Source organism: Sturnira hondurensis, unplaced genomic scaffold, assembly GCF_014824575.4.
Source record: "Sturnira hondurensis isolate 20B ecotype Veracruz unplaced genomic scaffold, ASM1482457v3 Scaffold0001872, whole genome shotgun sequence".
Lineage (NCBI taxonomy): Eukaryota > Metazoa > Chordata > Mammalia > Chiroptera > Phyllostomidae > Sturnira > Sturnira hondurensis.
The window spans coordinates 33541974-33612515 of NW_028074503.1; the positions used below are offsets into that span (position 1 = coordinate 33541974).

The 70542-nt window shown below is 44.1% G+C and overlaps 3 protein-coding genes across 5 annotated transcripts; all 3 read left to right on the top strand.

Moving 5' to 3' along the window:
* Window positions 1-18261: 18261 nt before the first annotated feature.
* Window positions 18262-30077, top strand: SERPINB2 (serpin family B member 2). Of its 2 annotated transcripts, none has more exons than XM_037035527.1 (8): window positions 18262-18296; window positions 22776-22952; window positions 25051-25170; window positions 26450-26578; window positions 27104-27221; window positions 27908-28050; window positions 28642-28806; window positions 29131-30077. In XM_037035527.1, the coding sequence occupies exons 2-8, from the start codon at window positions 22782-22784 to the stop codon at window positions 29527-29529; spliced, it is 1245 nt and encodes a 414-aa protein (XP_036891422.1). In that variant the 5' UTR covers window positions 18262-18296; window positions 22776-22781; the 3' UTR covers window positions 29530-30077. The 2 variants fall into 2 exon arrangements, with proteins under 2 accessions (XP_036891422.1, XP_036891431.1); XM_037035536.1 differs by lacking the exon at window positions 18262-18296 and adding an exon at window positions 18340-18422.
* Window positions 30078-36839: 6762 nt separating this feature from the next.
* SERPINB10 (serpin family B member 10) lies at window positions 36840-51824 on the top strand. 2 transcript variants are annotated; one of them, XM_037035547.1, is made up of 9 exons: window positions 36840-36937; window positions 37107-37199; window positions 40005-40181; window positions 41668-41733; window positions 42923-43060; window positions 44064-44181; window positions 47727-47869; window positions 49514-49669; window positions 51282-51824. In XM_037035547.1, exons 1-9 carry the CDS (start codon window positions 36917-36919, stop codon window positions 51684-51686), a joined length of 1317 nt encoding a protein of 438 aa, XP_036891442.1. In that variant the 5' UTR covers window positions 36840-36916; the 3' UTR covers window positions 51687-51824. The 2 variants fall into 2 exon arrangements, with proteins under 2 accessions (XP_036891442.1, XP_036891451.1); XM_037035556.1 differs by having other exon boundaries at window positions 36929-37194.
* Window positions 51825-54428: 2604 nt separating this feature from the next.
* Window positions 54429-66941, top strand: SERPINB8 (serpin family B member 8). Its single transcript, XM_037035568.1, has 7 exons — window positions 54429-54598; window positions 57559-57736; window positions 59211-59348; window positions 60843-60960; window positions 62742-62884; window positions 64719-64871; window positions 66421-66941. Exons 2-7 carry the CDS (start codon window positions 57569-57571, stop codon window positions 66823-66825), a joined length of 1125 nt encoding a protein of 374 aa, XP_036891463.1. The 5' UTR covers window positions 54429-54598; window positions 57559-57568; the 3' UTR covers window positions 66826-66941.
* Window positions 66942-70542: the final 3601 nt, after the last annotated feature.

Consider the following 70542-nt stretch of genomic DNA (forward strand, 5'->3'; position numbering starts at 1 on the left):
ATTGCTTATAGTAATGAACTGTGTTTCTGGGTTAAAGCCCGAGAAGTCTTGTTAAAATGAAAATGTAACATCTTACAGGGGTAATCACTTAAGTTTTGAGGGCAACAAGACCAGGACTTGAAGCCAGGGGAATTTGGAGACTTAATTTGCCTTCTAATTCTCTGCCTTTCTCCCACTGAAAACAGAGAAACTAGCACCAGCTTCTGAGACTTGTTGTAACGATTAATTCGGTGGCTTATACAATGCACTTAGTGGTCCCAGGCATGTGGTAGACCCTCAGTAAATAATTGCCTTTGATTACATGTTTACAGCATTGACTTCAGGGAAAAAAAGAACCCAAATAGCTAAGTGTGTTTGGTTTTTCCAAAGTGCTTCAACTTACGAAACCAGGGGTCTCTAATTTAAGGGCTTTTTTAGATTTCACTAGAGTGTTCTCCTATAAAATGTTATCTGTCACCATCCTCACTCAGAGGAATATGTCTGGGGAAGAGGTGGCTCTCATACTACACCATACCGGTTTTTATTTGATGCAAATTAAATACACACACAGATTTTCCCCAATAAATATTAAAGGTTCTTCACAACATGAGGATGAGCCAGTGTATCGACCAGCTTCCTAAATTGTTTTTCTGGAATAAGTCTGACACGAGAGGACTGCCACTGCACACCAGTCACCCAGAGCCGATGCCTGAGCTGGTGCCACCTGCAGAGTATCAAGGTGGCCGGACAAATGTGGGGGTTGGCGTGGTGTGAGTGTGGGGTCTTAATTTTGAACCTACTGGCTTGAGCACAACTTCGTATCTTCTTCATCTCAAATGTATACATTTTAAAAAGCTTTATTGACATGTTACGTGTAATAAATTACACATATTTAAAATAAACCATTTGGGCCCTGGCTGGTGTGGCTCAGTGGATTGAGTGTTGGCCTGTGAACCAAAGGGTTGCCGGTTTGATTCCCAGTAAGGGTACATACCTGGGTTGCAGGCCAGGTCCCCAGTAGGGGGTACATGAGAGGCAACCACACATTGATACTTCCCTCCCTCTCTCATTTCCTTCCTCTCTGTCTAAAAATAAATAAATAAAACCTTTAAAAGAAAATAATCCATTTGGTCAATTTGACAGTTGAATACACACTAGCACAATCAAAACCCCACATTTCCATCACCCGTTAAAGCTCCCTCACCCTCTTTTGCAATCCACTCTGCCTTCAGCCCCATCCTAAAACAACCACTGACTGCCATCTGTCACTGCACATGAGTGTGCATTTTCTAGAATTTTTATAAATGGGATGATATAGCATCTACTCTTTTTTGCGCCTGGCTTCTTTTACTCAGCCTAATGGCTTTGAGAGCCTGTAGGAATCGTGACGGGCCCCCTCCTACTGCTAAGGGGGTTATTTTCGTGCAGGCCCGCCCCATCTTGGTTGGAGTTGAATGTCAGAGTTGAAACTTCGAGAAGAAAATGCAGGAGAACATTTTTGCGTCCTGATTGTAGGCAATGCTTTCTTAAAATGCCAAGTAAATAGATGACAAATGAAAAAAAGATAATTGGATTTCATCAACGTTAAAACATTTGCTCTTTGAAAGGAGCTGCTAAGAAAACAAAGTGGCAAGTTACAGATTGGGGGCAAATACCTGTACACGTCTATCAGACGGAGGACTGGCACTAGAAATAATAATGAACTCAAAGACAAAAGTTTAATTTTTGAAAAATAAGCAAAACATTCGAGCAGGCACTTCACAGAAGGACACATAGGCGTGGCCAATAAACACATGAAAAGATGCTGAGGATTTTCTTTTCAATCAACAAAATGATAAGTGTATATTTTAACGCCTCTAAAATGAGGTCACATCTTACAATTGGTGAACTTACAGTCAGTGGGCTTCTTTTTATGGGAAGTTAATATTTTTATTTTCAGAAGCTAACATTTATCGAGGATGAACATTCCGCAGTGTTCTCAGAACCTTGTCTGCATTTCATCTTGGCAAAACCCCATGAAGGAGGTGCTGTATTTAAACCTATCTTCACGATGTTGCTGTTATTAGCATGATTAATCAAGTCAAAACCTGTGCTATTTTCATTCAAGAAAATACTGTGTATGTAAGTACAAAACAGGTGAGGACAAATGAGGTGGTAATTGAACTTAACCTTGATGGACGAAGGCTGTGGGATGGGGGAAGAGGGAGGAAGAGATGAGTTGGTGCCAGAAGATGAGTTGGTCTCAGAGAAGGTGGCAGAGTGGACATGCTGAGGATGAGGAGTTTGGCATTGGGTAGCTGGGGAGCTGGTTAGTGACCGAGAAAAACAATTCATTTGACTCGAATTCACCCAGCATTCACTAAAGGCCTGCTTTACTCAAAGCAAAGAGAAATATGACTTCATGTAAAACCGTAGCCTAGGGGGGAAGACAGATCTGTCCCGCACCACCTTCTTGTGTTTGGAATGAAGGAATCCCGTGTGCGTGGTGAGGGGTTTCCTCCCAGGAAAAAGTCTCAGCAAGAACATGGAGCAAGAACTCAAAGTTAGATGGGAATGTGTTTATCAGAAAAAAAAAGAGACAGAAAAATTAAAAAATTTTCAAAGCCAAAGGAGGCCAAAGGCAATGATGAAGACTGGAATCTGGAAGCAGAAACTGCCAGCCAGGAAGGCACAGACGTGTCTGAACAGCTTGGAGGAGCTGGGGGCGGTGGAGCAGGGAGCAGAGCCAGCTGGATATTTGGCACAGCGATTTCATGACAGTAACGTAACACTTTTTAGTTGATGCAATGTAAATCCTCATTTAAAACTGAATTTAAACGAATGACTTTTTGAATTAAATGCATAGTTAAATTAATGAATTACTAATAAACGATGTAGACAATCTCCCCACCCCTGCTTCCCTCAATTCTCATTGCTTCCGTTCAGTAGGGAGGTTCCTTGTGGCCTGGCCGAGCTTCCAGGCAGAAGAGGCTGAGTAAGGCGCAGATCAAAGAGGAAACGGAAAGAAGCCAGAGGGCAAATTAACCAAGGCAAGGAGAGAAGGAATGAGGCGGGATGAGTTGTTGCAAAGTGAGGGGTCCTGGATGAAAGAGAGAGTGTGAGAGTGGAGAGCAAGAGAGAGCAGGCAGCAGAGAGAGAGGCAAGCATGAGCGCCAGATGGGGGTGGGCAGTACTGGTGCCCAGAGATTTGGAAACGCGTGCAGAGATGCAGTTCTGTTATTCTGTATTGTGTCTGCAGGGGCCACAGCACGTGCCCCCTTCTCTTCCACTTCCTGTTGTGCTATGCAATAACCTGGAGGAACCACAAAAATATTTCGTGAAGATTTTCTTCAAAACCTCTTGTGTGAATTCATCATCCTTCGAAGGTCGGTGCTTCCTCTCCCGTGCGTGTGTGTGGGGGCCCTGCCTTCCACAAGTGTTGCGAGAATCCATGGCCTGCTGTGTTGCTACACGACACAGCTGTGCGAGGTGCTGCTGTTACAAAGAGGCAGGAAGTGGGTTTTGGGTGTGGGGTGACCTTCCTGTCTCTGCTCATGATTGGGAAGATGTATTATTGGGCATGAGTGTTGGGTCAGCCGCTCAGTGTGGGTGTGGCAATGACCGGATGCTCTGGTGTCTCTCCTGGGGCTAGGTGAAGGCAAGGGCTGGCGTGCCAACAGCTAAGAACTCGAGCTCAGATCTGTGCTTTAAAAAGTGAGATTTGGTGACATTTGTTGCTGAGACTTCCATACCTCCTAGAGATCCCCAAATATTATCGCGGAGGGCAGGGGAGGGTGTGCATGGGCCAGCCCTGCCCAGGCAGATACAGGGGAAAATGGCGGCTCAGGGTCTGCCATGCCCACAGGATCAGAGAGCAGCAGGTGAGGTGTCGAATCCACGTGCAACTTGATTCAGTCACCCAATAAGTCGTCCAGCTTGTCCTATGTCAAAACCATGCAGTGTCCAGTTTCCATGTCCTTTACTAAAGGGGAAACAGTCCATGGATCCAGGAGGGCGGTGCCTCATGAGCAGTGGAGCGCTGTGCCTGAGGATCTGGGGCAAGAACGAGGTATATGGAGCATTAGAAGGGGCAACGTGGATACAAAGCAGTTGGGGTCGGAGGTGGGGCACTTCCTTGGAGGGCCAGCAGGTCCTGTTTTCAAGGGGGAGGTGAGCTCACTGAAGCTTTGGTGGAGGAATGTGGTGGGTGTAGGTTCCGTGTCCTGGACCCCTGTTTCCTGTAAGCGCAAGCTCATTAAGGTTTAGCTTTGTGATGTGGGCCAGGTTACTGGGGCACCTCCATCTTGTGGGTCCTGATGTATGCAAATTAACTTTATCAAACTAAAATTGACGAAGTGCTTACTGTAGGTCCAAACCTGTGTTGGGTGCTGAGAAATGGCAGCGCACACTCTCTCACTGAGGAATCCTGCTCTGTGTAGATGGCTAGAATGTAAAACCACTTTGGAGGGAGCCACCTATTTTAGGTTGAGTTCTCTCAACAGCAGACCTTAAGCTCAAGATTCATGGAGAAGTGATTAATTTAATGAAGCATCCCAGGGGAATCAGGTGGGGCATAGGGGAGGCAAGGGGAGAAAAGAGAAGCCACACGAGGGTGGAGTTTCAGGTGAAGTCCCAGACTCAGCCTGACCTCGTGGGAAGCTTTGAGGGCAGCATTTCTCAGTCTACACTATCCCAGAACATAGGAGGTAGGCTCGTATATTCCCACCTGAGCCAGCCATTGGCTACGGCCTCCTGTGAGATGTGGAGAACTTCCAGCTCTCATCACTGGAGACACGGTCCGAGCATCCACAGGCAATTCTCTGAGTGGTACCAGTGCACACTATTAACAGCAAAGCAGACAGAAGCTGGGGGAGGGGCATGTGGGTGAGACACCGACAGTGGCCACGGCACCTAGCAGTATGGGAGGCTGTAGATGGGACGTGAAGAAGGAAGGGCACTGAGAGCCCTGCTACAGGAAGTGGGGTGGTAATAAGGATCCATCGCCAGGAAGCGTGTTATAAATGTGGAATCTCAGGTTTCTCTGAAGACCTAAGTCATCAGAATCTAAATGTTAAGAAGATCTTCAGCCTTGGCCAATGCTCTTTGGTTGTTGGAGCATTGTCCCATACTCCCAAAGGTTGTGGGTTTGATTCCTGGTCGGGACAGGCATGGGAGGCAGTCAATCACTGGGATTCTCTCTGTCTCTCTCTTCCTTTCTCTCTCAAATCAATAGAAAAATATCTTTGGATGAGGATTAAAAAATTATAGAAGATCTCTAGATTTGTAGGCACATTAATTTCTAAGAAACCTGGCTCCAGAGTGTTAGAAAAAATGCTTTACTGACCTCTGAAAAGGGTAGAGATAACTGTGAAGATCTGAGTTGCCACTTGGTGGACTGGGAGAGTGCTCAGTCTGAAGGTCCCTTGGCCCAGCAGCCGAAACCAGGGGAAGAGAATCATTGCCCGATAAAAGCAGGGCAGTGGTGGCTTCCCCACTTGGGGCTCTGTCTTGTCAGGCTTGTGGGTCCCAAATTCCTGGGCTCTGCAGTGTAATGACTCCATCTGGAACCGACTTCATCGTAGGTGTCAAAGGGTGGGGAAGGGTGGGGAGAGAGTCTGAGGAGGAAAGGGTGGGTGTGGACATGGGAAAGATCGGAATACAAAATAAGACCAGTTGTAGAGCTGACTCTGCAACTGAAGCTTCAAAGGCGTTTGGAAAATCCCAGGTACACCAGGTGACTCAGATACATATCAGTAAGGAGTCGTGCCTCACCTCATACATGAGGAGACACATCTGAGCTCATACATGTCAGACATTTTTGACCCTAACAGTCTGCAACATTGACAACTCCTGCCATCAGGGTCAGAATTTGGTCAGTCAGTTAACATGAGGACACAGGGACAACTAACACAGGAGGCTGTGGGGAGAAATCTGGGGAGACACCTGGTTGACAGATTCCACACCTCAGGTCCTTCTTAAGATCACACAAGAAAACAATAACATTCTCTTACTGTTACTGCTGTTGTTTTACATAAAAGGGATCAAAGAAAGTGTAATAGCAATGACTTTTTGGAGGCTAAATAGTGGGTTGGTTATTATGAGTGGTAACTGAGTTAGCAGAGCCAAGGAAGTTGAATCCTAGAAGGTGAACGGTGAGGAAGGCTGACAATCAATTTAGCGAGCCTACAGAATGTGAGGCTGAAGGCTCAGCAGCACCAGGGACCTCAGGAATGGAGCGTGGAACCCAAAATACACCAGTGGAGGGCAGATCGACCTTCAGACCCTCGCCCACATTGCACGCATTCAGCACGCTGCCCCCTCCCACAACCTGGAAGGAGGTCAAGTGACTACAGGTTGGTTTTTCTAGAGAGAGTAAAACAGAGGGTCACCTTCAGATTGAATCACTCCAGACATGGATTAAGACCAAGGTTGCCACAGTGAAAAAGGATGAATAAGTGAAACTTTAAATTCTGAACCGCACATGCCTTCCAGGGCCTTGGAAATCTGGTGGCCATTTTCTTCTGGGCAGGAGGTAGGAACTGTCTTCGCTGGGCATCCAAAGATAGAAATACGAGGATATGGCAGAGAAATGCCTGACCTAGGACATCCTCCAGTAGCATTCTTCTCCCTGCCTCCCAGATTCTCTTCTAAGCAGAGAGCTTATTGGTGCCCCCTTCTAAAACAGGAAGAATAGATGGACAAGTAGCTGTGACCATTTAAGGAAAACATCTAAGTGAAAGGATAACACCAAAGCATTTTTCGTGTTAGATGCTTCTTGCAGCAGCTGCAGAGAGGGGCTGGGAGATACAACCCAGCAGCTGAGAGTTAATGTTCCACAGAACAAGCCTGCATCAGAGAGGGACAGGACCTAGAATAAGCCAATAGAAAAATCCCCTCATTTTTGTTTTGAAGAACTCTTCTAAGCCGTGCTATTTCCACAGAGCTTCTCCGAGGTGCCCTGTGTGATGAGCATCTGGCTGGGTTTTCCAGCTGTGGCCAAGTAGGGAATGGAGGGTTTCCCTTCTTCCTCTGAGTCACTTCCCATCTCTCTCCCCTCTTGATGCCCTGGAATTGCACCCCGTAATAACCCTGAGCTGGAAGCCTTGAACAAGGCTCTTTTGCTAATGTAAGAACATCTGGGTCTGGGAACGACTGCACAGAGTGGACCATTGATCCACTGGAACCATGGGGTAATTGACAAGAGTCTTTTATTGTATTCGAGGATTGATTTGTATTTGATTTTTATTATGGAAATTTTTTAATATAGGACTATATAAAGATAGATAAGCTGAATGAATCTCAACACATTCGTCAACTAGCTTCCATTACTATCTCCCCATGTCCTCTCTTGTTCCACCCCCACCTCCACCATTTTTCCTCCTCGACTTTGATTACTTCGAAGCAAATTCTAGGCATCGTTTCATTTTAGCCACAAATATTTCAGTACATCTCAAGTAAGGACTCTTCACAAATTTTAACACAGTATCCTCTCTCAAACATTGTCTCTGGCCTTGGGGCCCTAACAGCTCCTGGTGCGATCACAGCAACCCAGAGCGCCAACATTTCACAACTGGGAAGGGTATGAGAAGTAGTGTCAGTGGAAAGAGCATTAACCTAAAACACTTGGGTTTAATTTAATCCTTCCCATTCATTAACACTGAGGCTACTGTTAGTGAGGATTCTGTGTCCTCGGCTGTAAAACAAACATCCTACTCAAACAGTCATTGGAATGTTAAATAAGATAACGTGCATTGACATTTTTTATAAATTGCACGGGACTATCACAGTGTAAAGAAAGGGAAACCCAAAGCCGTTAAGTGATCTACCTGTGATCACACAGCTGCCGACAGATGTCGGTGTAACACTCAGGTGGAGATAATTACCCAGGAGTTCAACAGTAATAATAATAATGAGCGCTTATTACCATCAGACATTTTACATAAGGTTTCACCTAAACTATTTCCTTTATAACAATAGTTTTGTATAGAGAACACATGAGTCTTTTCAAATCCCTTTATAATTATAAAAAAAGTTATAATTCCTTTCAATTCTGTTGAAAATGAGTTTAGAATTTCATCCAGAGCTGATGGACCTCAGGAGCATTATTATATTTTAAATGAGTAAATGAGAAATTTTGGAAATGTAGGCTATCAGCCTAACTTTCCACATTAATGCAACAAGAAAAAAGAGGATCTTATTTCAAGATTATAAGAATCACACAACATTATTTCATATAAGTGGCAAATTCAGGCTACGGGGCTCATGACTTCTAATTAGGAAAGTGAGGCGGCAAAAGATTCTTCCTTGATGAAGTTTTCCAAAACATTTTTTGAAATGGGCTTCATGTACTCATGTCCAAACAGGAGTAAGAGTAGTTAAATGTTTGTGACCCCAAAACATGATCACAACGGTATACGCACCCACTTGCCGTGGGGAAGCTGAAACTCTCCTGCAGCAAATGGTACGACTTATTCCTGTCCCTTTAGGTATCTGGGTTTCTCAGCACCACCTGATGAGATGTGAGTCTAACATAATATGTAGCCGATTGGGAGAGCCGTTGGACATCGAGAAGTTGCGTCTATAGAAAGCTTAAATTATTGTACTTAATACCATGCTCTGCCAGCGTGGGGGAAAAAAAGGGAGCTATGCTCTCATATAAAGGCAACAAACATACAGGTGCAAATATTGAAATCCCCAAGAAATGTGATTTAAAAAGTGTTGAAAGGGTGATAAGAGCAGAGACCACTGAGAAATAACATATTGTGGGGGAAGATTCTTTCCTTTGACTCACGTCTCAGGTAAGCAAGAGTTTCAAGGGGGTGGATTCAGTATCTAGAATGAAAAAAGAAGCCATTGCAAGTCCAGGCCTGATGGAAGTCTGAGGTGTTCTGGTCTGAGTGTGATCTCAGTAGCCTGTCCATTTCATTCTTTTTTTTTTTTAAGATTTTATTTATTTATCTTTAGAGGGGAAGGGAAGGAGAGAGGGACAGAAATATCAATGTATGGTTCCCTCTCGTGTGTCCCCTGCTGGGAACTGGCCTGCAACCCAGGCATGTGCCTCGACTGGGAATCGAACCGCAATCGTATGGTTCGCAGGCCCGCACTCAATCCACTGAGCTACATCAGCCAGGGCTCTCCATTTCAACATCTAATTCATAAATCATTTAAATTATTACTTTCCCTGAAGCCAATATTCTTGCCAATTCTGTTTAGCAGGATCTTCAAAGGTTTCCCCTCCCCCCAGTTTAAAGTTTTATTTGTTTTTGTTTGTAGTCAAGTATCCAAAACAAAACTTGGAAAATTGAGGAGAATAAAGCAGCTTTCTTCCATTGTGAGTCCACCTCCTGCGGCTTTGACCCTTGCCATCTTCACTTGGCTCTTTGCCTCCTTCCTCAGTGCTGGGTACTTGCCCACTTCTTAGAAATCCTGGTAGTTCAGATCCTATGACGCCTTCACCAAAACCCTGGGAGAGAGGAGATATCCCCCTTCCATAGGTCTGTTCCCCTCTCTGCCTATTGCAGTTAGCCAAGATCAATGTCTCCTTTGCCTATGGAGTCCTCTCCCAGTACCTGCCCCTGAACTTCCCCGAGCTCCTAGACCCAGAATCCCAACATTCGTTTCAGATCCAGTTCATGGGACTCAACCTTCTCTCCTCCCTGTCCTGAAAGACAGTTTTCTATCCTTACAGAGAAGGGGGAAGAGAAGGAAAACCTGGCTTTGGGCTTGGGGTTCTCTCAGTAGTGCTAGGGAGCATCAGAATTGGAATACAATAGTTCCTGTTCAGTTTAGTTAAAAAAACATTAAGTTTTTTTAAATGAGATGTAAAAAAGTAAAATGAATTTTAATAAAATTTTCTAAGTACAGTAATGGAGATAAAGGTTATAGTAATCATTAATGCTTATACTTTTGAGTACCTACTATGCGCCAGATATTAAGATAAAGGCTTATCTAGAGTCTCGAATTTAATTCGAGTCAGGGGAGAGGAAGGCAGGGGCCAGATCACAGACAGTCCTGGGCTCGTGTGAACCAGTTAGCCATTCATCCTCTGTTTCATGGGACGTGTTGAAGAATTGAAAGAAGAGTCAGGCCATGCCTGGGGCAGATTCACATTGGAACTAGATTGACTTACGGCTTGAGGGACAAGACACTAGAGACAGTGAGATCAGACCAGAGATGATAGTTTTAGAGACGAAGACCAGAGCCAGAGTGATAGTTTTAGAGACGAATAATTTAAAACTAACATTAGTGGGATTTGTTAAGTGATAGATGTGAAAATGGTTCAAAAGAAGAATCCACAATGTTGCTCCAATTTTGCCTTGGATTGCTAGTAGACAGATGGGAAGTAGATAAGGAGAAACAGGGCTGGGGGAGGGATGGGGTGTAACGTGTAATGTCCAGTATGGGGCATTTGGAGACTGGAGTGGCCACGGGCAGTCAGGTGGGATTCCTCTGGGGGGCTAGATCTGGCAGTCTCGAGGTTGGGGAAGGGGTTGAGGCTGGAGATACTATGGTGGGTGCCTTCTTGTCTCCTTCCCTTTCCTCCTCCCCGGTCACCCACCCATCACATTTACATTCCCATATTCCTGTCTCTGCCTTCCATGGATTCTGACTAATGGAGGAAAGAGCTGAGCAACCATTTCCCGTCCTTCCTCTTCACGGTCACACGGCTCTAAATAAAGCAGTCATGGTTTGAAGACAGTGTAAATTCTCTGGTTCAATCCTGTGATCGCCGGCTTGCCATTCCTCTAATTTGTCTTTGGTATTTCCTTCCTAGAAGTCAGCGGGTGCCCGCGTCATTTTATATGGGACCAGTTCTGTGATTCACAGGTGTGAATCACATGTATATTCTAATGACAACTGTCGATTGGTCTCTGGTCTTTTATCTACTCCTGACAGAAAACAAATACAGACAACCTGAAAAGGGTAAAAAGAAGTCATTGACATCTGGATTTGGAATGTATCATAAGATCGTGTGGTTTTATGTTCACCTTCTAAATATGTCTTATCAAAGTTAACATGGAAACGTGTTACATTTGTTAGGCGTTATCCAGCATTGGCTGAGACGCGCTAGAGGAGAATGGCCGAACTAAGACTCGGTGACCCTACAATAACCCATCGACCCACATGTAATCCAAAGTGAATCCAAAATTGAGTAATGGGTCCCTTGTCGTTATGAGTCTAATATCGTATCATTAGACCCCGGATGGAAGCATAATATTGTAAGGCCTGAGTTTCGCCTGGTGCGTATGATGAGTGAATTCCTGATTCACAGTGCCTTCTGGAGCCATTCGGAAAAGGTAAGCTCTCTTTGGGCATGCTTTTGGCGTGATGCGTTTGACTTTTTCAAGTGCTGACTCACAGAATACCAAATATTTGTTACCACAGATCCCAACTGTGGTTATCACTTGGCAACAAGATAAATACTCTGACTGAGGTATTACACTTCCCAACAAAGCTGGATTCATGTGCAAACTTTCTCACACTCATGCTGGCTCAGGGCACTATCTTAAAATAGGCGAGGTTCACTTTCTGTTGCCCTGGGTTCTGGGAATGTCTCTCTCTCCCATGTCAAGTGTTCTCATTCTTTCCCTCACTCTCTTCACACACCCTGAAACTGCTTCCCTCCACCCCATTAACACCCTCTCTGAAGGAACTTATACACATTCATTACTTCTCCCAGAGCCATTAACATACTAAGTTGTATCGCTAATTACAAAAGGGGATGTTTATACTCTGATAAAGATATTTTGAGAAGTCTATGTTGGAGGCTGCTTTAGTCAAGGGGATCCTAAATTCACACCATTGAGGTGCCCACCTTCACATACATTTATCTGGTCCTGCTCACAGCCACAGATCCTTAAGTTTCTAGAGCAAGTCATGCTACCTAAATACTAAGGCTAATTAGTATTAGAGACCTTTGTCATAAAAAGTGTTTTAATAACTTTAACTGAAAGTCATTAATAAAATAAGATTATTACATGGAATTTCATGCCAAACCAAGATTCCTTTTTGACCTACAATTATGTCAAGACTTGGATAATTTCACTGTGGACATTACTATTGATGTGGAGATGACATATTTTTCTAATTTGAATATTTCCTATCTACCAGTAAATCATATGTAAAGGGTAATTATGGAAGTAACCATGATTGCTCATGCAAAGTGGAGAGGAGAAGAGAAATAGGTCACCATGTGCTACACATGCGTTAAGTCATTTAGCAAACACTCAGAGAGCATACAGGATGAGCCGAGCGCCTGTCCCAGTCATGGGGACACCTGCTGTGAAACTGGTGCTTACGTCTAGCAGTGACATCCGTGCTGAGTAGTCGTCACCTGGGTGGGTGATTTCATCCCAGCTGGCAGGCTCTCCAGAGAAAGTGCCATGCATGCCACCTCCAGTTAGAATATTAGAACTTTATCCATAAAGTTCTTTCTTTATTATTTGGGATATTATTTCTCCTTTACGCATAATTCCTTTTAGTGCTACTAGGAAGAAAATAAACACCTCAATATAGATACTTTGCTAACCTAGTTCTGAGGTTAAAACTAATGCATGTCTATGATGAAAAATGTGGGCAATTTTTGAACTATAAATAAAAAATGCTAAATATCTATAAAGTTACTGCCCAGAGATAACCACTTTATATTTGATGTATTTTCTTAAGGTCATATTTCCACTTATATTTTATTTACATTGTTGAGTAATACTGCAAATATAATTTTCTGTCCTTTTTTTCCTCCTATGATTATCTTATACACATTTTCCTAGAAGGTTGGGAAATGGGAAGGGGAAAGACATCCTGTTTCGCTGTTCTCAGTTTCCGTGGACGTGGCCTGCACGGCCCTGTGGCGTGTACTGTTTTGGGTCCTCAGAGAGGCCTAGTCTTGTTTTGTCAGGGTTGGGGACCCTTTGCGGTAGCTGGACTCTCCTCTAGTTGCCCACGGACTGTGATAGGCAGTGATCTCCTAAGACATGTTTTACCCTTTGGTCCCTCCTCTTCCAGACTTTCCAGAGTTTTCTTCTTAACACACCACTTTTGTTTCTATTGTTGTTCAATTACAGTTGTCTCTCCTTTTCCCCTATTCTCTCTCTCTTGCCATCCCACTGCGCCGCTCCCAGAGCCAGTCCCCACCCTGTTGTCCATTATTACCATGGGTCCTTTATCATGCTCCTTGACTTGACCCTTCTCCTCCTTTGCCCCATTATCCCCCCACCTCTGGTCACTGTCTGTTCTTTATTTCCATGTCTTTGTTCTATTTTGCTCATTTTGTTGATTAGTTCCACTTATAGGTAAGAAAATATGGTATTTGTCTTTCAATGCCTGGCTTATTTCACTTAGCATAAGAGTCTCTAGTTCCATCCATGCTGTTGTGAAAAGTAGAACTTCTTTTTTCTGCTGTGTAGTATTCCATCGTGTAAATGTACCAGTTTTTTGATCCACTCATTTACTGATGGGCACTTAGGCTGTCTCCAGCACTTGGCTATTGTAAATAGTGCTGCTGTGGGCACTGGGGTGCATAGGTTCTTTTGAACTGGTGTTTCTGGATTCTTAGGGTGAAATCCCAGCAGTAGAATCACTGGATCAAAAGGCAGATCCATTTTTAGTTTTCTGAGGAAATTCCATACTATTTTCCACAGTAGCTGCACCAGTCTGCATTCCCACCAATCGTGTACTAAGTCTCTCTTTTCTCCACAACTTTTCCAACACTAGCCTCTCTAATGGCTAGTGATGTTGAGCATTCTTTTATATGTCTCTGGGCCTTTCGTATGTCCTCCTTGGAGAAGTGTATGTTCAGGTCCTTTGCCCCATTTTTAAATTGAATTGTTGGTCTTCCTGGTGTTCAGTCATATGGGTTCTTTATACACAGGGTCTGGCAGAAGTAAGGCCTGCTTGAGTGTGGTTGGTAGGGCACTAATATGAATGTAATAATTTGTAGTTTTAATTTGAACATTTACCTAAAATGTCATAGGGTGTGCTTGAGTGTGATATTGTTATGTTACAGAATTACACGCTTATGATTTTGTAAGAAAAAGGAGCATGATTCATGCCAGACCCCGTATTTTGGAGATCCAATCCTTGTCAGAGGTATCATTAGCAAACATGTTCTCCCATCCAGTGCGTCCCTTTTCATTTTGCTGATGTTTCTTTAGCCGTGCAGAAGCTTTTTAGTTTGATGGAGCCCCATTTGTTCATTCTTCCCTTTAGATCCCTTGCCCTCAGAGATATTGCTGCGTGGGACATCTGACATTTTACTGCCTGCCTTTCCCTCCGGGACTTTTGTGGTGTCATGACTTACATTGAAGTCATTTATCCATCTTGAGTTTATTTTGGTGTATGGTTAAAACACCACTTTTTACAAGTCACTTCCCTTCTCCTGAGTTTGCCGCAGGCAGACTTTAGATTAGATCTTAGCTCAGGCTGGAGTCAGAGGCCCCTCCGTAGGACGTCATCTGTCCCCTTTCCTCCCACTCCCTCGTCACCCTGCTTCTGCCCCAGGCGGACCTCAGCCAGCCACTTGGTGGTCTCTCCTGCCACCTCTGTAATTTTAGTGCCTTCCCCTTTCAATATTCAATTTTTTCACTTGTCCTGACCCTTTTTTGGAAGTCCTATCACACATTTCTTAGTTTTTCTCCCTCCTTCCTAGGGCATACTGTACACCATTGGCACCACTCAATTTAGCTCTTAATCATATATTGCCTTTTACGATTTCATCTAATTGATTAGTGTGCAAACACCTCATACTGAGCTCATACAACTTCTCCAATCTAGGCAGGAAGGCAACTCCTACATCTGGCCACCAACCGTCATTCTGCTATATGGAATGTTGCCTAACACTATGGAACTTTCAGTAAATCAATGATAATATGCCTACTACTTAACAGACATTATCTCATCTATTCTTCACACAAGTTTGTGTCATTTGGGAGTGCTTTTGGCTGCAAATGACAGAGGACCCAAGGTGTCTAACAATGCCTAAACAATGCACACTTATTATTTCTTATCTCCTGTAATGAGAACAAAAGCTGGAGGTGGGTGGTTTCCACTTTGGCTTAGAAGTTCTCTCATGTCAGGGCTCTGGTCTGGCTTCTCTTCAAACATCTTTGCCTTCTTTTATTGTTGCCATGGGGCTGCAGCATCTCCTGGCATCACATCCTCAGACAACCATGCTCAAAGTCAGGTAGGAAGCTATGGTGTAGGCCAGGGAGTTTTTGTTTGCACGTCTCTTATTAGGGAAGGGAAACTCTCCCTAAACATTTCCCAGAAGACATCTCCCACGTCTCATTTACCAGACTACAGCCACATCCTCAGACCAGCAACTAGGCCCTCCTTTCCTAAGGTCAAGAAATCTCTGACTAATACCTAAACAAAATCATAGAAAAAAATAGATGGCTTTTGTGTAGGCAATGAGCAGTACCAGCCATATAGCATTATTAGAAAATTAAAGCTCAGAGGGGTTGAGAAATTTGTGCGTGATTGTACAACTAAAAAGTGGTGAGAGAGAGAAGGGGGGTGGGTGGAGAGAGAGAGAGAGAGGGAGAGAATTTCAGCCCTTGCTGTGGCTCAGTTGGAGCATCATCCCACAACCTAAAGGTCTCAGGTTCAAGTCCCAGTCAGGGCACATATAGAAAGGCAATCGATTGATGTTTCCCTTTCTCTCTTTTTCTCTCCCCCGCCCCTTTCTCTAAAAGTAGTAAAAGAATGTCCTCAGGTGAGGATAAAGAAAAAAGAGAGGGAAGTTTCAAATAAAACTTTTCTGAGTCTTTCAAAATCCAGCTCACCACACTCTGGAGCCCTTCTAAAGGGCTCTAGGTGTTTTAACATCTTACTCAATTCACCAAAAAATCTCTAGTAAGTGCCCATTGACACTCAGCATTGTTCTTGCTGCTGAGGGGGAAACAATTGTAGACTAGTTAGAAATAGAATCCCGGCTCAGATAAAAACAACTGGAATTAACACTACTGTGTTAATTATACTGTGAGCTCAGCTCTCAGGGGGCAGTTCTATGTTGCAGAAGTTCACCAAGGACTGCAGAAGTCAGGCTGGGTTCACAAAAGCTGTGAGGTAGGAGGTTTCAATCAGGAGGGAGGAGAAAGGATGGCATTCCCTTTGAGAAGAAGAGCTTGAGTAAAAGTAAGGGACAGAAAAAGCAGGGCCTGAAAAGTGGGCAGAGCAAAGCTCTAGGCACGTTCGCTATTGGCTCAGCAGACTGTGTCGCTGAGAAAGTGTGGTGAAGGAACAGTTGAACAGACTGGTCACATAGACATTGTCAGCAGGGGTCCTCTGGGGAACTGAGGTAGACAAGGGACAGAGACCTAGACCCCCAAGGAATAGCGCCTACTCAACGCTCACCGATGCAGAGGACCAGCTGAGGTCCAAGGGATATGAAAACTTGTAAAAATGGTCAATGAGTGCCTACACATTTCCTTTGGTCTAATGAAGGAACTTAATTGTTGAAAGATCATTGTTGAGGGTGGACTTCCCAGTTCTTTTTCTTTGTGTGACCCGAGATCTTCCAGCAATTAAACACTCAAATACAGCCGTGCACTGCACACTGTTTTGGTCAATGATGGACTGCATACTCGGCAGTGGTCCTATAGGATTATAAATGGAGCTGAAAAATCCCTATCACTTAGTTTCTCACATATTCTTGTCGATGACGGGCTGAGCAAACATGCTTTGCTGCCAGTCATATGAAAGTGCAGCACACAATTATGTACCTATGTACATACATACAACTTGATAATGACAATAAACAACTATGTTATTGGCTTATGTGCTTATACTATACTTTTATTGTTCTTTGAAATGTACTCTTTATACTTAAAAGGATAAGGCAGCCATAAAACTGTAGCTGTGTTACATCACAGCGACCTCACACACCCCATGTTTCCTGATGGCATCATTTTCTCTTCTGCTCGATTTGATCCCGGGCTTCTTTGCACAGGTGTGTAGTAGAGACGCAGTAGGCTATACCACCCCAGCGAGGTGTGTGGCAGGCTCTACCCTCTAGGTTTGTGTAGTGTGCTCTGTGGTGTTTGCTCAATGATGAAATCGCCCAGTGATGCGTTTCTTAGATCTTACCCTCATCATTAAAGAGACACATGACTGTAATTTGGCTTTTGACAGTTAGACAAAGTTCTGAAGAACACCTCTTTGCCATTGTCCCTCCAGTAATAATGAGAGGTTTGGGTTAAGTAACCCCACATATTTTTGACCAGAAACTCATGGAAGCAAGAGAAGATTAGGACAAAGCTGGCTCCGTGGATCACAGCCAAGCTGAGACAATCGCCCAGTACTCAATTCCACAGTCCTGGCTTCACTGACACCTCTGATTGTCAAGCGAGCCCGCCACACGCAGGCGTGGAGCTTCCCACACTGGTTGAGAAGAAGCCTGGTGCACTTACTTCTCTTCATCCTGTCCTTGGGGGTTGGCTGAACAGAAAAGCAAAGGGAAGAGAAGTGAAGCCATATTTATGATGTGTTGCGAACACTTTTCCGTAAGCTCTAATGACACGAATATTTTCAGACTCAGATTACATTTCCATTCATATTATTTATTTACTTTTATTCCTCAAATTTCTTTGATTGTGTCTACAAAAAATCTAGCAATTTTCTTATGGAAGTTTTCAACATCACAATTTTCAATCAACACACCTATGATTTACCTAGAGTTAAATATCCACTTAAAGTACACTTTGGATTTTCACTGTTCAGTAAGATAAGATCCATGTTCTAAAAAAGGTCAAAAGCAAAGAACTTTGGGTGTGGCTGGTGACAGGAGATTAGGGTGGGACCCGGAATTATTCAGGAAATTATAGCTTGAGAAAAATGGAAGATTTTAAAGTAGAGAATTTCAAAGAAAAATGTTTTCTTTCTCTTTCCATGACCAAAGGGTCCCTTGGGGGTTGCTAGAATCAAAAGAGAAAAAGGAATCCAATACTTTTGTGTATTGAAAAAGGCCCACGGGCAACCCTGTCTAAAAGACACTAGAGATGTTGTAGAATTCAGTAATATCTTTGAGTGCAGGTGGGGTGGACAGCCTTCAGCCCATTTCAACAGGCATATGTAGAAATTACTAAATTCATAAGTTTCTGAGTGACATCACTATCCCCAAAATTTCTCAAATGGTTCCCTAGCAAACAGGCATTTCTATTCTAGTGATGCCTTTCTGACTAAAATGTTGAATCACTCAAAGCTTTCAGATTAGAAAGAGAGAGAAAAAAAATGCCCCGTGGGAGGGGCCAAGCTTTATAAAACCAGTCATCACTGTGTGTGAACTCTGACAACACTCCACGGGCGTGTTTCCAGTCAGAGAGCAACTCGGCGACAACCAGGTATTTCAGAGATTTCTGTGGCTGTCCCTAGGCCTCATTGCTTTTCCTCCTTCTTCACTGCTCTTACCAATACAGTGTGGTTCTTTTCTTACTAATGAAATGTCAAGTGCATGATATTTTTAGAGGGTAAGTAAACATTTAGTGGTGTTTTCTTCTTTAGTTGTTTGACTGGATATATTTTAGCTCAAGATTTGAATTAAATGAATATAGCAAGACTTAATTTTGAATCTCAGAAGCCAGCAAGTGCCTGAATACTTAACCAAATCTTTAACAACAATAACCAAAACAAAATGTACATTAGAGTCTTGATATTAGTTTTATTGAAGAGGTTAGAATGTGTATATTCTTTACTAGCTAGTGTTTTGACACTGAATTTAATGGGAACAGCTAGGATATTTGAAATATATTATTTTAAGCAATGAAAAATAATTTATCCACTGAATACAAATATTAAAACAAGTTGGCTGAGTTTTTTTCTAAAATAATCAGAAATTAAGCAGTTTTCTGGTTTAGGTCAGTTCAATACCAGAATATGCGTGTTGAATTTAGTTAACTGGTGAATTTAGTGAAAGGGAAAAATCAGCCAAACTTCTTGTTGCATTGAGTGAAATGATAGTTCAATAAATAATTTAGTGCTCCATAATAGACAATTATTCACTATGAAAGTCATCAAATACCAGAAATTGCTTTTCATTGTGTGTGTGTGTGTGTGTGTGTGTGCGCGCGCGTGCATGTGTGTGTGTGTGTGTGGTGGGGGTAGGGATTGGAAAATTGGTCATTTTGGACAGAAAGTTTCCTTGGACTTACTGTTTTCTCTTCTTTCTCATTGATTTCTGTGGTCAATATCAAATTATTTGCATTGTGTAGTTACAAACAATTTGGTTTAAACGGCACAGCAAATTCAAATCTAACATGGAGTGCCAGGGAGGTGAGGACCCTGGGGGCCCCTCCCGAGTCCTTTGCTGCCTGAGCCAAGTTTCAGTGGCACAGCTGTCAACTTGTGCAGCAGGAACTGCCACACACACCAAGGAGCCCAGCCCTGAGTGTGCTTCCCACCCATTCTTCTAGCAAACAGTATCGTAGCAAACAGTAATTACGAGTATAACATTTGGGTTAGTGAAGGTGTGTAACTGACTCTCATTAGACTCATGACAGGTGCTACCTGTTCTGGGCGATCATGCTATTCAATGTCTACTCTGTGACTTCAACTTCACATTATGTTGGGCAGATTCCAACTCAAATGTAAGCCACGGATGTGTCTGCAGGTTAGGGGACACTGTATACAGATGCCTTTAGAGATTTCTTGTTTTTTAAAAAATGTTTATTAAGTGTATCGGGATGACATTGGTTAACAGAATCATATAGGTTTCCAGTGCACATTTCGATGTTACAAGATCTGCGTATGGTACTGTGTGACCACCACCCAAATCCAAACCACCTTCTGTCACCATATATTAGATTCCTAAAGCTATAAACTTCTTAAACCTCATCTGGAAGGTGGGTAGGAAAAGCCCTAGACTTTCAATCAAAGGCTGAGGTTCAGTAGAGCTTTGAAAATAATTAAGGGTGCAATGTCCACCTCCACCATTTCATCTGTATGACAGGGGCCACTAGGCTTTACTGGGTGAGTGATTGCGAAAATTAAATAAAACAACTAGTTGAAGAAATTTGGTAACTGCAATATAGACATCAAGTATTTTTCATGTTAAATGCAGTTACCGTATGTTTTGGACTGGAAGACGCACTTTCTTCCCCCCAAATTTGGGAGGAATGATGGTTGCTAATGCTGCTGTTGAGTTCTGTTTACATTTACATTGGTGAAATATTAGGTTATTGATGTTATTATATATTTTACCATGTTTTTTTGCTTCAAAATTCTTTTCCCTATTTTCCTCCTCTAAAACCTAGGTGCACCTTATGGTCTGAAAAATATGGTAATTGTATCTTATTGGTTTAAAAAGGAAATTTAGATTATTTTTAAAAGACGTAAATGCATGTGGGACAATTTAATTTTGTCCCTATCTTCTTTTTTTTCCTGTGTAAAGTCACCTGAAACCCTCACTTGGCACTAGAAGTCCCATCTGCTGGTTGGTCCTGACCTTCCATTCTGTTGGTGTCCAGCTGGCTGACGATGCAGGTTATTGTGAAGAGTAAGCTGTGAAAGAAGCCTGCATTTACTGTTCTGATTCCGATTTTTTTTTCAAGTGGGAATACAGAAATATTTTATTTATTAATTCTCAGTTTGTTTCCAAAACATTGAGATGTTTTACAAAAAATATTTTCTGAATAAGACTAATTAATTAAAAAGACCACTTAAACCCTGGCTGGTGTAGCTCAGTGGATTGAGCGTGGGCCTGCGAACCACACGATCGCGGTTCAGTTCCCATTCAGGGCGCATGCCTGGGTTGCAGGCTAGTTCCCAGCAGGGGACTCACGAGAGGCAACCATACATTGATGTTTCTCTCCTTCCCTTCCCCTCTAAAGATAAATAAAGGAAATCTTTAAAGAAATAAAAAGACCATTTAAAATCAGTAGAAGTGAGAGGGAACAACTTTCTGAGCCACTCAAGTTAACCTAATCTCAGTGATGAAGCAAGAGGAAAAAAATGTAGTATTTTTTTTAAAACTTAAAAAGCCTTCTAGGAGCATTAAAAACTTGCAATCTTCCTCTTTTTATTTTATTTTTCTAGCATTTCTCAAACTAGTAACATGCGTACCTCTTACACATCAGAGTCAAGTTCAACACCAGCAGGTGGGGCAGTGTGGGGCATTGGGTAGAGTGGCTTTCCAAAGCAGACCTGGGCTTGAGCCCGGAACCATTACATCCACACTGACCTTATACAAGTTAGTTAACCTCTCTGAGTGTCGGAGTAGAACCTACACTTTTGATGAAGATAACAGTATCTATCTCGTAGAGATCTTGTGAAGATCAAATGAGAAGCTGTGAGAAAGTTTCAAGAGAAGTTTTACTTAAGTTACTATTTTGTCTTGATAAAATACAATAGGGTGGTTTTTCATAGGAGAAAGCTTGATGCAAATTGCAATCACTTTCTTAAAAAGAAATGCTCATGACCCACGTGTTCACCTAAGACACCCACAAATGAGGCGGAGAGGTACTGGTCGGCCCTGTGGGAAGCTGTGCCCAGTGAGCCATGATGAGGGCTCAGGGCGTGCCTCAGCCCGGGAGGGGCGGGTGGGGGGGCACCCAGGTTCCTCCCAGTTCCTCCCCAGCCCGGGAAACCGCCTTCACAAGAAGGTTTGCTGTGGAATGATGAGTGTCAGTGTTGTTTGGTGTTATTTGTATACTCCGGTAAATGTGGGTGTGTTATAAGCCACTATTGAAAGCATAACATGCAGAGAGGAAGGGCCAAGAGATCCCTCCACCCACCTGGGTGTGTCCAAGCATTTGGCTGCAGGTGAAGCCTTTGGCCATGGGAGGTGTGTCTGCCATTTTTGTTCAGACCGGTGATCTGGTGTGTGTGTGTGTGTGTGTGTGTGTGTGAGAGAGAGAGAGAGAGAGAGAGAGAGAGAGACATACCCAGGATCAGTCTTATGGTGCTACCTGGTACTGGCTTTCCTGGTAGCATGTGGCAGGAAAGGAAGGGAGCTTGCCAGCATCCCAAGAAATGAACTTCTCAGCACAAGAAGCTCTTCTGTGGCAAGGCTGTGCTGTGTGTGCATGTGTGTGTGGAGGGGGCAGGTGTGGGAGGTGGGACTCTGAAAATTCCAACCCTCAAACAGGGAGTCTAAGCCATTTCCAGAAGCAGGACATTTCAACTGGGGCCAACACGAGTGTCTGTGCCTGTGGGATACGTTTGAATATGTGTGGATTCGCCTGTGTGTGTGGTGTGTGTTTGCGGGTGCTGCATAGAGGTTGAAAGCGTGACCCTGGGGGGCCACTGACCTGGCTTCAATTCCCAGTCTGGCCCGTAGACAAGTGACATTGGTCACTCTTCTCATCTGTTCTGTGTAGCAGTTTCTTCCTTTGTACAGGAGGGATTAGCAGTGCCTTCCTCAGAGGTTTCAGTAAGGACAAAAAGTACAGGTAAAGTGATTCGAACAGCCTCTCTTGTGTAGTAAGAATTCAGTAAACACTATTTATGCTGTTGTTGGTATTATCATTTTTATTATATGAAGTATCACTATGTCTTGTGTAACTGTTCACTATATCTCAGGTTTGGCTACATAGCTTGCAGAATCCAATGTAAACAGAGTATGTAGAACTTGTAAAAAATTATTGAAAATTTAAGATGGTGATGGCACAGCTTTGTACCATGTGGCTACACAGGTCACATGACCCGAATGCTGTTCCTGCTGTACTTCGTGTTGTCCCATGAAGGAAGAAAAGAGAGGAAACTCTTGCCCTAGGCAGGGTACTAGGCAGGACTAGGCAGGGTACGGCCTCTACCCCTCTGCTGACATCACCCAAAATGTTGTCTTATCTTTTGGAGCTGTAATTTCTTTCTTACTTTCCTTCTAGGTTGACATGATGGAAGACATTTATGTGGCAAACACCATCTTTGCCATCAACTTCTTCAAGCATCTGGCAAATACAAGCCCCACCCAGAACCTCTTCTTCTCCCCGTGGGGCATCTCATCCACCATGGTCATGGTCTACATGGGGGCCAGAGGCAACACCGCAGACCAGATAGCCAGGGTGAGTCTCTGTGGAAGCTCCACACGAGGGCTGCATGACTCCTGAACTGAGCTGAGGATTGCTCTCATTGTGTGCTCAACATACCTTGACTATCTCAAGGTCAGCCTTCATCACCCGCCCAGAGCTGTGGCAATGTCACCTGTGCTGCTCTTAGGACACAAGTTCCTTAGATTCAAATCTGCCAAAGAGCCAGATGACAAACCACCAACTGGAGACAGCAGAAGCTTATCAGAGCATCTTAGACTGCAGGGCTGGAAGTGATGAATAGTGACCACACCTTGCATTGTAATAATATAATGTTTAGGTTTTTAAAGTGTCTTACATGCCTTATATCTTTTGGTTTTAAGACAAGTGCCATTTTGCAGGCAGGAAGGTGGGCCTTGTGAGGGAAATGCTTTTCCCAGGCCTCCTAAGCCACCCTCATTACCAGCTCAGACCCCTTCCATTGCTCAGCCAGTGTGCAGTGTTCGTGCCCCATTCATGGGGAGAATTCCTCCTAATGGTTTTAAGAGAGTGTCACAAAGAGAAGAGAATGTTCCAGGGCTGTGGTGGCTATGCTCTTGGAGAGGCACAGAGAGCAACATTGACTCACCCATGTAGTCAACCCCTTGAGATCATGTCAACAAAATGAGGCCTGACCTGATGGTCAGTTTTTGAAATCAAGATGGACAGGGTGTGGGCAGCTGGCCTCCTTCCGGGAAATGACGTAAGCTCAGTCAGGGGACCCTTTTGCTGAGTCCAGGGTCCTGAAATTACACTGGACTAGTTCAACTGCACACCGCAATATTCCTAGGAGATGAATTCAACACATTGAAGAGACTCATGATCCTGTTATTTCCTAGGTCAGAGACACAGACGAGGTCACCCTATAATTAAAATTCTTTCCTGTACACACGCACACAAACGTGACCATTGGATAGCTCTGGTTTCTTACAGGCACGCGTTGTACTTTCGGTCACACCAAAATGCTGCTGGCTACTTTCAGGTCTCCCATGAGCATTGCACCTCAGTGCATGTGTGTCCTTCCCAGGCCCAAGGGGACCCATTAAGGATGGGTCTTTTTGAAGAAGAGAATGTTGGCCAATGTCTCGCAGGAGGAAAGGGCTGGATGCATCACTCCTCACATCTGTGGCAGTTTAAACACCGAGACTTACAACAATACTCAGTTGTTCAACCCTGACACCAGCAATATTTTGCAACCTTCCTTCCTTTGTATTTTTTTGCCTTGGAAAAAAAAAAAAGACAGTGACCTGCACTAAAACTTCAGAAACCATCAGGGTCTTAGTTTTTTAAATGTAAAGAAATCACTAGCACTCAGAAGCAATCTATTTTGAGGGCAAATGCTAAATGAAGCACTCTAGGTGGCTGACATTAAATAAAGTAGCTTATTACTCATGCTGGGCACAATAAACCTTTTCTTTCTCTGGAAAGGGCTAGAGCATGTGAGACTATGCAAACATTTTATAATGTTTTCTTGTAACTCTGCTACATGTACACAATTTAAAATCCCAAAGCAGCCCTGGCTGGTGTGGCTCAGTGGTTTAGTGCCAGCCTGGGAACCAAAGGACTGCCAGTTGGATTCCCAGTCAGGGCACATGGCTGGGTTGTGGGCCAGGTCCTCAGTGGGGGCACTTGAGTAGCAACCACACATTGAGGTTTCTCTCCCTCCCTTCTCCTATCTAGAAATGGATAAATAAAATCTTTAAAGCAAATTTAGTCATTTTCCTACTTAAAATCAAGAGGAGAAGATTTTTGGCTTGGAGGGGGAAGCACAAGATTTGGGGAAAAGACCTCCTATCTGTGTTTGGTGGCTTTGCCACTTTAGTGAGGTCTGTGAGTGAAGGCATTTAAGCTCTCTGAGCCTAGAGACTAATGGCTAGTGTATAGATTAGTATAAATACCTCATACTGATTGCTGTGAGGGAAATTTCAGTTGGCTGACACTTACATATTACATAGAAAAAGTACCTATGCTTGTACCCCATACACAATGGCAAAGCACTGGACATAGAACTTCTAAGCGGTACCTGGTGACAGCAATTTCAAAGTTAAGTAATTTAGTGGGGATGTATAACCATTGCCTCTAATTCCCACTGTAGGTGCTTCAGTTTAACAACATTGGAGTCCAGGAAGTCACCACAATGAGTCCAGAGAACATCACTGGTTGTGAATTCACGCAGCAGATCCAGAGAGTCACTTATCCTGACGCTATTTTGAAGGTATTGGACTTATTCACTCATATTTATTTATTTATTTATTTATTTTTTAAATTTCTAGAATCTCTTTGCCTTGAAATCACAACATTATACTGAGAGGGAACCCAATACAACTTCCCCCATTCTCAGAAAGAAAAACGAAGGTTCCCAGCCCTTAAGTAAATATTCTGTGGCTCCACCACTAAGAAAGCACAAAGCCAGAGCAGAACCCGGATGTCCTGACTTCTAGGCCAAGATGCTTTCAAAATTCCGTCACAGCCCTCTGCCGCTAGTTGGGTCTGTGTAATTTATTCTAAAACCGTGGCAGAGGGGACTCCTGGAGTATACCTGCATGAATGCAGACTTCCGGGGTGGGGTAAGGAGTGACAAGTAGCTGAGGAATGGAGAAAGTCGGGCTCAATGACTTCCTGAGAGGCCAATGACCTTTAGATACCCCTCCCATAGCCCTTTGTCTATCCATTTATTATCTATCTTTCTGGCTGTCTATCTATCTGTCTCAAGTAGCATTATGTTTTCTCAATACTGCATTTCTTAAATACCAGCTATCCAGCTAAATTATAGGAACTGGACATAGGTATGCTTCTCCTGGGAACACCTCCCATAATTACCCTCCTGAGTAAGGTTATGGGAGGGTGTCTCCTGTAGCTTCCTTCTTGGGACCACTGATGCTTCATCCAGCTGTTACCCAGGGGATTATGGGCTAGCGGAGGTGGAGGTGGAGAGGGCCCATATGTAGACATCCACCAGGTGTCTGGAGACAGCTGGCAGTCATCTGCAGGGCTCTGTCTTCAGCTGTGACTGAGCCCTACGTCTGGCACTGTGTTCACAAACAGTAGGCTATAGACTGGAGTTCCCATTCGCTTTTGTGGTTTTCTAAAACCCGTGTTTCCCACTGCCTTGACTATTCCTTCATTATAAAAGAAGTCCTTTTCAAAGTTATATACATTTTTAAAGAACATTTGTAAAGGAACATTTTAATACAATAAAAGTTCCTTAGAGACCTTTAAGTTTAGGAGACGGTAACAGGAGTTTCACTTTCCTCTAGGATGTCGGCTACTTCGTGGTCAAATCCAATCCATAGGTGAAATATGAAGCAAATAAAACATTACCTCATTAGTTCTGCATGGTATCCACATCAAAAGTATTTCCTCAGAGATTCCTCTAAAGTATCAGAAAAAAGCATATAGTAATACAGCACTTTATTGTTGCATAGGGAAAAATGCCATTGCCTGAGAAATACCTTCCCATGTCACATAAAGACGATTCCTCCCTTCTGTTCAAGGCACAGGCTGAAGATACAATCCACTCCGGCTTCAGCAGTCTCATCTCTGCCATCAACACACCCATGGAGGGTTACATATTGGAAAGTGTCAATAAGCTGTTCGGAGAGAAGTCTGCGAGATTCAGGAAAGTAAGTAATCCCTGTCAAGGAAACGGCAGGGCCCTGAACCTGCAGTGAGGTCACTTTCAAAGCTGTTGTCTAAAATTCACACCCACTGGGAGAGTCAGAATTGCACAGGGCTCCCTAAGGCCCCCTAGGGTCCTGGTCCTGGCAGCTGACCCTGTGCTTCCCCTGTTGGTGCTGCTGCAAAAGCTCCGCTTGCAGGCTTGCATATGTAAGTCCAGAGGAACAGAACTGACTCCCAGAGCCACTCCCTGCAGCCAGCTCCCTCTGACTTAGCGTCTATAATGAGAAGCATGCTGGTGGGGGGCGGGGGGAGGGGGGGCAAAGAGAGTTGGAGCTTCTGGGTAGGGCAGGGGGTCCACTGAGGGTGTATAATCTGCACCATCTCCTCTTTCAACACACTATCCAGCTTCCACCCCTGCCCTGACCTCAGATGCCTCGGTCTTGACAGGAAGCCCATAATTTACACTCACATCAAGGCATGTTCAGTAGACTTTCTACGTAACCTCCTGCACTTTTCTTGCTTTAAAGGAATACGTGCAGCTCTCTAAGAAATATTACTCCGCAGAACCCCAGGAGGTCGACTTCCTAGAATGTGCTGAAGGAGCCAGAAAAAAGATTAATTTCTGGGTCGAGACACAAACCAAAGGTAAAACCAAGGACATGTTTGCTGTTCTTCTTTCCACTTAGAAAACTCTGGTCTATTTTTTAAACCATCCTTGAACTTAGCCCTTAATCCCTTAAAATTCATTCAAACTTAGTTATTTTGGTTAATGCAACCTTATTCTTGTTTAGCTCAGTGGTGTTTTAATTGAGGTCTACTAATAGAAGACATATGTTCAGTACTCAAGTAATTGGATTTTGCATATCTCATTAGTAAAGAATGTGAGAGATGGCAGCTGTTTTCAAACACAGGAAATATTGGTATTGAAATAACTGTGACACTTGGTCCACCATGGACAAAAAAAAAAAAGATTTTCTTAACTTCTGGGATTAAAACACCATTTCAAGCAATAGTTTTGTGTCTTGGTGTCTTAACTCTCATAATGAAAAAAAAAAGCACATGGACCAGGTTCTACAGAATTTAGAAAGATTTTTGCTCCTTTGAAAGCAGTTGACTATTCATCTCACTTCTTCATTTCCATTCTGGATTTTCAAACCACTATTGTAAGATGCCGACACACTGCCACCACAAAAGAGGCAGGAAAAGCAAAGATGAACAGAAGCGGAAGTGAAAACGAAGCACCTAACTAGAGGACGCGTGAACTTTTTCTTTCAGCCTTGCGTGGAATGGCCGTGAATGAAACCTAAACATATGTCATTCTTATTTTGTAGGTAAAATTCCAAACTTGTTACCTGAAGGTTCCGTAGATTCAGAGACCAGGATGGTCCTGGTGAATGCCGTCTACTTCAAAGGAAAATGGAAAACTGCATTTGAGAAGAAATTAAATGGACTTTATCCTTTCCACGTGAACTCGGTATGAGATGTGGCAGATTTTCCCAACGTGTATTGTAGGGTCTTAGACAAGACAGAGAAACAATGACTAGAGACCACTCACTGATTGCCACTATGTGATATGCTAGTTATAAGTTATGGGTATCAGACAGTTGATTGAGTCTTTTAAGCTACTGAGTATCACTCAGTAGTTTTATGAGGTCATATGAGTAATGGTGAAACCCATGGACCCTGTACTTAAATCATAGACTCAAATGTAGGCTCTACCACTTACTAGCTATAACCTTCTGTGTGTTCCATGAATTCCATTTTTTAATCAATAAAACTTGGTTAATAATAATACCCAACTCAAAAGGTTGTTGTAAGGATTTGATGAGATTTAGCAGAGTCCTTGGCCCATGATAGGAACTAAGCAAATATTTTAAGGGCATTATTCTTGTCTGTAATGGGCGTAATATTGAAAAGGATGATAAGGCCAGAGTACTGAATACAAATAATTTATCTTGTTGATTTTTTTAAACACAAAAGCAGAACCTCTTCTCTTTTATGCCTAATTGTAAATCTCTTGATGTCTTAGTATTAACTTTCCTATTTTACTCTTGAATCACGTCAGACTCAGCAGAAGCCTGTACGGATGATGTACTTGCACGAGACACTGCACATTGGGTACATAGAAGACCTGAAGTCTCAGATTCTAGAGCTCCCTTACGCTGGAGATGTCAGCATGTTCCTGTTGCTTCCAGATGGAATTGCGAACGTGTCATCTGGCCTGGAGTTGGTGAGCCATTCCAACTTTAAGCGTTCTAGACTTTTGGGCCTAAACCTACCTTTTGTGATGAACATGTCTACACCTTAGGGGACGGTGTGCAATTATTTACAGATTTGTGTGAATTAGTTGATAGTAAGTGTGGCATGTCTGAAACTTTCATTCAAAACCTTAAATACACATCCTAATCTTCTCTTCTTGCCACAAGTTGACCAATCTTTTAAATTTTTGTATCGCCCACTGTGCCGTCACTGATTTTAGACATTACACGTAGAAGTTGTTTGCCTTCTTTCCTAAACACTCACTGGTTATTTTTTTTAATGTTTGGACTTGTAGCTGGAACGTGAAATAACGTACGACAAACTCAACACGTGGATCAGCATGATGGCTGAGGATGACGTTGAGGTGTACCTCCCACAGTTCAGATTAGAAGAGCAGTACGAACTCAAATCCATTCTCAGAAGCATGGGCATGAACGATGCCTTCGTCAAGGGCCAGGCCAATTTCTTAGGGATGTCCGAAGAGGATGATCTATTTCTGTCCGAAGTGTTTCATCAAGCCACCGTGGATGTCAACGAGGAGGGCACCGAAGCGACTGCTGGCACCGGGGCCATCGTCTCAGGGAGAACTGGCCACGGAGGCCCACAGTTTGTGGCAGATCACCCTTTCCTCTTCTTTATAATGCACAGAACGACCAGGACCATCCTCTTCTTGGGCAGATTCGCCTCACCGTAAAGTTGGAAGGTTCTGTGTCTGTACGGGATTTTGTAGTGGGAGCTATAAGCCTCAGAATTGGTATTAGCACCAACGATTTAGGGACTTTTTCTATGTATTCTGTCTTCCTGAACAGCCTACACAATGCACTTAATGTCAACACCGAAATGGCCAGACAACTGTCAATCATAACATTATACCCCTATTAATTATCTGGTCTCCTAAAATGGGAACTTGTATTATTTAGTACTCCCTCTTAGTTTATTTTATAGCACTAAGTGCTATTGTATTATTTATTATTTTATATAGTTTTTTATTATTGCTAAGTCTATTTAATGTGATTGAGAGAGACAGGTGATTGGTTGTGTCTTTCTAAGGAAGTGCATTTATTTGTTTTAATAAGGAAGGACAAGTAGGTGTTTTTCTATCCCCTTCTAAGATAAAAACCCAGAAAAAAATATTGAACAATAAACAAATATATATTATGTAACTTTATAACATTATGCATCACACAGATGTGTCTAACTCATGTGAAATTGCAAATATATGATAAATAAACATGTTTCCATACAACCATTTGTTTGCTGTTGTTCCAGTAGGTCTTTGGATCGCAAGACCTATTATAGCTTGATCCTCAGGAAGCAGGCATTGGGCTCATTTGTCTGAAGCAAGAAAACCACAGTCAGAATAAAGGAGCCAAGGGCTAAGCACCCCTCCTACAAGGAGCCCCCCCATTGGGGCAGAACTGGGCTCTGGGAAAAGTGGTTTACAGCTACCTTTGCACGGCTGCAGAGGGTGTAGCAATTCACAAGAACAGTCTGGGTTAGCTTCCTCTGCACACTGGTGTTTAAACCTTAAGAACATCAGGAATGAATGGCAAGTCCAGTGGTCTGGACACAGACTCAAGGTCACAGTCATTGATCGGAGAGTTCAGAGGAATGAAGATGGACTGGCAACACAGCAGGAGGGTGTTTACTTCAAACTGCACTCTAAGCTTTGAGTGGGTCAGAGGCAGACAGAACATAATTTTAAGACCTAGGAACTAAGATGCCTAAAGTTTGGGGGTGACTCTGAACTGGCTGGAGAGTTTGCCTGCAGAAGCGTGGTTGGATCCTGGCAATGGGTCACAGCCACCAGCCTCCCTGTGAGGAAAGGAAGGCAGGGGTGGACGATCCACAGAGCTTAGGGGCTAAATAGGCGGCCTAGGACCTTGAACATCTGCATCCAAGTCCCGGTTCTAACACTTACTTGTCCTCTAACCACAGGTGAGAAGTGGTACTTCTTTATGCTTCTTTCTTTTCAGTGTAAACTGGAGAAAACAGTGCTCTTTCCATAAGATGGTTGAGTGAATGGTTAAGTGATGGTTAAGTGAATTGAGATGATGGTTAAGTGAGTTCGTGCATAACAAGCAATTACGAGAATTCTCAACATATACAGTACTCAAAAACACTAGGGATTATGATTATTATCTTGTAAGTAATAAACTACCTCTGGTTTTATTTTCTTACTGTCAGCTGGCCAAACATAAAATCCCAGGAAATTGTTTAGTGAAAATTTTTAAGGCTTGAGCTGGGGTTTATTTTCTTAGTTAATGTCTAACTAAGACATTCTTGAAAATTAGGGGTTCTTGCTTCATGCATTCCCCACTTACTTTGCAGATTAATTTGTCGAGGTACTTCCGAAATTCATTCAGCAAGGCAATGAGTAGCAGCTTCCTGAACTGTTGTTTGTTACCAAACAGCCGGTGCGGCCCTGCTGCCCACCACCGCCATCTATACAAAGTTCTGGAGGCAAAGGTTTGGTGATAAAGGAAAGAACTCTTTACTCAAAAGCTAGGCAACTTTGGAATAACAGCTTTCCCCGTGCATTAGTTAGTTAAGCCTATCAGTTAAGGTTAAACTCTTTAACTCAGAAGTTCCCCTATCATTTCATTAGTTTTTATATATCTTATTTCTATTGGATTAGTTTACAAACTAAAACAACATAAGATACAAAAGCTACACAATTTTGGAAGAATGGCAGGCTTCTGCCTGTGAGCCTGCCCCCTCTAGGACACCCGAAGGAACGTAACCCTGCCAGGCCAGCCCCATCGTGGGCTGCGCCCAGAGTTTCTTCTCCCACCCAGAATACCGTCCTTTGGGAAACTAGGCAGCTGCAGCCCGATCTCCCAGGCGTCCTCGAGGAAGTGAGCCAAAGAGCCAGAGAGCCAGTCTCTGCCTTCCCTTCATTTTAAATCTTCTGGACTATTTTTCTTGCACTCTGGAGGCATTCAGCTTCTCAGCCTGTTTACCATTCATTGCCTTGGATAATCTCCTCCTACAGCCCCTCTGATGCGATCAGATCTCTCTGTATCATTGTGAGTCTTTTTGGGGGGAGGTGGAAGCTTTCTCTATGTAAGTACATATTTACTTTTTAATTGTATTCTCTCCATTTGTTCCCCTTCTATTGCCCCCACCAGAATCACCACTCTGTTGTTGAAGTTCATGAGTCCTTTTCCCTTTTTACTCAATCCCTCCACCCCCTAAACAATGCCCCCTGCCCCAGAAATGTCAGCCTGCTGTCTATGAGTCTGTCTCTATTTGCTTGTTCTTTCATTTTGTTCATTAGATTCCACATGTGAGTGAAATCATATTGTATTTGTCTTTCTCTGACTGGCCTATTTCACTTAACGTAATGTTCTCCAGGTCCAACCATACTGTCGCAAGGATAAAATTTTCCTCCTTTTTTATGGCTAAGTAGTATTCCTTTGTATAAATGTCCACAGTTGTTTTATCCACTCATCTGCGGAGGGACACTTTGGCTGCGTCCATATGTTGGTGATTGTAAATAATGCTGCAATGATCGTAAGGGTGCTTATGTTCTTTCAAATTCGTGTTTTGGGTTTCTTCGGGTAAATTCCCAGAGGTAGAATTACTGGGTAATTAGGTAGTTCCATTTTTAATTTTTTGACGCATCTCCGTACTACTTTCCACAGTCGCTGTGTGGCAGAGGTCACTGAAACTAAGCGAGCAGACCCCGGCCCGTTCACACAGTGCCTTGGTGAAAGGCCCAACAATTAATGCTGGAACGAGTAAGTCTTTATTCACAACATTTCAACCCTGGGGGCGCTCCGGGCACCTCAGCTTGGAGCCCTCCTTTCCCACGAGACATATCACTCGCCACGCTCCCCACCAGGCCATGAGCCAGAAACTGGGTGACTTTCCCACATCCTCATCTTCAGCCAGCTGCACAAACAGTTCTCCAGTCTCTCTGGATCAAAGTCACCATCCCTACGCAGCAGCTCTCCTCCAGGATCTGGGCTACGTGACCATCAGCCTCCATTTTAACAGTCTAGGAAGGCATGTGTCCTATTACTCTGGATCACGGTGAAACTCAGGAAAGCACAATTCTTAACAGTCCCGGTAAAATCCAGGTGTAGAAGGACAGGATCTTGAAAGGAAGTCCTTTGTAGCTCCCCAGGCTGCCTGGCCTCCTTCCTCACTATAAACTACATCCTGCTTTTCTTCCCCTTTCTAAATCAAGTGGCCAAGATTGCTTCTCCTTCCCAGGCCACATGGCCCAAAGAGACTTTTCCTTCCCCAGGTGCATGGTTCCTCTCAGCCCACAGTTGTGCTGCCCTGCACTTGAGTTTAAATCCTTACCCTGCTCCTTCTCAGTAACCCCATTTCCGACTCCTCCCACAGTTGGCTACCTGTGTTTGTAGTTTGGTTTCTGGTGTACTCTGTACACCAACTTTTCTCCACTGCTGTTGTTAGTCTGGGCAAGCGAGGCCCCATGATGTAGCGGAATTGTCTTCCTGTTCTCCTTCAGGCACAGCAAGCCCCTCCAGCTACCTCACCAGTCCAAGTCATGCCCATCTCCCTGGCTCTGAGCATACTGCCACAGCTACTTAACACACCTATAAAGCTAGCCAGCTATTACTGATATGCAAAGGAACTTTCAAGAGCTAGCCTCCACTTCTCCCTACCCCAAGCAACAGCTGTGGGGGGATTGGGGCTTCTCAGCCTTCACCCTGTCCTGAACCTCTTCCACACCCATTACAGCTGCACCAATTTGCATTCCCACCAACAATGCAAAAGGGTCCCCTCTTTTCCACATTCTCACCAGCACTTGTTGTTTGTTGATTTACTGATGATGGCCATTCGGACTGGTGTGAGGTGATATCTCATTGTGGTTTTAATTTGCATTTCTCTGATGATTAGTGAGGTTGAGCATGTTTTTGTATGCCTATTGGCCATCTGGATGTCCCCTTTGGAGAAGTTCCTATTTGCCCATTTTTTAATTGGATAGTTTTTTTTTTGTTGTTTTTTGGTGTTGAGTTTTATAAGTCTTTAGAGATTTTGGATACTAATCCCTTGTCAGATGTATAGATGAATATGTGCTCCCATTTGGTGGGTTTTCTTTTTATTTTGTTGATAGCTTCCTTGGCTGTGCAAAAAGTTTTAGTTTGATGTAGCTCCATTTGTTAATTTTTTCTTTTGTGTCCCCTGCCTGAGGAGATATGTCAGATAAAATACTGCTACAAGCAATTCCGAGACTTTACTGCTTATGTTTTCTTTTAGAATTTTTATGGTTTCATGTCTAATGTTTAAGTCTTTGGTCCATTTTGAATTTATTCTTGTACATGGTGTAAGAAGGTGGTATAGTTCCATTTTTCTGTGTGCATCTGCCCAATTTTTCCAACACTATTTATTGAACAAACTGTCTTTGTCCCATTGTATGTGCTTGTTCCCTCCATTGCGTATGAACAGGTTTCGTTAGGATGGATCCCTGCAATAGCCTCCAGCTCGCCTCCTCGGTAGCCAGGCTTAAGCTCCCCAGGCTGAGGCAGAGTAATTCCTGAAGACAGGGCTCTGGCTTCTTCTCAGGCTGCTGCCATTTGGAGAAGTGCACTCTGCCCCGGAAAGATGGCTCCTGCAGTATGAGGAGTGGGTCAGCACAGGGGTCCTGGCGGCTGACCTTTCAGCTCTCTCCCCGGGGCCCCCAGCCCCAGGCTGTCCTCAAGCACTCCTAGTCCACTTTGTCATCCTTTTGCTGCAGCCCAGGTAAGTGGCTGTGAACAACATTCTGGGTGTTGGCCCTGTAAAAGGCTCTCAGTCTCCAGCTGTCTCTCTCTGGCAGACAGAAACCCTACTGCTTTGCACAGCTGGATGTCATTGGGGTTCCCTTTTTAGTTCTGGTGCTCTAGGTAGGGGAGCCCAGCTTGCTGTTAGATCCTACACTTTTCAGGGGGAACCCATGGCTGCTCAGGTGTCTCTCCGGAACTTTAGCTGCCACACGCGGGAGCCCAGCCAGCCCTCTCTCGTGTCTCTGTACTCCCTACCAGTCTTGTGGTGGTGAAGTGGTTTCTTCTGTAAGCCCTTTTCTCTCCAGCTAGAGTCCAGTTGGTTATTTGGGATGATTTTTCTATAATTCAGTTGTAATTCTGGTTTGGTCCTGAGAGGAGGTTAGTGTAGCTTCCACCTACTCCACTGGCATTTTGGGTTTCCCTGTTGTGATTCTGAAAAGATCCATATTTCACTCATTATTGAGTTAGAATTGATGTCAGGGTCATTCTTGCTTCTTTCTTTTTTTTACATAGCGAGTTTGAAATTTCATTGCATTGAGTACGTTTTAAAATAGTTTTGAGAAATTAATCTTGTTCATTGGTAGACGTTCCCCATCTGGAAACTTGAGTCCTGGCTTCGGGTCTGGGAAGCACTCAGTGGTTGCTACGGACCAAATGTTTGTGTCTCCCCTGCCCCCAATACATATGTTGAAACTCTAATCCACAGTGTAATGGTACATGTGGGCAGCGCATTTGGGAGTTAGGGTTAGGTTAAGTCTTAAGGGTGAGTCCCTATGATGTCATTCGTGCCTTGTAAGGAGATGAAGGGAACAGCTCCCTCTCGACCAGGTGAGGACTCAAAGAGGGGGGCAGCCACCTGTGAGCCGAGAGGAGAGCCTTCACCAAGAACCCAGCCATGCCAGCCCCTAATGTCAGACTTCCAGGCTCTTGGACTGTCAGAAATGCATGTGTGTTGTTGAAGCCTCCGAGCCAATGGTAATCTGTTATAGCAACCCAAACTAAATAAGACCACCATTATCCATCCACTCAGTTGTCTCTGCCCCACCCTACCTACTTCCTTTTTCTGGACTCCTTTTAGAACAGTATCAATTCACCTGGAGTCCCTTTGTTTCATATTTTTTGCATACTTAATAAATAAATTCATGTAGTATAAACCACAAATATCATAGAAAGATTAGAACAAAAACTTGCTCTTCCTCCTCTTCCCCATTCATTTAGTGCTTCTGCTAAAATCTCCTTTTGTAATATGTGCACATATTGCGAAGTATGCGTAGGGAATGCCATGAATAACAATGACAGACAAATTTATGCTAAAAATGTTATATTGCTAATTTGGAATACTATTACCTGCCCCACCCACCCAAAACAGGCATCAAAATAATGCACAGTCATGTTTTTCGCTATGTAGGTAAACTATCTTTTTGTAAGGGCTTTAATCAAGAAATAAATGGGAAGGAATCTGCAGAAGGTTTGGGGGAAATGAGTAAAACTTAGTGACTTTAAAGAAGATGAACCAATTCTTGGCTGGTTCAGCAGCATCTACCTTGAACCATTTAATGTGTGATAACCAGAGTGTCTTCGTGCCCTGCAGAGTTGCAGCCCAAGTCACCCTCTGTGGGACTGCGGCCTGTCACGACGAACAGTCCCTCTGTCTAGAGCTTCCATATAATACTTCCAGCTAATAATAGGCTGGGGCATCTGTGGATAATATCTGCTCAGCACATGTCTGGCAGGCACCACAGAATTTCCAACCACAAGTCACAGTCCCTAGTGCAATCCGGAGGAACGTTCTGCTCTGGGCTGCATACCAACCTTCAGTTATTAAACTCTGAGCCAGTACATGAGAATGTATGTGTACCTTTAACATGTTAGAGGAAATTGGCAGTTATTTTAAAACATAGCACAGCACTCAGGAATGAGTTGTTTATGACTTTTTTTCCCTTTGCTTCTGTAAGCTGCTTCTTGCTTTTGCACCAGAAGTGACAGTCTAAGTGACAGACCTCCCCCCACCCTATATAAGCAGTTGCCTCCCACCGACCGGGGCCCAGAATTTGGAGACTGCCTCCTCTGGGTCTGCGCGCATAAATAAAGGAACCACTTCACTTCCTCCGGTGTTCCACCTGAGTTCTTCCCGTAACACACAGAGAAAAATAAGAGCTGCACGAAGGGAAACATACCGATAGTATTTCCTCTCATTGACCATTGTTACTCCACTCGTTGGAAGCTTTCTATTTTTTTCTTTTTAAGGGAAAGCATTCTAATAGCTGCCAGCTGGCAGCCTGGAGAAGCGATTAAGCAAGGAAACTCTGAGTTACAAGTTGTCAGAATTCAGGTCTCCACATGTGGACAGACATGGAAAATGTGGGTAATTAAAGAATTCAGGCAAAACCTTCGTTAACTGTCTGTCTTTGGATTTGAGCTTCTGACCAAGATAAACCAGAAAGGCAGAGTGTCCGGCCCGTGACAGTGAATCAAAAGGGCGGGGCTTGGAAGAGGGAGGTGCTACTTTTTTTTTTTTTTTTTTTTTTAGGTTTCTACAGTTACAAGTTACTTAACTCCGCCACCATTTCTTACTTTAGGGACGATTTTCCAATTCTGCGCCAGGAGAAGAAAACAAGGTATTGTAAGTACTTTTTTTTTGTTTAAAAATGTTTACTTATGTTTTCTTTCTTTGTTGAAGTGCTTAGCTAAATAACAAATGATCAGAACTCCCGGAAACAGAAACAGTAGATAGAGCTCCATCCCCCAAGAATTCTGTGCAAGGCAGAGAGATTTAACCTTTAGCTGGTTCAGAGTTTCTACTGGAAAGATGGTTAATAAGGGAGGGGGACATTCATTTCCAAAGAAGTTAGAGAAATACGTAGTTTTACTAGGATTGCAAAAGTATGAATGGAGTTTTTTTCTAGTCCCTTTTCTGAATCTGTCAACATAGGCAAAGAGAAATAGAATGTTCTCAGAATAACCGAGCCCAAACCTTTTGCTCGAATTTGTTTCCAGTCATTAATGTGTGGATCTAATAGCTCGACTCTATACCCTGTCCCCTCCCAGCATCCTGTTCTGGCCACCATTCCATGAGCCGTTAACTTGCTTCTCTTTCATGGAACAATCTAAGCCCCTACAGCCCCCAACCTTACACTAGGTGCTTGTCATACAACACCCCAAACTATTACTTCCCTCAGAAAGTGGCGTGAGGTGAATATAGACATGCTGGGGGTGGGGAGGTGTCACGTTGTGATGTGTGCCGCTCCGTGAGGCCAGTGACAGCATCGGGGTCATCGGGAATTCGAGGAGCTCTGGGTATCCTCTTCTGGAAAAGGGCCCGGGACTCCTTCCTACACCCTCCTCCTCCTCCTCCTTCCTCTTGCTCCCTCCCTCTGTCCACCCTCTTCCATAACCCGGTTCCTCCAGAAGGAAAACTTTCTGAAGGAAAGTTTCATAACTTTCCAGAAGGAAAGCTGCTTCATAACTTTCCAGAAGGAAAACTGTATGAAAGAAGTTTTAACTTAACTTTCCATAAGAAATTAGTTCTTTCATTAGAGAGAGTTACTGTTTTCAGGAATTTGTTAGAAGTAACTAAATTCCAAAATAATTGAAAATAAAAAGATAAAAATCCCAGATTCGGAGATAGTACTTTCTCCTCTTCTCCCTTCACGGTGAGTATGGTTTGGCCAAAGAACCAAGAATTTTCCAAGAAAATTTCCATAAAATTTTCCTTTTTATCTTTTAATTTGTAAAAGATAAAAAGAGTTCTAAAAAGATAAAGTTAAATAAATAGGTAGCAAACAAAGTATTATTTGAATGAATATCACCCCAAAAGAAATAAGGAAGTTACTTCCAAGATGGCATTGAATCTGATAAGGAAAAAATATTCACAGTCAAGTTCATTTTACAAGGATACAGAAGTACTACGACACAAGACTTGTTTTTTCCTCTTTAATCTAACAGTGTCAGCCTAGGATTAGCACCAGCTTCGGAACAGCCAGAGGCTGTAACGAGGGCATGAGTCAGAGGCTGGGAAGCTGTTTTGTTAAGTGTGAGCCTGTGGCTAGAAGCGGCTTCAGCCATATCACTTAGTCCACAACGTGAGGAAACCAAGGCTTTGTCTGCATGTGCCTCTCCCTTGATTCAACCCTTGGACTAGAGAGAAGTCCTCCTGGCTTTTCTTAAGTTCGCATTCTAGTCTTCTCAGATGGCCAGGTCAGGCCAGTGGAAGGCCTGGTTCTAGACAACTCTGGCACTAATAGGAGGTTCTATGCCTCCTGTTTGATTTACTTTTAGTCATTTAACCAAGTTGAAGATGATTTGGCTGTAAAATGGCAATAAGTAGAACTCTTTTTTTTTGTTTGTTTAAAGTAGAGACCTGGTCTTAAAAGACTTAAATGAAAATGTCAAGGTAACTAAAGTTGCCATTTAGAAGTTGAATATGATATCAGAGAGAGAGAGAGAGAAAGAGTGCAAAGTTGAGTTCTCTTGTGTGAGAAGACCAGTTTCAGAGGGTCTCAAGTGAGCGAAAATAAAAACACGAGAGTCTCGGTTCTTTATTTCTCTGAAAGCAGTTCCCACTAAATTGGGCATGGTTTTGAGTTTAAGTGGGTTAAGAAACGGTGGCTAGGGCCTAAACAATGAACGTGATAACCAAGTATTTACAGGGCTTTCCTTTTTTGCGCAGTGCTGGGCTAGGCTCTTTGAAGTAGTGTGAAGGGATTTTGCTCTGGAGGAACTTACCCCGGAGTTGGGAGGATGCAGCCAGGGGAGAACAGAACTAGCAGTGTGATCACCACAGGTTCCTGGCAAACACTGTGTTAGGGGACTTCGGTGGCAGACAAGTTACTGTGCACCCAACAGGTCAGGAAAAGCTTCCAGAGAAGAAGAGAAACTTGGTCAGAGTTGGATTTCAATAGAATAAAGCTTGATAAAAGCATTGCAGAACCCGAGAATGTTATATGTAAAGGTGTAAGGCAATAAATGATGTTAAAAAATGAAAATATGGATGAAAAGTGAGTGAGAAGAAATATGAAGTTGAAAAGATGCACACTTATACTTATCCTGTCAAGTCAGCGGCTGTGTGGTGTATTGAGCAGAAGCACTGGCTGCAAGAGTGAAGGGACCTGGTCCCACCGCCATTTTGACTGTGACATTGTGACGTCTCATCATGACCTGCTGATGGACCAGAACCCAACTGTTCTCTAGTGTGCATTAGCACTCAGGCTTCGAGCAATTCTCTTTAACTCTCTTGACTTGAGTTTTCTAACTCCATTCAATTCTTATGAATCTAAATGGGATAAGAGATATTTTTGTCATTTCATTGAAGGATAATTAAAAAATAATGCATAAGCTAACAAACTCTTTTACAAAAGTAACATGAATGGAAAGGACTATTAACATCTTCTCTCTCTCTCTTTTCCCCCTTCCCCTTTATTTTTCTTAGATTTTCCCAATGGATTCTCTAACAAAATCAATCAACCAATTTGCCATGGAATTTAGCAAAAAGCTAGCTGAATCTGCTGAGGGTAAAAATATTTTCTTTTCTCCCTGGGGCATCTCGACCTGCTTGGCCATGGTGTATTTGGGCACCAGAGGTACCACTGCGGCCCAAATAGCCCAGGTGAGTGGCAAAGCTCAGTCACCTCTATTGACTGAAAGCAAAACGCCTTCTTTATCTTTTATCTTCATTTTCTCCCAAACTCCAAATAGCTCACATGTTGCAACCATATCCTCTGAAACAAAAGATACGCTCAAAAAACACTCAAAAAAAGTTTTCTAGGTCATAAAAAGGAGTCTGGGAAAGGAAGTCAATTTGCTAGGAAAATCATTAAGGACCTGTGTTACTGATTTGCTGTAAGCATCCTAAAGCATCCCCAAAACACAGCATCCTAAAAACGTAATGTGTATATGTATAGCTGTAGACAAAGTACATAATAAAATAGCAAAACACGTGTGTCTGTATGCTTGTGTAAACATAGCATATATATGTGTGTGTTTTAAATAAAAATAAACACAAAAAAGTAACTCCAGCCCTAAATCATACAACAATGAGGAGAGCAAATAACAGAATTTCCACCCAAGAAGGGATCTTCTGTGCCAGAGATGGAAAGGGGAACAGCGCATCATTCTGAGTGAGATGAGCAGAATATCAATTCTGTGAGTTTAGGCCCAGGATATCACCCCTATTCTCATCAGGCTCAAGATGCTGTATGGTTTAAAACAGCAACAACAGAATCCTGCCTAAAAATTAATTCTTAAAAAAGCTTAACTGCTTACATAATAGACTTAATTTTAGATGATTCCAGTTGGGACCTATTCATATAAATATAATGCTGGGTGTTGCTTGCCCGTGTTTGATCGAATATTTATTTGAACATGGACAGTTTCATTTTAACCCGAGATTGGGCCTATGTACCCCTTTCCCATGGCCAATGGTCCCTGTTCTGTCACCACGTGTCAGCACAAGCTTTGGTCAAATATACTGTTCTTCATTGGCAGGTGAGTTCAGAATGTGCGAGGGGGAATGATTGCCTTGTTTTGTACTGTTGTGCAGTTCAGGGGAAACAGGGATGCCCACATCCTTCCTGTTAACTTGCAAAGGCCATGCTGGGGTGCAAATAGAGGATATGTGTCCACATGTCAAGTGGCGATAGACAATAGGACCGGAAGCTCTAGCCTAGAAAAAACGATTTAAACCCCTGCATTTCCCACATGATCGGGATAGTGGTGGCTTTTGCTTAAATTGCTAAACGATGGTCTGAATTGAACAGCTAGCTTCTTTTCAAAGTAACCATAGATAAAAATGAAACATGGAAAACAAGAGAATTTTACTTCTTTCCCAACATTATCCTCAATGTCCTATAAAAAGTATCAAAATAAGGAGTAACTTAAATTAGACTTTAAAAATTTTATTTCAAAGCAACTTTTGACTTACTGTCCTAGGTTCAGCTAGCACACCATTAAATCGAACGAGAGCCCCTTGGGCTCCTCCATTATATGTTCTGTTGCTATAGGAATGACTGACTTGTATTTATTGAGCTGTGTTCCACACGATTCATTGTCTGCAAGTGTGCTCACATGTTGTCTTTTTTTTTTTGAAATTACAGGTACTTCAGTTTCACAGAAGTCAGGACATCAAATCTTATCCTGAAAGTGAAAAGAAGAGGAAAATGGTATGTGTCCAACTTTTGGTGTCTCTGGGCCACACTGGAAGGAGAAGAGTTGTCTTGGGCCACACGTTAAATACACTGCAACACATAATCACCAAAAAATCTCATGATGTTTTAAGTAAATGTAGGATTTTGTGCTGGGCCACATGTGGCCCATGGCCATGGGTTGGACACTCCTGCTTTATATCTTTTTTTTAAAAAAATATTTTACTTATTTATCTTTAGAGGGGAAGGGAAGGAGAGAGGGAGAGAATATCAATGTATGGTTGCCTCTGGTGGGTCCCCTCCTGGGAACTGGCCTGCTACCCAGGCATGTGCCCTGACTGGGAATCGAACCGTGANAGAAGAGGAAAATGGTATGTGTCCAACTTTTGGTGTCTCTGGGCCACACTGGAAGGAGAAGAGTTGTCTTGGGCCACACGTTAAATACACTGCAACACATAATCACCAAAAAATCTCATGATGTTTTAAGTAAATGTAGGATTTTGTGCTGGGCCACATGTGGCCCATGGCCATGGGTTGGACACTCCTACTTTATATCTTTTTTTTAAAAAAATATTTTACTTATTTATCTTTAGAGGGGAAGGGAAGGAGAGAGGGAGAGAAATATCAATGTATGGTTGCCTCTGGTGGGTCCCCTCCTGGGAACTGGCCTGCTACCCAGGCATGTGCCCTGACTGGGAATCGAACCGTGATCGTCTGATTCACAGGCTCGCACTCAATCCATTGAGCTACACCAGCCAGGGCTCCTGCTTTATATCTTAATATCCATTTGATGATTAAGGAGAAACTGCTTTTAGCACCTGTATGATAGTGGTTAATTTAAGCAACTTTTAACTATTCTTAGAAACATATATTAAAATTATAGAAACATTTTTTATAAAACAAAATGGCTACACTTTTTGGAAGGTTTTTTTTTCCACCCTTGTGTTTTATTTTTGTGTAAAGAGAATTTCGCTTCCCTTTCAAAACTTTCAAAATTGTTCCTGCTTTTGCAAACTAAATGGAGAGAAACCAAAACCCTCAATTACTTTTATGTTTTTGGGTAACTTTAGAGAGAACATTTTTGTCTACCTTAGAGTTGATTTCAGCATTTGCTTACAGTACACCAAATCATTTGGTTTGGTTATAAGTTGTGCTGATATATGTAGCTTTTGTTCAAAGTCTGTATTTGACTGATCCATTTTCTTAGGACTCCAACTCGGGGAAGGTTGAAGAAATACACTCGGATTTCCGGGCACTCATCTCTGAAGTCAACAGTCCCAGTGACGCCTATGTACTTAAAACTGCCAATGGGATATACGGAGAGAAAACTTATCCATTTCATAATGTAAGTGCAAATTTGTTATTTAAAGTTGATGGGAAAGAAAGAGCCACGTGAGACCATCCAATTAACTCTTTGCACATTTCTTTAGGGATCCCAGGGACAACATTAACATGGTCAGTATTTCTGGTAAACAGCCATTTAGACTAACCAGTATGTTTAGTAACAGAAATTGATAATCAGTCTCAAACCAGGTCTAGAATCAGATTTTTATACAAAGTGGTAATATATAAATTTGGTTTCTATATTCTCTATGTCAACACGTGTTTCATGGGCAGTGGAGCAGAACACGGGAGTGTGGATGTGGGGTAAATCAGAAGGAGCAGAGGACCGTGTTGGCCATAGGAGTGTGCCTGAAGATGGTGTACTTGAGAGCAAAGCCGACCTTAGAATCAGACAAGGCATTTCCCATCGTGACTTTAGAGACTTTGAAAAGACTCTTAACATGGAATGATATAAACTTTGCCCCTTTTCACATGATGGGAACCCCACAGTGTCAGCCATGGATTCATCCTCAATTCAACCATGAGTCCAGACTCAAGGGCTCCTCAGAGGGGTTCACCCAGAGCCCGGACACTCATTGACTTCCCTCACATTCGTCTATCACATTTTTCGGCACATCTTAGAAAGAAGCAGGAGAACACAGATGTCCAGTGGGCAAAAAGCAAGGACATTGGATAGGATGGAGGGGTAGCAATAGGCACAATAAAGTTATCTTCAGACTTCAAGCAGTGAGGGCAGAGATGTGAACGGTAGGCCTGTCTTCCACACCTGGACTTCTGCATAGTTAGTCAGTGCCCAGTCAAGTTTAAAGAGGGTGTGTGTGTGTGTGTGTGTGTATGTGTGTGGTCTTTGACCAAAGCCCAAGTGGGGAAGAGAGAAAGGACTATTGGGTATGTGTGTGTGGGGGGCAATTGTTTTTTTACCCAGCTTTTTGATGATCTAAATTGACTTGATCTCTCAGTTTTGGAAATGCTCTACAAAAGGATATTTTGCCTGTATCTTTCAGAAATATTTAGAAGACATGGAAACATACTTTGGTGCAACGCCACAGTCTGTTGACTTTTTGGGAGCTTCTGACCAAATCAGAAAGGAGATCAACTCTTGGGTGGAAAGCCAGACTGAGGGTAAGCTTTCCCCGGGGTGTCCAGCGGAGCGCTTTGTCTAGGCACCATTGCATTGCTGACACTGTCCACTCTGTTACTGAAATGAGCGCTGATGCTTAATTTCATGTGTGTCCCCCCCCCGACTCAAGAACCCCAAGCACAAGAGCTCTGTCATATTTGCGTGTTAGCTTTGAATCGCTCACTCATCACAGGCCCCTCACTGTCGTTGTTTGGGACATTAATGTTCATTGGAATGAATTGAGGAAGTTGGCAGCCCTCAATCCTCAGTTCCTTTTTCATTGAATTAACGACTCAAAAGTCGAGGTGAGGCAGGAGTGACCAAATACTTATTCCAGATTTGGATTCATCTGAAAGTAAGTCCTATTTTTAAGAATTAGAATAAACTAGCGTTACACTATTCCTGTTGACATGAGGACCACCTGGGATTACAGAAGAAAAGGCACATTGTGAAACACAACTCAAATTCCACACGGCGGGGGTGGGAGTAAGAATAGTAAGAAGCTGAACTAGATCTCTGGGCTCGAATTTTTAGTCCAGTGCCTCCTATCTTGGCTGAAAAACCCTACCGAGGGGGAGGCTGGGAGCAAGCATCTCATCTGCTGTCTTCACACCCAGCAAAGGCTTTCAGAGCTGAGAGCAGATCACGTAGCTTGGTCCTTGCTTCCCTGGGTAGATGGACACATGCCGGCGCTTGACAACTGTCTAGATCGGGGTGTCAAACTCACTTTCACCAGGGGCACATCAGCCTCACAGTTGCCTTTAAAAGGCCGAATGTAATGTTAGGACTGTATAAATGTAACTACTCTGTAACAGTTAAGCAAGAGCTTGGTGCTGCCGCTGGGTAGAAACAAGGTGCTGGGAGGGATAAAACAAGGTGGAGGGCCGGATTTGACCCACAGGCCTTGTGTTTGCCACCTGTGGTCTAGATGACAGAGCTGTGCAGGAATTCCTGCTGGAATTCCTGACAACTGTGCCGTAAATCTGCACTGCCCAATTTGATCTGTGTTCTATCCGCATTTGACCAGAGGAGACTTGAAATATGGCTATCTCGACTGAGGCACTGAACTTTTACCTCTAGTTCATTTTAATGAATTAAATGGAAGGAGCCAGGTGTGTCTGGGCACTACCCTATTGACAGCACAGCAGATCTGTTTTAGAAGAAGCGAACAAACACTCTAAGTTACGAGGAATGAGTCAACTCCAGGTTACGGTCACTGTGTGGTCAAAAGACATGATGGGTGCATTTTGAAAAAGCCTCTGTTATCAGCACCCATCAAGTAAGAGTGCCCCCCCCCCCCACTCACCCTGGGCATGGTCAGGGCACTTTATTAAGGCCCAGTCTTGTGCATCCCCCAACTTCATTCCTCCGCTGGTCCTGCCGACTCTCTTCTCAGAGGTGAACCTTCCAACGAGGGAGAAAGCATCTCAATGAATCTTCCTGTGTGTTCTTTCACATGTTGGGCACACACACCTGCTGTTTGGGGCCATGCAACCTCCGTTTAAGTGAAGAACTGATCAGCTGTTCCGTCACTTTGACTTTGTCGAGGAGCGTTCCACGTTTTCTAGTGGAGAAGTTGCTGGAAACTCTTTGGCGCGACTAGGTTCTGTCTGAAGTATTCGAAAGAAGTTTCTCTCCTTACTCCTTCAAACAGGCTCTTTGCAAATCATCCCATGGATTGCTGGGGGCTTACAGGGCATTCAGAGTTGAATTCTGAGAGATAATGCCAGTCACACACTGCTATGGTTTTTCTCTGACTTGGTTTTGTCATAGTTTTTAAGTCCCTAAAAAGTGAGGGATGGGGGACGCAACTGTCTGCGTATTTTATTCTCAAAGTCTATGACATGCTGGGTGCACGGGGCACTCTCAGGCCACGTGGATATGTGCCCCCGGGACTTAACCTGAATATCTGTGAAGAGGATGTCCAGCAGGTGGCACTGCAACTCTCAAAAGGGTCCTAGGATTTCTGAGAAGAGTCCCTTTGCTCTGTTACTTTGAAGTTGTATGTAAGTACATTTTATATATACTTTGTCAAAGAAATTAACTACATGGACGTGGATCCAACAGGTGAGGGTCCATGAAAACATATGAACCCAGAGAACAGTGCAATAAGGCTTCAAACAACTGGATCTCAATCAACTCGGGATCAAGCTGTGTCACCCTCAATTCTCAATGTGTTCTCTGTTCGCACCTCCTACAACTCAACCAAATGATGGAATAATTAATTTAGAACAACACAGAGGTTTAAAAAAATAAAACTTCTGGGCAAAGGAAAATCTTTTGTAAATGACACAGTGGGACTCTTCATGTTAAAATCATCAGAGAATTTTTAAATAAAATTGAATATACTGTCTTTATTGTTAAAAAATATTTCATTTTTTTATCTTTAGAAAAAGGAGGGAGGAAGGGAGAGAGGGAGAGAAACATCGATGTGTGAGAGATACATTGCTCAGTTGCCTCTCTCATGCCCCTACTGGGGACCTAGCCCACAACCCAGGCATTTGCCCTGACTAGAATTGAAATCAGCTACCTGATATACTGCCTTTAAATAGATTTAAAGAAAATACAAGAGATGTTTCAGAAAGTTTTCACATAGGCATTGAAAATCACATTTAAATTCAATTTCTAAAGCCAAGAAGTCTGTTTTATGGGGGATGGGTATTTGTTTTGTTTTCTTTTGTTTTGAGTAGACATGGTCAAGCCGCACCTTAGATCTACTGAAATCTCTAGAAATGCTTCCCTTAGGACTTTTAAACAAAGCTGCACGTCCATGACCAGCATGGCTCAGTGGGTTGGGCATCGTCCTGCAAATGGAAAGGTTGAAGATTCAATTCTTGGTCAGAGCATATGCCTGGGTTGCAGGCCGGATCTCTGGTTGGAGGTGTTCCAGAGGCAACCGATCAGTGTTTCTCTCTCATGCTGATGTTTCTCTCCCTCTCTTTCTCCCTCCTTCCCTCCCTCCTCTGGACCTAAAAAAATAAAATCTTAAAAAATAAATAAATAAAGCTGCACAGTGTTCTGTGAGCCGCCAGTGTGAAGAATGTGGTAGTTGAGGGGTAAGCTGGAGGGTCACAAGAGCTGATTCACAACTCTTCAGGGGTTAGGGTTTGACTTATTTTTCTTGGAAGACCTACAACCTATTCTCACAAAAAATGCATAACCTAAATATTACCCCAAGGAAACATCGGACCAATCTGAACTGATGGACATTCTTACAAAACTTTTTCAAAAGCATTAAGGTCACAGAAGATAAAAGTTGACTGAGGAACTGTCCCAGATTAAAGAGGAGTACGAGGAAAGAACAACTAAATGCAACTTGAGACCTTGGGTTGATTTCTGGTCCAGAAAAAAAAAAGTCATTGGAACAACTGATAAAAACTGAATGAGATCAATGACTAGTATTCTGTCAATGCTAACTGGCTGGTTTGGATTACTTGTGGATATATCATTCAACAATATTTCACAATCATTGCTTTTATAAGTGTGGTATCTTGCTGCAATATAACATTGTAATATTCCACTTGAAACCTGTCTTTTGCTCTTGTAGGAAAAATCCAGAATCTCCTACCTGATGACGCAGTGAATTCTACAACCAGAATGGTTCTGGTGAACGCCCTTTACTTTAAAGGAATCTGGGAACATCAATTCTCAGCCCAAGACACCACGGAGAAGCCTTTCAGAATAAACAAGGTAGGAACCTTGGAATAACCAGTATGAATTTTCACATGGCATTGTAGAAGGAGTTCTATTGTAAATTCACCCCTCTTTCTCTATATATGCTCTTATAGAGAATGGCTCTTACTAGGGCATGGATAGCTGAAATGAAAGCCCCCAGTTCCATCCCACCTTGAAATCCCCTTTTCATCGTTTTTCTCTGAAAATAGACTATTCACATACTTCATCACTCAGAACTTGCTACAGCTAGGCTAGAGGAGGTAGGGTAGGTATAGCATCTATTTCCCAGGTGAGACATACCGTGTGGTACGTGACCAATTTAGAAGTCTATCATAATCGTAACCCAAAAGTCTTCTCTATTAAGTTCTATTCTTAGTTCCACTAAGCCTATACTCTCTTTGACTCCCCACTAAAACAAATAAAAATGTTAAAATCTCACCTCTTTCGTGGAGTTTGCTCTCTGTGTTAGAACACAACCACTGTATTCTTTAGAAACCTACTCCCCCAAAACAGAGATGGACATAAGATGACCTATGTCTCATAGCAGCCATGGGCTGGTAGGTGGCTGGGTTATGGGACTTGTGTGGAAACGAGGATTCAGATGTTGTCAGGATTCATTCTCTATCTTTTCAACGGTTTCTCCCATCATTCTTCTCAGGCTGAAGTCTAACTTCCTCTCTGTCCTGATCTACAATGGCAGAACCTGGCTACTCACAACGCCTCCTCCATTCTAGAGACAGTCTGACAGATGTCACTCCAAATTCCTAGGAAAGGAAGAGATAGGCCGAAGTTTGTTAAGGTTGTTTGGTTCTGGGGTGGGTCCTCTCACACAAACAGTGCTGCTGAGGACTGATATCTGCGATCGATCCTGCAGGCACATGAAATAGGCGGTTGTCCGTCAGTGGGATGACAATGGGGAAGGGATGCAGTGTATAACCTGACGGGCCGACTAGAAATGACCTGGATAGTCACCTTGGTATCGTCACCAGAAATTTTTCAGTTGCAAGTGATAGAAAAGCATTGCAAACTAGCACCAGTACAGTGTGCACTGTGTCAGCATTGGCTTACGTAAATCAGAGGAACTCACATGTGTTGGAATATGGCGCCTGCAGAGTCTCAGAACATCATCTCCGTTCTCTCGCTCTCTCCCAGAAGAGGTTTACGTTCAGATCATTTGCTTATTTTAAAAACGAGGTGGCCTGTTTCATTACCACTGAGTTTTTTTATAAATTTTACATACATGTCCTTTATCACACGTGTTTTACAAGTATGTTCTCCTAGTTTACTGCTTGTCTCTCCATTCTCTTAGTGAAGTTCCATTTTTATGATACTGAAAATCTTTCTCAAAATGTTTGCATTTGAAGTACACACCTTACTCAGTTCCTGAATCATTTTCACTTACATAGTTTGCATAAGGTTATGTAATTTTTGAAGTATTTGATAGAATCAGCTTGCTGTGACATATACATGTTGCCATGGTAATGTTAGAGAATGAAGCTTCCACTTCACCTGTTCACGGTGTTATCCAGTAGAACATGTATTTCCAGACAGTGAGGTCTGGATAACTTTCTTCAGCATTTAGCGGAGGATCACCAGTTCTGCCCGGGTGCCAGATTCCTGGGGACACTTTCTCAGTGCTTTGCTACTTATTTTCTGTAGACCACAAGCAAACCGGTGCAAATGATGTCGATGAAAGAAAAGCTTCCCGTTTTTCACATAGAAGAGCCACGAGCCACTGGCCTCCAACTCTACTACGAGAGCCGTGACCTCAGCCTGTTCATCCTGCTGCCGGAGGACGTCGGTGGGCTGGAGCAGGTAAGGTCGTCGTCTGTCTGCCATGAGGGTGGTCCCGGTGTTTACCTCTGTGTCACAGGGCTGCCCCATTCTCTAGTTCCTATAGAGGCAAGCAACCAGCATCCTCTTTGCCCTAGGCACTCTACCTTCACAATGTCATTTCAGCTTTGCAGAAGTCTGTGAGGGGGATATTACTTACCGTTCCTTAGAAAGGTTGGGTCCCTGCTAGACACCTGTCGCATGGGGTGGCACCACAAACAGCCATACGAACAATGGATACAGATACCCTTTGTCAGTCACAAAGCTGAGTGAGTTAATCGTAACAGTCTTTCAGGGGGTGTGGGTCTTTCCTCTCCCTCTGGGAGGACCTACCTAATGGGAGACTAATTTTTTAATCACTTGCATTATGTAGCATTAGATATACCTTTTAAAACATTGTGTTTCCTTCCAAAATTTTCAAATACTTTTTTTAAAAATCAAATGAACAGTTTTCAGGAGAAATAGGCTATATAAGCATTGTGTAAGTTACCAATCTGCCAAATTTCTGTGAAGCCTGACATAACTTTGGTCAGATGGTATTCCTGACAATTTGCATGTCTGATGGAACTTTGGGCTCGCTATAGCAGGTGGCCTGTCTTTCTCTGCATGGTGCCTGATGTCTCCCGTGTGCCGGACTTTTTATACTTACACGTTTCTGTGGCCTTTCTAGTGTGTGGAAAAGGTTTCCAATGGTATCATAAAATTGGTGAAACTGGAGAGGATGATGGACATAGGACCGAGTGTGGACACTAAATCAGCAGAGTCCCACCTGGCAGGATAGACCTTCCTTCCTAAGTGTGCAGGTTCCTGAGCGGAAGATAGTGTCACGTTGCTAATGTCCATCATTTACAGGTGTGTCATCGATGGCAGTGCTTTGGTCTAGAAAACTCTCCAAGCAGCAAAGCATATGCTTTAAAATGGGTTATTCAAAAACTCAAACACTGGTTTTCCCCTCACACACACCTCTGTATAAATACATACGTATCTATTTGTTTAAAACTTTTTTTAAAATAAGAAGGAGAGAAAGCACCCTCAAAACTACTATAAAATGTCATTACTCTTAAGACATGGGGGTCTTTTTCTCTTTCTATCTATCTTTCTTTCTGCATCGTATATGGTTACTAAATTCATATTTTTGTGATTATAGACATCTTATTTTGCCTCAGATTTTGTTTTCAAAGAACTGTCTCCCATGTTAATCAAATAAATGGGTTTTGTGCCCTGACATACAACTTGTCCTATAGTATATGCCTTCATGAAGGCAACATGTAAATTATATTTATTCTGATTGGCGTGCATAGTTGATATTTTGTGTATTATTGTAGAAGTACTTCCATTTTAAATCAAGATGGAATACTCTTGTATCTTGGAAACTATCCATCTGAAAAGCAAAGATTCTATAGGTCGGACCATGTGAGGGATGTTATGATGCAAAGAATTTCCATACGTGTGTGTTTTGTTCCTCTGGGAAATGGGAGCAACCGTAGCTCCTCTGTGTCATTAGGTAGAGTTCACTTAAGCAATGCTTTTCCCTTTTTCGGGATTACCGACTCACTTTGGAATTGTCGGCTCTTCCTTGGTTCCGCACCCACAGCTGGAGAAGGCTGCCACGTACGAGCAGCTGGATGAGTGGACCAGCGAAGACATGATGGAGCTGTACCATGTGAAGCTGCACCTTCCCAAGTTCAAGCTGGAAGAGAGTTACGATCTCAAGTCAGTCCTGAGCAGCATGGGCATGAGTGACGCCTTTGACCGGAGCCAGGCTGACTTCTCAGGGATGTCAGCCGGGAGACAGTTGTTTCTGTCTGAAGTTTTCCACAAGTCTTTTGTGGAGGTAAATGAACAAGGGACGGAGGCTGCTGCGGCGACCGGGAGTGTGGTGCGCTTTCGATCCAAACCCCTGTCCATTGATTTCAATGCCGACCACCCATTCCTCTTCTTCATCAGGCACAACAAAACCAAGTGCATCCTCTTCTATGGGAGATTCTGCTCCCCCTAAGCCCGCATCTGTCTCGTGAGCCCAGTGATGGGATGTGCTTTTCACATCATAAGATGGGAAAACAGTTCCAATAATAACTAGTGTGTAGTCCAGATTTTTTCCACATTTGAATATTAGCAAATAAACCTTGAAATAATGCGTTCTAGTGATGTCATGTCTTTATACCTAGAAAGTACGACAAATTTTATTTATAGCACAAAACATTTCATCTTTTTTAAAAAAGAGTTTATTTATTTATTTTTAAAGAGAAGGGAAAGGAAGGAGAAAGAGGGAAAGAAGCATCAACGTGTAGTTGCTTCTCTTGCGCCCCCTACTGGGGATCGAACCTGCATCCCAGGAGTGTGCCCTGACTGGTAATCAAACCAGCGACCCTTTGGTTCACATGCTTGTGCTTAATCCACTGAGCTGTACCAGCTAGGGGTAAACATTTTTTCTTAATGTCACTTTTATTTACATTTCAGAAATACTATATTATTCAACTGAATGCCTTATAATTCTTGAGCTACTGGTCATTGTACTGTCACTTACACTTCACATATATTATTTAGTGAAGAAAAATTTTTATAAAGGCAATATACTGATGAACAAGGATTTTTTGGGGAGTATAATTTTGATGGTTCATAACTTACCACTGAAAAACGAAATACCCCTTTGCAGTTATCTATTTTAAAAATACTTATTTTGACATTAACGGAAAAACTATTGGAAGCCAAATGAAATCTGGAATTTACTTAACAACGATGTACCAATATTGGGTTCTCAGTGTGAAGCAGTGCATCATGGTCACGGTAGATGTTATTGTCACCAGAAGGGGCGGGGACCTGGAGCAGGGTTGACTTCGATGTGTGGTTTCTTGACTTTGTGTAGGACAGATTTTTCAATAGGAGTCCAGGTGATTTTGAGAGTATGTTTATTAAATCTGGGAACAATGAAACAAAGGGAGGTCTTAACAGAGAACAGGGGTGTCAGACTCATTTTGACTGGGGCCCATATCAGCCTCGAGGTTGCCTTCAAAGGGCTGAATGTAATTCTAGGACTATATGAATGTAACTACTCCTGAGCAGTTAAGTGAGAGCTCTCCCCGGGTAGAAACAAGGTGCTGGGCCAGATAAAACAAGGTGGAGGGCTGGATTTGGCCCGTGGGCCTTGCATTTGCCACCTGTGGCTTAAGAGAAGCAGTAGGAGAGAGCCTAGGTGGGGCTGCTCGACTCCCTAGGTATTCTGTAGGAAAGAAGTGAGCCAGGGTGGGGCTGCACTTAGCTCACTGGGAAGTCAGGGGAAACGGGGCCTTAGAGACAGGTTCAGGGGGTAAGCCCGGGACCAGCTGCCCCTGCCCACTGCTCTCCTGGCCGCAAGTCTCCAGGGGGCCCACAGAGTTCAGGAGAATCTCATTTTAGAGGTTGATTGTGTCACTCTAGGCTGCTCTTTGGATCTGCATGTGATTAAATGGAAGAGTGGATCTGACCCCAACAGGGCATAGGCGAGTGTGAGAACCTGTGTTTTCTGTATCAAATCGTGGTTCAGGATTGTAGAATTAAAAAAAAAAAGACTGTATGTCTTCGTTCCAAAGATGAAGCTGAGACATGAAGTTCCCCTTGTGGGGATTCTGCTGCCGAGGCTCCCCTTCTGCAGGCCAGTTCCAGCTGGCCCACGCCCTGGGGTCAGCTGCTCCTCTGTGAACCAGCTCCAGCAGGTTCCTTTGCCATTGGCTGTGGCACATTCCTGTGTCAGAGCCTGTCCAAAGGAGTCTGAACCTCTGCCTCCCAGCGTGAGGCTGCTGGAGGTCAAGGGGCATCTTCATTGTGAATGAGAAGTCAGCTATGTTTCCGAAAGAGCTGGCTCCCTGCTCACCACCATGCAGGATGGTCACTTGGAGAACCTCCATTTGTGTATTTTCCCATCGTCAGATGACTTTATTACTCAAAACGATAGTAAAATTCTCATATATTTGCACTTAAACTTGGGAGTGTAATTTCCAAACTTCATAAAAGTCTCCCAGACAGAAAACGTTTGGTGGGCCTCAAACTGTTAAAATATTAAAAGTACAGCACTTAACAAATTGGCTTGCAGAAAGAAATGATTTTCAAGAGGATGAATAGTTTTTTACTAGTGAGATCTTAACTAGAAATCTTTGCATAATTGGTATGTGGATTGAAATAAATGAGTGTCAAGATTTAGCAAGTACAACCAGAGATAGCTTTACTGCATCTGAACCCACCCATTTCCCCGAGAGGCCTTTCCATCTAAGCCAGCAACACAAGTTTAGAAATAAACTGAATTTAAAGCCAGGCCTTCAGATTAACCCTGTTTCAAAGCCTTTCACTAAGGTTAAATCAAACACATATTGAATTACACTGGTCTCATTAAATTTTAAAAGTTTTTGTAAGCACAAAGATACATATTTTTAACAAAAATTTTCTTATTCTCTGTAATGTCTATGTGTTTTAGAGTGTTCATCATGTATCGTTATTTCACATATTAACACACTAAGCTCACAAAAGTGGCAGGGATGCCTGCTCAAAGATTGTTTGGATGGGTGTGAACAGTTTGGAAACAAATGGCTTTAGGAACCAGTTTTAGCCTCTGGTTTTGCTTTTTAATTTCCAAAGCCAAATTCCCATTTCCAAACTAAACAGGACTAAACAGACTGAACAGGAATTCTGTGTATACTAGCCCAGGAAAATGAACCAATCCCGCCCTGGGCAGCAGGGTGGGCCAGGCTCAGGCTCCTCCCGGGCGCCAGCCCGGGGATGCTGGTCGGTTGGAGATGGTACAGGCGGGTGCAGCCTTGGGCTGCGGTGAGTCATCGCCGGAAGCCTTGCTCGAAATCAAAGCGGACGTGAAGCATCCACCAAACTGGACTTAGACAACCAATCGGAGCAGGAGCAGCAGCGCCAGGAGAAGTCTCCCAGGTACAGGGGCTGAGAAGCGCTCCTGTCCTCAGGAGCCTGCTAGCCAGGAGTTCGGGTGGAGCGCAGGATTGTGGAAGGGAGGGAAGGAGGCGGTTGGCAGACGCTAGAGGAGGAAGAGAGGACGAGGGGAAAGGTGGAGGGCTGCCATCTGGCTGACTGCCGCTGCGCTGGGGTCGCAGTGGCACCGGCCGCGCTATTCGCCCCGCCGCGCGGTCCGGGGCGCTAGGGTGGGCGTCCGCCTGGGGAGGGGGCGCAGGACCCGAGCGCGCAGAAGTCCAGTGACCCTTCCTAGATCAGAGAGTGGTCTCGGGTTGGGAGAGACAGTGGCGCCTGTTGACTCCGAAGTGTGGCCGTTGCCCAGCAATGAGGGAGTGGCCAGTGGCTCCGGTTGGGCTGCTGCTGACGGTGAAGGCTGGGCGGAAACGTTGGGGAGGTGAGTGGGAGGAGCCGCAGGTGCAGCCGGGACACCCGCGCGCGCTAATTGCAGCCAGGCCTGGAACTTCCGGGGAGCCTGGGGCAAGTTCCGAGGGTGCTGGGAGATGCCACCTCCCCCGCAAATGTCTGTCCCCTGCTTGTGCCCTGGAGCTGCAGCCCCTGCCCCTTCTTGTTGAGGTGCTTCGTACCCAAGCTGCCTCCGGCATTCACTACCTCCAGGCTTCCCAGCCTCCCTGGCCCCGACACAAACGCCCCCCCCCCCCCCCCCCCGCTCTCCCAGGACGTCCCAGGACATCCCTGATAATTGGGTGGCAGTCCCTTCCTTTTTCCTCAAACTCCCTGCAAATATTGGGCTTAATTTCAGTTTCAGCTCTCCCAGAAATGGGAGTAACTTTCTTGGCTTCTGCTGCCCCCGTGCCTTCTGAGTGATGCCATGCCGTTTGCCTAGACTCTCCTGGAATCAGGATGCTGTGGGCTGTCTTTGTTCCGTGCCCTTGGTGTGGTGTGTTCCACATCTTGTGTGGAATGCACACCTTCCCCATTCCGGGCCGGCTCCTCACATAAACGTCCTGGGGTTCCTGGCCCTCCTCGGCATCCCGAGCGAGCAGTCTGTTAGAAGACAAACTGAGGCACATGTAGAAATTCAAGAGTTTATTTGAACAAGAAGTCAGTTTGAATCCAGCAGCATCAAATCTAGCCCATAGGAAGGAGCTCCGGGATGCCGGGATGCCGTAGTGAATGAAAGGCTTTTGTAGGCAGGAGGGATCAGGACAAGGGAGTTATGGCAAAGTTACTGACGTTCCCCTGGGGACAGCAAGGGTCTATCGGCAGGTGACTTAACTAGGGGCTGATCAGGCGACTCCTGATTGACAGCTGAAGATGCCATTTCTGGGAGTGCTGACACTGTAATTTTGCCCTGTATCTCTAAAACCCCCATGAATTTCTGTAAACCATTTGTTTAAAAGCCATGCACAGCTTTCCAGCCCATAGCTCCCGTTCAGACGTCTAAACCCGGCATCAGGGGCTCATCCTGTCTCACCACACCCTGTATCTCAGCGGACACCGCAGGGACTGCCCCTGGCCCCGCACAAACACCACCCCCCCCCCCCTCCTGCCAAGTCCTTGGCACCTGCGGACCCTGCAGCCACAGCCTTAACGTCTTGCTCCCCTGTTCACCACCACACAGAAACTGCTGCCTAGGCTCCCAAAGTGAGCTCCTTCCGCTTTTCTGTGGTTTTCCTTAGCTCCTTGCAGACCCTCGTGCTGCAGAGTGCACGGCTGGCCAGAAACCACACATTTACATCTGCGTGTCTCCCCTCAGGAGGGAGCTCCCAGTCAGGAAGCATGACGTTTATTGTTCATTTCCTTCCCCAAACTGATAGGAGGGAAGTTCCACATAAGTGCTCGTTGAACAAATTCACGTTGGGATGTGTGTACGGGGCGAGGAGTGGAGCAGGGAGTGGGCAGATGGCTTTCCAAAAACAGGAAGATGCCACACACTAGAGACGCAGAAGGCTTGCGTTTGTTCCAGTCTGTTGAAATCCAATGAGCTGACAGAAATGGCATTTTTATTTACAGAGAACTATGTGTAGTTCATAGAACTTGACCGTGGTTAATAAATTGTACTAGGGACACCAAACCGAGGGGGAAGTAGCACCAGCGAGGGGTTTTGTGTGGCTCTGAAGACTTTCAGCTCTGGACTCAGCTGTAGGTTCCAGCCCTGCCCTCCTCGATGACAGCCCATGGGACCTGGGACAAGCTGGTAAATCTTACTCAGCCTCCTGGACTCTGACATTTGGTGGCCCCTGTGCTGACCTCCCCCCTCTTGCTGTGGGGAGTAAATGAGACGAGACGTGTGAATTGCAGAGACCTGTGTGTGGCACAGAGACTTGCTGACTGTTCTTGCACTGAGGGGAGAGGCAGCAGGTCTAGGAGGGCGTCCACGCCCCTGCAGAGGTCCTGTAGCTGTGGTGGGACCAGTCGTGAGTGCTGGGATTGGCCACATTGTGAATGAACCAGCGTATTCGTTACCTGTCGATGCTGAAACATGTTACCACAAATCGGGTGCCTGAAAACAGCAAAAATTTATCGGACAGTTCTGCAGGTCAGAAGTCCAAAGGAGATCCACAGAGTTACTTTTTTTTTTTTCCTGGAGGCTCTAGGACAGTTTCCTTGCCTTTTGCTTGCGTTCCTGGGTTTGTGGCCCTGCATCATTTGGTCTTTGCTTCCAACATTGCATTTCCTCCTGTGACTTTGACCTTCCTGCCTTCCTCTTATAAAGACCCTGTGATTACATGAGCCCACCTGGATCATCCAGGAGCATCTCCCCATGTCATGATCCCCAATTCAGTCCCAGCAGCGAAGTCCCTAGTGCCCCGTGAGGAAATGTAGTCACAGGTTGGGGAATTAGATGTGGACGTCTTTGGGGGTGTGGTTATTCTGCTGACCACACCCAGCGTCCGGGGGACCAGGTGACAAAACAGAAGGTCCGGCTGATGTGCTTCTGTGTTGTGTCTTTGGCACAGACCTGCTCCGATGGATGGCCTCGGGGAAGCAAATGGCATTTTTGCCGTCACCTTATTAAAAATGCTGGGTGAAGAGGACCACTCACGGAATGTGTTCTTCTCTCCCCTGAGCATTTCCTCCGCCCTGGCCATGCTCTTCATGGGGGCCGAAGGGGACACTGCCGCCCAGATGTCCCAGGTACGTGTGCTGTCACCAAGGAAGGACAGCTTCCTCTCTCTGCTTCTGCTGAGCCAGTCTTTTCCTGTCTCCTCCCCAGCTGATGGAGATCTGTGTGGCCGGTAGGTGGGGGTGGGGCATGGTGATGGACAAAGGGCAGACATAGTCGAATGGGTCAGTTGTATAAGACGGGGAATCTCCTTTTAATGTTTATAGGAGCAATCAAGTCATTACTTTATTTTCTCTGGATAAAAGCATCAATGTGTTATAGCCGACTTGTATCTTTCATAAGTAAGGTATATTATAATCCTGGCCCATGAAAAGACTAAGGATTTAAACTTTGGTATATTTGCACTTTTTGCTAACATATTTCAAACGGAAATAGAGCTATGTAAAGTAACTTTTGGACAAACAGGTGCTTTCTAGTGTATAATTGTGCATACGTGGATGAAGGATGCCACAAAAATGTGGACTGCATCTTCGGGAGGCCTTTAGAGGGAAATGTAACCTGATGGATCTGACATGGGTTAGTGTGCCCTCAGCTCCACCCTTTAGTGCATGATCCTTCAGGGAAGGAATCCTTCACCTCGTTGTGCCCTAGAGTCTTTGCCTGTCTTGCAAAAGCATCCCAGAAAATCGCATAGGCTCGCCACATTGCCTTTGTGTCCAGAAGCACATCCGCTGTCTACAGTTGAATATCCTCTGGATGCTCCTTCCTGCTCGCGGGTGGGCTGTGGCTTTGGACTGGGTCCGTGGGTGATCCAGGAACAACCTGAATTCCCACTCTTGTCTGACATGTAAAACACGGTCTGGGCTTGAGAACTTCTGTAAAATTGCCAATGAAACATTTTCATGTTTATTTCTGCTCATGTTTGTAATTCCCAGGTCAGGTTAGATCTGTTCCAGCCACCAGTTTGTTCTGTTCTGTCTCCCTCCTGAGTTTTCACATCCTGCCTTCCAGGTCTGTGTCCATCTGGAAGGGCAGTAATTTGTACCAGTGGCGTTTGCCTCTTGGGGGCGTTTGGCAATGGCAGTTTTGGCTGCCATCACCGAGGGAGGCCATCTAGTGGGGGGAGGCCAGAAATGCTGCAAAACATCCTGCAACGCACAGGACAGCCCCCGCAACAATGTAGCTGGCCCCAAATGTTGATAGTCCCATTGAGGAACTCTGTGCTAGCCCATTAAAGCCAACTCCTTTTTTTTTTTAAGATTTTATTTATCTTAGAGGGGAAGGGAAGGAGAGAAGGAGAGAAATATCAATGTATGGTTGCCTCTTGTGAGTCCCCTGCTGGGAACTGGCCTGCAACCCAGGCATGTGCCCTGACTGGGAATCGAACCGTGATCGTGTGGTTCACAGGCCCGCGCTCAATCCACTGAGCTACACCAGCCAGGGCTAAGCCAACTCTTTTGAGACAGGATCCTCTGTGATGTTCAGCTCAGAGATATTTTGGAGGAGTAAAATGACAGCATTCAAGTCAGTGTTTTCTCTGCCCAGGCACTTTGTCTGAATGAAGTGGAAGATGTCCACCAGGGTTTCCAGTCGCTTCTCACGGAGGTGAATAGATCTGACACTCAGTACTTGCTCAGAACCGCCAACAGACTCTTTGGAGAAAAGACGTGTGATTTCCTTCCGGTAGGTGGTGATTCTCACATCGATTAAAGAGAAGCTGAAAATACAATAGAAACTATAGGAGAACAGAGATAAAATATAACTTGACTGCCTTGAAAGTGTACAGAATGTTACCTCTGTAATGATAACTTTGACTTTTATGATGGCTTCTGCATTATGTCCTTTATAAAATGTTTCTGGTACATTCCGCCCGAACCTCAATCTTAACACGTCCGTCCTCCGGCACCCAAACCTGCTCCTTGCCCTTGATCTGAGTAGTGTGTATTGGTTGCAGCATATAACCCAGAGTCCCCTAGTCCACGGAAAGAACCTGCTGTGATTCAGGAAGTGAGGACCGCAAAAACGATGCTCCGTAACACGTAGAGCGATGCTCCCCTGAGATGAATGGAACCATCAGAATGAGCCTCCTGTCTTCTTGGCTGGCGGTTCCCAGGCTGATTCTGTAAGACCCAGATACCTCGTGTCCAGCCTGCTGGTGGGGGCTACTCCACGGAGGTCACCTGTTCTGGGTGTCAAAGGCATTGGAGATCATTCTGGATCTTTCAGCTGGCTAGGTCTTCCAGGATGAGCATGAGTGATTGATTCCAGGAGTCTCCTGGTTAATTGATGTTTGTTTTGAACATCAGCCTGATCTTTGAATAGTGTACCTGGGGAATGTTGGGGACCCAGGGAGCCGCTCTCTACTTTTCTTAGTTGCTGGGCTCTTCTCTCTGCATCTTCTTTCTTCTGTAGAAGCTAAAATACTTGAGAACAGGAGATGGGCGGAGCATAGGCGCCAATTGCCAGGCACACTTTATCTGAGACCAAGTTGTTGTGAGGTGAGTTATCTTTGGGATTGAATGTATTGGGGGCAGACTGTTCTTGATTTAACCCCACCCTACGTTTCATACCTCATCCGCTGACACTATGTTTTTCCCCAGTCTCTTACATTCTCTCTCTCTCTCTCACTCACACACACCCACCCACCCACCCACCCATCCAGGCCAGTCACACTGCACTCCTGGAGGACCTGTAGGATTTCTGGATAATCCAGTTCCACCATGGAGCCTCCCAGTCAGACATCAGGGCTGGTTCTAGTGATGTAGAAATTGGTCAATCAAACAGGAAAACCAAACACAACGTCCAGAGGGAATCTAAGTATTGGATGGACGTTCACCACGGGCTCTTTGGTGCATGCCTGTCTCCGCCCATGTTCTCAAAACATCCTGTAACTCACTGTGTGCTTACGTCATCTCTCTCCTCTGCCTGGGAGCCACCCCGAGTCTCGTGCTGGGACTTCACCCCGGTGTCCAGCATGGAGGCTGGAGTGTTGGGGGTGAACACTGGCCCAGGCCCAGTGCTGGGGGTCTGTGCATTTGGTTAATTGTGTGAACGAGTCTTAAAGGGCAGTGTGATCTGTGCAAGCAGTTTGGCTAGAAACACAGTCGGAATGAGCGGACGTTCCCTCAGCACAGCCAGCTTTGCATCGGGGGCCAAACTCAGCATCTCTCGTTGCAGGCCTTTAAGGAATCCTGCCAGAAGTTCTACCAGGCGGAGCTGGAGGAGCTGGCCTTTGCTGATGACACGGAGGAATGCAGGAAATGCATCAACGACTGGGTGACGCAAAAGACAGAAGGTGGGAGGGTTCATTTCAGTAGACTTGGCAGGTTGTGAAGGACGGGGGCGGGGGGGGGGGGGGGAGATGGCTGGGGGTGTGGCCTCCACAGGGCCAACACTGTGACCCTGTCACCTGGTTGTGTGTGCTTGCTGTGTTTTCAGACCAGCCATGCCATTTTGTGATTTTTCTTGGGCTCCATGAAATTTCATGATCTTTCTTGGGCTTACCAGATCCCAAAGGGGTGACTTTGAATAAACAGTGGTCAAGGAATAATAAAAATTGACCATAAGGATTTCAGATGCTCTCCCTATTGGATTGTTCTGGAAAATCCCAGAAAAATGCTTCCTTCTGGGAGACCTGTTGATTTTCTGTCTGGGAGGACCCTTGTCCTGCCCTGAGGGCAGAATGACATTCGATTTGGGTGGCAGCTGCGAGAGAGCCACCTCTCACATTACCTCCCTGTGGGAATGAAAGCTCTGCTTTCATCCTTGTCCCTCTCTTTCTTTGTCATGAGACTGTGGCTACATTTGCTTTTGGGCCCTGACACTTTCTGACTTTTCCCCAGAGTCTGCACTGTGCTCTGTCCAGTCCATGTTCCATCTCAGCAGAAAGAGCTCTGCCCATTCCTGTCCGGAGTTTGGAAAAAAAAAAGGATGTGCTTTTAAGCACTCTAAATAGCTAACCTGTAATTTAGAGACCTCCAGCATGTGGGGGGTAGTCACTCTTTCTCCCCGTGCCCACCCAGCACTCATTATTCCATGCACTCAATCTTAAGGCATACCTGCTGTGTCTCAGGCAGCAGCAATGGTCCCCATGATCCTGCAAGCCAGTAACATAATGACCCACAGAAGGGAAGAGCCTTGCAAGGTTTCCTATGTGACCTGTGCGGTGGTCTCCCGCTCTCCAGCAGGTGGAGCTGTCCTAAGTCAATGGGTTAGCCAGCATCTTTGCCACATCGCTCCTTCCCACATCTGGCACTTCCTGTCCTCAGCTGCTCACAGTTTTCCTTCCATCAGGCTGACCATCCACATGTTTTTCCAGAATAAGAGCTGGGGGTATTCTGGGGGTCACTTGTTCTCACTTTCATTGGACAATTCAAGTTGGGCCCCTTCATTGCATCCCTCTAATCCCTTTGCCACATTCACTCCATTCAGGAAGCCCACCTTCTCCCATGGCCAGTCTATACTTCCCATTGTTTGGCAGGCTGTCCTCACCTAGATGCGATTTGAAGGTTGGCATAGAGCAACAATTTCCAACAACCAGCAGCAGCCTCCAGGAGACACTTGGCAATGGCGGAAGACATTTTTGGTTGTCACAATTGGGGAAAGTGTTGGTGGGTGCATCTTACAGTGCACAAGCCAGTCCCCACAACAAAGAATTATCCGACCTAATATATCAGTGATGGTGTGGTTGAAAAGTGGTACGGTGCTCAGGTTGAGAGGCTTACACTTAAAATCAAGGCTTTTGGATTATTTTCTCAGCGTAGTTGCTTGCCATCTAGATGACCGTAGCAAAAAAGTCAGGCAAATGCCCTGAACTTGAATTTGTACATCTATAAATTTAGGGCAAAACACTAGTTGACCCGCCTGCCTCAGGATTGTTGCCTCAGGACAGACAATACCCTGTGTGGGCACACAGCCTGAAACACTGTTGCCCCGATCCATCAGGTGGCCCAAAACACAGGATTCCAGCCTGGCTGTCAACAAAGCCTCGGTGGCCCAGGTTGAGGAGATATTTTTGTAAAAGAATGATTATTTTCCCCACCAAATAGCCACAAACTTCTCTTGTGTTCCTTACAGGTAAGATTTCGGAGATTCTGGGTGTTGGCATGGTCAGCCCACTGACCAAGCTGATTCTTGTGAACGCGATCTACTTCAAAGGCAAGTGGAAGAAGCAGTTTGATCGAAAGTACACAAGAGGGATGCCCTTCAAAGTCAACCAGGTAGGGATAGAGATTTCAGGTGCAGTGTCACTTTCTTAAAGTCACCATGCTGGGGGAGGCTGTGAATGGAGAAAATCAGTAATTTATTTTACACTACCTTGATTGTTAATCTGTGTCTGAATGTGTTTCATGCCCTCCCCCATATATCTGTTATTGGAAAAGAGAGGAGAAAATGAAAATAATTTTTCTGTTGATAGTTTCCTTTTTTTTTCATCCCTGATCCAATTGACCTTCTATCTCTGGTCATATTATTGTGATTGAAAGAAAAATTCTTCTAAGCCTTGTAATTATGGCTGTACTGTTGTTGCTGGTGAAAATAAGCTCTTCTACAGAGTCGAGAGAAAAGAATTTCAAACGGCACACATGTGGAAAAGTTTAAATGTGACGGCAAGGCTTCACTGGGGCCAAGGGAATTCGTATGCCCCTGGGGATCTAGAGAACCAGCAGGCTCTAGCAGCAACTGCCATGATGCTCCTGTTAATCCTCCATATATTTTCTCGGTTTTTGGTAAAGAACGAGGTGCCATATAGACCATCTAACCCACATCTCTGATTCTCTTCTGGCCTGAGTGGGGCCCTCCTCCCAAGCAATCCCTTCCCTGGACACACTGGGGTTCCACGCCCTCTCTTCAGTTTGATTACCTTTCCAGTTCCCCCCAGCTAGGCTCAGAACCGAAAGGCAGATGTCCCACCCAAATACATCTTACCACCAATCACATCCTCCCTTGCTTATCTCCCAAAGTGCTTTCTTGAGACACTGCAGGTCCCCCATTTCCACCGGCAGCATTATCACCAACTGCGTTTACTCAGATGCCTTCAAAAATGTCAGTGACAGTGGTGCCTATTGATTGCCTTAGATTTGTGACTAGACAACTCTGAGCACAAGGAAAGGGGTGTTAAGAGATGTAAATGTTGAGTATGTTGACTTTGAACTTTCTTTGACTTTAAAAAATACAAATTGTATATATTCAAGCTATGCAAGGCGATGATTTGCTATACATAGTGAAATGAATAAAGCTAACTAATATATCTCCACACATAGCTGTCTCATTGTGTGTATGATGAGAGTCCCTGAAATCTACTCCTTACACATTTCCAGTACTCAGTGCGGTATGACTGACCGTAGCCATCATGCTGCACATTAGATGTCCAGACATGGAAGCCTTACACTAGAAGTACTTTTCTCCATTCCTTGTTGCATGTGGTAATAGCTGGGTTCAATGGGTATTAGCTTGGAATTTGACCTCTATCAACTTGATAATAGCATATTGCACAAAGACTCGAAAGTCTACAATATATTTGATGCAAGCTTTAAAAATGGTAGAGGCTACATATCTTGTTAAGTTTCCTTCTCCAAGAAAACCAAAGCTGTAAAACCCGTTATATAATTGAGCAACTTTGGAGAATAAAGGACTAACTCCCTCTGGCCTGTCCATTTTCTCTAACCTGATCGTCCAGCCCAAAGGCCTAAATACTAGTTAATTCTCCTCTCAACTCAGAAAAATAATTTTTAATTATAAGGTCTCTGGGAGTGCTGCTTTGTGCATGTTACCAAAAGGGGAAAAGCGCAACTTCTTCCAAAAATAATGAGAGAGTGTTAGGTCTGTCTATATTTGCCAATTTCTTCTCTCACCCAGTTATAATTGATCTGTAGGGGCACGAGCATGTTATACTCAGTACTAATGTGTAATAATGAGGATTTTATATCTATCAGCGTGAATGCACAGAGGTAATAATCCTCTTCTATGTGCCTAGGGGTTCTGTAAAACAGACGTACTTTGAGGGACTAGTGCTCACGTTTCAGTAATCTGATTTTAATTTCGTGTTTTCATTAGGAGAAGAAGACAGTGCAGATGATGTTTAAGCAGGCTGAATTTAAAGTGGGCTATGTGAAGGAGGTGCACAGCCAGGTCCTGGAGCTGCCCTACGCAGGGGAGGAGCTGAGCATGCTCATTCTGCTGCCGGATGAAGACACCGACCTCGCGGTGGTGAGCCCTTGGCAATGGAGCTGAGTGTCTGTGGATCCAGCCTTAGTGCCCCTCTTCAAGTCCATTCACCAGATAGCGTTTGAGGAGTTTTCAGTATAGGGCTGTTATAAGGAGTGCTGGATGGACACCATTGCTTGTCTTTGGTGGGGGTGTGTATTCATTTCTATCAAGTATATATCTAGGAATGGAATTGCAGGTAAGGACAAATGTTGATGGAGCTAAGAAGACAGAGTTCCAAGAATAGGAGCTTTAGTCTTCATTCTGAAGAGAGGGACTAGTTGAGGGCCTCATAACTAATGAATGAAAGTACTGGGAAAGGATAAGGATTGACCTGGGCAGCCTCTCTCCAACATTCATATGCACACGGGTCTCCTGGGGATCTTGCTCCAATGCTGATTTTGATTCCGGGGGGCTATGGCCTGAGAGTTTTGCATTGCGAACAAGATTCCAGGTGATGCAGGTGCTGTTGGTCGTGGACCACACTTTGAGTAGCAAGAGTCTAAAATACAGGAGAGGGATTTACCTTAGACAGGAGGAGAGAGCCCTCTTCCCAAGACAGAGAAGGGACGGAGTTCGGGAAGATGGTAGATTTGTAAGGTGGGAGGTGTGGGGCCAACAGTGTGCTGGTTGTCTGGCTCTCTGAGGGAGGAAGAAGGCCTCCTACGTCTTGTGTGCTGTTTTCTTGCTGTCGGTGCTCCCACATGGCTGAGTTTAGGTTACCAAGAGTTTGATGATCGACTCTCAACAGGGATCCAAGCCAGCGCCAGCATGTCAATGCACGAGATGTGAGGTTCCTGATTCACCGGGTTTCTCTGTGGAATCAGGAAGCTATGGGCATAAATCAGGAATGAGCTCTGTCATGGCTGCTTAAGAAGAAAATCAGGGGAGTGTAGGAATAGAGGTGACATCCAAACAGCTGTCAGTGGGGGGGGGGAGGGGATCTCACCTGGGCTCCAGGTGGTAAAGAGAAGGAAAAGAAGATGCAAGCTCCTTCTCCGTCTATATCTTCCTTGTGGATAAATAGAAAGACTGGTGGGTCTTGGAGGTTTGGAAGGTCTCCCCAGAGCAGGCAGAGGGCAACCAGGGTGCCAGTGGCAGCTGGCCCGTTCCTGCTTTCCTTTCCTCAGCAGCCAGGCCTTTCATGCCCTTCAGATCATCCCTGATTTCTTCTTCCACAGACCAGAGTTCTGGGCCTTGCTCTGTCCCACCCTTTCAACAGTCTCTCTAACTCACAGTGACGTGTATTGCAGGAATATCATCGACTGGTTATGACAGTTTTCCAAACTAAAAAACATTTGAAATGAATGTGGTACACATGGTTTAAAAAAACCCCTCTCTTTGTCTCAGGTGCTTTCTAGCGATTTTACTTTTGCTTCTATAAAACAGGAAAAGGATGAGGATTTGAGGGAAGATCTTGGTCTGTGTACAAGAGGGACGATCTCTGTAGAGTGTCCCTCACCATCTAGTGGCATGTCATGGGAGGTGGGGGAGGGGGGCACACCAGGTTGCTGTCATCTCGATTTTAGGATTTGACTCTTTGTTATTTCAGGTGGAAAAAGCACTTACACCTGAGAAGCTCACAGCCTGGATGGATCCAAAGACGATGACTTTGGGTAAAATTCAAGTTTTCCTTCCCCGATTTAAGCTGGAGCAGAGCTACGACTTGGAGCCTGTTCTTCGAAGTTTAGGAATGACTGATGCTTTTGATGAATCCAAGGCAGACTTTTCTGGAATGTCAACGAAGAAGAATGTGCCGGTGTCCAAGGTTGCACACAAGTGCTTCGGAGAAGTCAACGAAGAAGGCACGGAGGCGGCCGCGGCCACTGCCGTGGTCAGGAATTCCCGGTGCGCCAGAACGGAGCCAAAATTTTGTGCGGATCACCCGTTCCTGTTCTTCATCAGGCACCACAAAACCAACAGCATCCTGTTCTGCGGCAGGTTCTCGTCGCCATAAAAGGGGCCATTGTTACGGGCGCGCCTTTCTTTTCAGTCAACCTCACCTCAATTCAGATTCCACGACTAAATTGGTGTAGTGGTCTGGATGCCAAAATAAAGTGTGTATAGGTTGGATATCTGTGAATGTCTTGACCGAACATTCTAGAGCCACTGAGAATAACTGAGGCTTTAGGTGTGTGGAGTTTGGGGAGGAGAAGGCTATGCTTGTTCTGGAATGTTTGGGGACCTCTTCCCTCCCACAGACTCTGCCTACACCTACCTGTCATAGGACGGCCATTTCTCCTCCAAGTCTGCGCCCCTTGTTTGTGGGCATCTTTTGGAACATGTGGAAGATTCATGTTCCTTGAATCAGCCCTCTCTGTGTACTTCCACCCTGCAGTGACCTCAGAGGTCATTCAGGTGCCCTCGACCCCTGCCAGGCTGTCCCGGAGATGCCAGTGTCCAGGTGCCCAGCCCACAAAGCCAGGCGCTGGCTCATCAGAGCGAACAGTGCAGCCAGCAGAGTCTCATTGACAGCTGAGATAGAGTGTCTCAGCGCTGAGCCTCTGGACTGAGCCTGGAGCCAAATCTCTGAAACACGCCCAGTCCTTTCCACTCCCTTTTGCTTCCCTTTGAAACATACGCTCAAACGAGAAGGAACCCTGACCCCACACTTCTGAGACGCAATGGCTCTCTAGGTCGCCACATGCGGTCATGCGTTACAAGTACCCCTCTTGCCTGAAAACAGATCCCCCTATCTTTTTTTGATTTGAAAAGAATTTGTGTTATGGCAGCAATTTGGAAATTGTCGAAAAGTAGAGAAGGAAAATTTGCCACTCACAGCTGTACTACTGGCAATCCTTAGCTTTAACCATAATCCTTATCCTTCCCTGTTCTGTGTATGCCAACAGGGGTTTATAAGCATTTCTTTTTTTAGTTTACTTTTTAATGGCATTTGTTCAAGTATCATTTGTCCCCCTATACCTTCTTCCACCTCCCCCCTGCCACCACAAAGTTTGTAAACATTTCAATACAAGTGAATGATGTCCTTCTGTACCTTATTTCTACCCTTAGTTACAACCTACTTACAACTATCTGCTCATATCCTTTAGATTTGCAGTAACATTTTTATAGTAGCTTCTGTTCCCATACATATTGTTCTCTCTATGCTGTTTAATGTAATTCCATCTATTTGTCTGTCTTTGACCAAGCTGCACTGTTTTATTAGTAGGCTTTGTAGTGTGTCTTAGTTATTTCTGCAATAGAGAAGTGATGTCAACATTTGCAGTTTGATCTTAGATGTCTTTGGCTTCTTTATAGACCTTACTATCATGGTCTTCATCTATTTTCTTCTTATTTTAACCATCACAATTTCTTATATATTTCAAATTGTTTATTTTTATCACTATTAGCTTCTTTTATTTTCTTATTTAAATGGTTTGTCTGTGAAAGAGTTCTGCTTCAAATGTTTAGGTTGGGCAATTTCTTTTATAGTGTTTTTCTTCCTCAGATATCTAGCTTTTGGCTTGTGGGTTCAGGTTGACCTTGGGTTATCAGATGTGGTCTGCTAATAAAGGCTGAGCAAATCTTTAAAATCAGACCTCTGTATGTGTGAGAGAGAGACAGTGTCACCCACTCTGGTGACCCACATTTTTTGTCAGTCCGTCAGGAAAACCCATGGTCAGGCTGAAGCAGTAAAGCTCCAAGGGTACTCAGTGCACACCTGTTCACTTCAACTCCTCATCCCTGCCAGGCTGTGTAAATGCGCTAATGTAACCTCAAGGATGCTCATACAGATGGCACAGTCTGTGGGGTTAGGGCTTCGTCCTGAAGGAACAAGGCCAAGGCAGGACCCTGGAACATCTGGTCCTGCCCACCTTCTCTCCGGAGCCTGCAGGTGTCTCCTTTGCCAGATGGCAGGCCGGCACTGCCTGAACACACTCATCCCGGTGCCAGCCTGCCTCTCATGGTTGGCTTGGCTGTCTTGTTGCTTGGTGACTCTTAATGTGTTGTTACTGTTTGTTTGATTGATTAGTTCTCAGAATCCTTGTTTCTCTCCTGCCTGTAATTTCTCTAGAGCTGAGTTTCGGGAAGAGAGTCAAACTCCTGCTTTGTGCTGTCTTTGCAGGCACCCGAATCATCTTTTTAGTGATGTTTGTGCCTGCAAAACACATTTTTTTCCTGCCTGTTTCAAGGCAGGAAAAAAATAGGTTGTTTTACCATTTATTCATCGGCCTTTAATAAATTTGAATTTACTCTTTAAAAATCAGAAATTATGTTTTATAGTCTCCAGATTTTAAAAAAGTCTTTAAATACCAGTGTTGGCAAAGATCAATAGCAACTCTTATACAAGGCTGGAGGGAGCTGAAATTAGTAAAACCAGTTAGAAAAGCACACGTTAAACATTTGTAAACACTATGACCAGATATTCCACTCTTGGTTAGAAACCCTAGAAAAAATATATGTTCAAAAAGCATGCAAAAAATGCTCATAGCAACATTGTTCATCATAGCAATAAAGTATGTAAAAAAACAGGGAAAACGCTGAATTATTAAAATGAATAAATCACGCTGCATTCCTGCAGTGAAACCAGGGTCATTGCCTCGTTCCGCTCTGGGGCACCATTCACGGAGCTGGCGCATTTTACACAGCACGTAACGTTCCTGGTGTTTTCTGGGAGCTGGACGGATTTGTGCGGAATACCATATATTAGGAGAAATAAATTAATCAGAGCTACCACCATAAAACAATGCTGACCAAAAATAACAAGTGTCAGTTGTATTTGCATAATGATAAGCAACAGGCAAACTGATTATTGTGCTGCCTAGAGATACATACGCATAATAAAGCGGCAGAGGAAAAAGCAAAGGAATTAAAGCAAAATATAGAATAGCATTAAATCCAGGGCAGGGAGAGAATGTAATTAGGTAGGTCAGAAGAGAACTTTAAAGTTATTCATGATAGTTTGTTTCTTAAGCTCAGTAGTGGATATTAGATATTTATTCAATTTACTATTAACCTATAAATATACATGTATGTAAATGCATTGCATTATATGCACAATACATTTAACAATGAAAAGAAATGTAACAAAATAATGAATAAATCATGGCATAATATGCATCAAGAACCACAATCAGCGAAGAGAAGTAAGATTAAATATTGCAAAGTTAGCAATCAAACTAAATATAATTTTCCTATTCATGGACAAAATCCTTTAGATTGGAAATGAAAAACAGTATCTTGCCAAATGTGGATTTCAATGAACATTTCTCAAACCAAGTGACCCAAAATACGAATGTGAGCTGATAGGCCACAAGATGTCTCAGGCAAATTTGAAAGAACAGCAGTAGGCAAGTTATGAATATCAGGACAAGTAGCCTTTAAGGAAATGAATTAAGTGCTGGTATTTGATATAGAAAAGGGTATGATGCATAGGGAAGATAAAGTTTATACATCAACATGTCTTTTCCAATACCACATGGATGAGCACTGAAGAAATAAATCCTACGAGTTGGATGAAAAAGTTCAGTATTGCACTCTGAGACCCATGTTTGGACATCTTCACACCTCGGAAATGAAGATATGACTCGATGTAGTCATCACTGTCCGCGAATGCTTGCATTTAGTTGTGGCCATCTGTGCTTTTTTTACTTTAACTTATTATTGATGTTGCAGTGTTGAGTATAGGTGTCATTATTTTTAAGATGATATATTATTGGCATTGAAAAAAGCT

Excerpts from the sequence above, each read along its gene's own strand:
- SERPINB10 (XM_037035547.1), top strand. The coding sequence starts at position 36,917 with ATGTGGACAGACATGGAAAAT. Across the intron at positions 36,938-37,106 it reads TGTGGACAGACATGGAAAAT|GTTTCTACAGTTACAAGTTA; the intron begins GTGGGTAATTAA and ends TTTTTTTTTTAG. Across the intron at positions 47,870-49,513 it reads AGCCTTTCAGAATAAACAAG|ACCACAAGCAAACCGGTGCA; the intron begins GTAGGAACCTTG and ends TATTTTCTGTAG.
- SERPINB2 (XM_037035527.1), top strand. The coding sequence starts at position 22,782 with ATGATGGAAGACATTTATGTGGCAAACACCATCTTTGCCATCAACTTC. Across the intron at positions 26,579-27,103 it reads AGTCTGCGAGATTCAGGAAA|GAATACGTGCAGCTCTCTAA; the intron begins GTAAGTAATCCC and ends CTTGCTTTAAAG. Across the intron at positions 27,222-27,907 it reads GGTCGAGACACAAACCAAAG|GTAAAATTCCAAACTTGTTA; the intron begins GTAAAACCAAGG and ends CTTATTTTGTAG.
- SERPINB8 (XM_037035568.1), top strand. The coding sequence starts at position 57,569 with ATGGATGGCCTCGGGGAAGCAAATGGCATTTTTGCCGTCACCTTATTA. Across the intron at positions 57,737-59,210 it reads CTGCCGCCCAGATGTCCCAG|GCACTTTGTCTGAATGAAGT; the intron begins GTACGTGTGCTG and ends TTCTCTGCCCAG. Across the intron at positions 64,872-66,420 it reads AAGACACCGACCTCGCGGTG|GTGGAAAAAGCACTTACACC; the intron begins GTGAGCCCTTGG and ends TTGTTATTTCAG.